A 64,098-nucleotide genomic window follows, 5' to 3' on the forward strand; every position below is an offset into this window, starting at 1 on the left:
CAGCGTGGACAGAACCCAGCGTGGACAGAACCCAGCGTGGACGGAACCCAGCGTGGACAGAACCCAGCGTGGACGGAACCCAGCGTGGATGGAACCCAGTGTGGGTAGAACCCAGTGAGGACAGAACCCAGGGTGGATGGAACCCAGTGTGGACGGAACCTAGGGTGGACGGAACCCAGTGTGGACGGAACCCAGCGTGGATGGAACCCAGTGTGGACAGAACCCAGGGTGGACGGAACCCAGCGTGGACGGAACCCAGCGTGGACGGAACCCAGCATGGACGGAACCCAGGCCCAGCCACGCTTCCAGGTTCAGCCCACAGTTCACAGACATGCAAAGGCTTTCAATCTGAGGAGTTACAAGTTTCTTAAAAGTTTCGCACAAAAACTTTAGCACAGGAGCTGAAGTTTTTGGAGGAGGCATTAGCACCCCCGCCCCCCCCACCCGCCCAACAGGCAGCACATAATATACGTGGCGGGCGCGCTAGGCTAAGGGTGCGACCCCTCTACCCCCCCCCCCACGCACGGCGAAACGCTATGTACAGACCGCGCGGGTCCTCTCCCTAAAGGTCAAAGGTCATTCTGTACAGTATATACACTGGGCCGGGCTCTCGCCTGGCCCCGCCCCCGGGGCGAGTCTGCACGCGCTCAGCTGGCTCGGGCGACCCGCGACTCCGCGCCGATGAAGGCCAGCATCGTCTGCACCAGCTCCGGCAGGTCGTACTCGTGCTTCCAGCCCCAGTCCCGCCGCGCGTTCTCGTCGTCAAAGTTCATGGGCCAACTGTCAGCTGGGGGGGGAGGGGGAGGGAGGTAACAGAACATTAGAAACCAAGTAGATATCCGCTAACAATACACTGCAAAACAAGTACAAACCCGCTAGCATTACACTGCAGAAGTCAGAAGTGATTCTCGAATGTGGGAGGTCGGAAATGTTGGAATGCAGAAAGGCTGGAAGTGTCATTAGAATGCGGACCGCAAAGGGCGTAGTTAGAATTTGGAACGCTAGAAGCATCGTCAGAAGGAGGAATGCAAGAAGCATCATTAGAATGTGGAACGTTGGAAAGCGTGGTTAGAATGTAGAAGGCTGGAAGCGTGGTTAGAACGCAGAAGGCTGGTGGTGTGGTTAGAACGCAGAAGGCTGGTAGTGTGGTTAGAATGCAGAAGGCTGGTAGTGTGGTTAGAATGCAGAAGGCTGGTAGTGTGGTTAGAATGCAGAAGGCTGGTAGTGTGGTTAGAATGCAGAAGGCTGGTAGTGTGGTTAGAACGCAGAAGGCTGGTAGTGTGGTTAGAACGCAGAAGGCTGGTAGTGTGGTTAGAAGCAGAAGGCTGGTAGTGTGGTTAGAACGCAGAAGGCTGGTAGTGTGGTTAGAATGCAGAAGGCTGGTAGTGTGGTTAGAATGCAGAAGGCTGGAAGCGTGGTTAGAACGCAGAAGGCTGGTAGTGTGGTTAGAATGTAGAAGGCTGGTAGTGTGGTTAGAACGCAGAAGGCTGGTAGTGTGGTTAGAACGCAGAAGGCTGGTAGTGTGGTTAGAATGCAGAAGGCTGGTAGTGTGGTTAGAATGCAGAAGGCTGGTAGTGTGGTTAGAATGTAGAAGGCTGGAAACGTGGTTAGAACGGGAGTGGATGTAAAACCCCCGCCGCGCTGAGGGGGGGGGGAGCAGGGGGGCGGAGTCTCACCGATGGCCTGGCGCACTTGGTCCACGTGGTAGGTGACCTGCAGGTCGGGCAGCTGCCGCTGCACCTCGCGGGCCAGCTCCTCGGGGGTGAAGCTCATGGCGTTGATGTTGTAGGTGCGCATGCTCAGCGTGTCGGCCGGGGCCTCCATCACCTCCAGCGTGGCGCGCAGGCAGTCCTCGATGTACATCATGGGCAGCCGCGTGTCCGGCTTCAGGTTGCACTCGAACTTGCCCGTCTTCACCGCGTCGTGGAAGATCTGCACCGCGTAGTCTGGGGAGGGGGGAGGCCAGACCAGCGGGCGTGGTGTCAGGAGAGAGTACACGAGCGCTCGGACAGGCCGTGGGGTTTCACACAGCCCTGTGGGGTGCCCTGACCGTGCGTTTTGGGGTACAGGGGTCTCCAGGAGCACCGGTATTCTGTACGGGCTCTGGAGAGCCGCAGACACCTGCTGGGGTTTGTTGGTTTGTTTTGATCTAAAAAATCAGCAGCAGGTTCATAACCCTGAAACCGGGGTGGGAGGGGGGGGGGGGGTTTCACAAAGAAGGTTCACAGAGTTCGCTGGATAACAGCGCTGAGTATCACCCGGAACACCTCTTTTTACTCCGGTCCATGTTCCAGATTTGGGAGGGTTTCCGGGTTTTACTCAGAGCAGTTATCCAGCTAACCCTGTGATCCTGCTTCCTGAAATAGGGCTCCAGGATCAGCCGACTCCTGGTTGATTAAATTCTGCAGGTCGAGCTGACGAGCCAAGATCGCACCAGTCTCCGGTTCCTCTGCGCTGGTACACACAGACAGCTCACACAGACTAACCAGCTGTGAACTCCCTGCCCCCGCCCCCCCCACGCCCCCACACCCCAGCGAATCTCTCACTGCTGACCTGTCATTACGTAACAGCCTTGTGATCAACAAGCTTGGGTGGGGGGGGGACCAACATTAGAAATGGTTGAGGAAAAAAAAAATTTCACTGCATGTGCCACCTGTTGTGGCTATAAATACGAGAGAAGGGAACAGGCCCGCCCCCACGTCCGAGACACCCCCCCCACCCACCTCCCTCCCCAGCGCTTACCGGTCGTGCCCCCCCCAGGCTGGGAGTCGGCGAGATGATGCCAGGGTAGCGGAGGCAACGGAAGTCCAGCCCGTACCGATGGTGGTAATACTGCCAGAGAGAAGGGGGGGGGAGGGTGAGACTCTGTGTAAGATGTTTTTATGAGACCATAAGCTCGTTAAGCCCCTGTTCAGACCAAAGATCAGCGACGCCACAAACTCTTTGCGAACATTCTAGAACGTGCCGTTCTGAGAACATTCTAAAGCGGTTTCGCCGCACCGCCAGCGTTCGGCCGAAACGGGGGGTCAGACGGGCAGCAAAACAAGGGGGGGGTGTGACTCTCACCTCGCCCATGAGCTCGGCGTGCACCTTGGACACGCCGTAGATGGTGCGGGGGCGCTGCACGCACAGGTCCGGGGTGGGGTTTCGGGGGGAGGTGGGGCCGAAGGCGCCGATGGTGCTGGGGACGAAGAGGCGGAGTCCATGTTCCGCCGCGATGTCCAGGATGTTGTGCAACCCTGGGGGGGGGGGGTGGGGGTGAGAGAGATGGGGGGAGGGTGGGAGGAAGAGAGAGGGAGAGAGAGGGAGAGAGAGGGGAGGAGGGGGAGAGAGAGAGAGGGGGGAGGGAGAAACACCGTCACCGCCAGGCCAAGGACACCCCGCCCCCTGGCCCTGCCCCCTCCCCCCAGACCCAGGCCCCGCCCCCTCCCCCGGCCCCCAGGGGCCAATCGGAGCCCGGCTCACCGGTGATGTTGACGGCGCGCGCCAGCGCCACGTTGGCCTCCCCCACGGCGCTCAGCAGGGCGCTGTAGTGCACCAGCCAGGTGATGCGGTTGTTCACCACGATCTCCCGCAGGTTCTTGTAGTCCAGGATGTCCGAGTAGATGAAGGGGCCTGTGGGTCGGGACGCGCGGGGAAAAAAAGAAAACAAATTATGACTCACAGCCCGCACCCCCTTCCGAGGAAACGGCAGTTAAACACAAACTTCTGCAAAACCTGCGCGTGCCGGGATTGGCTGAAGCACTTCCTTCGTGTGAACGAAAGCTTTTTTTTTTTTTTCTCTTTTCTTTTTTCCGTGGCGTACTCACCGCTGTGGAACACGTGGCTCGGCGGTTTCCTGATGTCTGACAGAATCACGCTGTTGTTTCCAAACCTCTTCCTGTAAATGCAGGGAGGTTGTGGTTGATTGTAAATGGGGGGTCAGAAAGTGCACAGTGCAATGGTGAATAACGAACACGAGCTGCCCGAGCAGTGTGATTGCACAAAGAAACCAGAGGAAACTTGACCCTGACTGGGCGCTACAGGAGCGCACTTGTGCAATAGGTAACTAGGAGCTGGGAACAGTCAGCACATTCATGCCTGCCAAAATATCCCTGTGAGCTGGAGAATGAATACCTTACCTCAAAAGCGTGGCCAGGCCCACCCCGAGCTGTCCCAGGCCCCCTGAGAGAGAAGGAGAGGGAGGGAGAGAGAGAGAGAGAGAGAGGGTGAATACTGGTGAATATGCTGTTGCTATGGAGATTTGAAGAAGGAAGATATGGAGGTAACGACACATATGGTGTATGACTGTTGTTACGGTGATGATGTATGGTGTAAGACTGTTGTTATGGTGATCGGTGATGACCTACGGTGTACGACTGCTGTTATGGCGATGATTATGGCGTGTATGACTGCTGTTACGGTGATGACGTATAGTGTATGACTGTTGTTATGGTGATGACGTGTATAGTGTATGGCTGTTGTCGTGATGACGTGTATGGTGTATGGCTGTTGTTACGGTGATGACGTGTATGGTGTATGACTGTTGTTACGGTGATGACGTGTATGGTGTATGACTGTTGTTACGGTGATGACGTGTATGGTGTATGGCTGTTGTTACGGTGATGACGTGTATGGTGTATGACTGTTGTTACGGTGATGACGTATGGTGTATGACTGTTGTTACGGTGTATGACTGCTGTTATGGCGATGATGTACGGTGTATGACTGTTGTTACGGTGATGACGTGTATGGTGTATGACTGTTGTTACGGTGATGATGTATAGTGTATGACTGTCGTTACGGTGTATGACTGTTGTTATGGCGATGATGTATGGTGTATGACGGTCGGCACGGAGATGGCGTGAGCAGTCGCCCACCTGTGATGAGCACTTTGGGGTGGTCGGTCTCGGAGAAGGACACAGAGTGGAAGCTGGCGTCGGAGGTGACCTGGCGGGGGGAGAAGCTGATGTGGCGGACGGCGACCGTGATTGGCTGGCAGCCGCAGGGCGGGGCCTGCAGGGCCTGCTGTGCCACTCTGCTCAGGGTTCTCACAACCGCCATATTAACCTGTCGGGGACACAAGGGGCGGAGTCAGGACGGAGCTCAAACCCCTGATGATTGCAGGTTCGAATCCCTGACTCTGACTCAGCAATTTAACCTTGCAGTGTTTAAACACTTATCTAAGAATCTGGAAGAACACCAAATTTTCCAGTAATTATTAATAAATATCTGGCCGGGTAAAACGAGCAAATATAAAAAGCTGCGATAATGAGAACAAAGATTTCATAATGGCGGTTAGTCACCCAACAGCGATAAAAACAGCAACCCTTTCAAAAGATAAGAGTATGTGACAGCAGGGTAAATACGCATAATGGCTTCTAAAAACAGAGCTACCTTTATTTACATTTTATGTTTTACGGAGATTATATTTGGTAGCAGTAGCTAAGTGTTCGTGAAATATCTATGCAACGTAAATACACACAACCTCCGCGCGATCGCCGTGTGGGGTATCGGGGGATTTAACGCGCACCAAAGATGAAAACAATGGAAACTTAACCTGTGAAAGGAGTTAAGTTACTGGCAAGTCAAATAATGCCGGAATCTTGGTGTAAAATTTCTATGAAGGCATTATTAACCACAGATCCACACGGTTATAATTTGCCCCCTTGGTCTTAACAGCAGTACGAGACAGATCGGGCTACTGCACCAAACAATGAAGCCATTTCAATGTACAGCCTACTTTCAGTGCATATATCCTTCCAGTTTAATTCAACTGTCATCTGTCAACAGTACAATATTGCCTTAGTCCTTATGCGAAAAATGAAAATCTCATTAGAAGCGAGCGAGCGAGCGAGCGAGCGAGCGAGCGACGGAGCGGCAGAGTTCATTGCGTACCAGTTTACCCCGAGGTCGGGTGAGTTGACTAAAAAGGAACGCGATGTGTAATGTGAGAGTGTATATATTCTGTCCTGCCTTCGCCCCGGTCCAATCAGCGCACGAGGTGTGGACGTGCCAAAAAACGACGACTCACACGGCCCTCGTCCAGGCCATCTGACAACCAGACCAGTACCCCCTAAATCAACTGAATGCGCCTTCAGTTCAAACATCAAAGTCTATGACTAGGCTATGAATGTCAATTCGTACTTAAAATACATACATATACATGCATACAGAAGCTTCACACCTTTCACCTTGAACGTCAAACTGTTAAAACCGTACCATCTTGATAAAAATGCAGTTTTAAGTCTAATGGCAAATTTGTCTCATTCTTGGGCTGGATATAGCTATATGCGAATTGTGTTTACGGACTAGTTGCATTTTCGTCGCGAGACATTCTGTCTGACTTCCTAGTAAATCAGATTATTAAGTCGGTAGGCCTACACATCTTTAGGTATCAATTTGGCATTCAAAACGCCATTTGCTGATTTTACCATTCCGTTGGAATGGGTAGAGGGGACATCGCCAGTGATTAGGCAAATTGGGCATTTGATGCCTTTTGGTGACGTTTCAAACGCCAATGCCGGTTACACAAAGTCGGTTGTTTTATTTCCAGCACTGGACCAATTAATGGATTCCAGTCTGCAGCGTGAATACTTTTCAGCTACACACGGGAAGGAACAACCAGCGAAACGGTCGGTAAGATACTACATCAACTAACGTTAATTTTACATCCTCTTAGCCAGCTTGGTTTATTGGTACAGTGTTTGCTCATATGTCTAACGTTAATGCTAATTTAATATGTAAAGCTAAGGCTTACACCTAAAGCCAAATGCTAATCGACAACCGACGTAGCGTAGCGTCTCTATTACAACAGACACATAACATTATTTAAATTAGACAAAAATAGAGAAGAAAATTGAATTTATTCTGTTTAAGTGGCCACGAACACAAACATAACGGTAAATAACGCGTCACAGGCCTATCAGTAGCGTTCGCTAAGCCACGTCAATGCTTTCCAACGTTAGACGGACACTGACCGAGCCGATCTTATTTAATGATGCCATGGGTTGCACTAGTCTAGACTAAGTTAAATAGATGTATCTCTAATAAATAGCGTGTCGAAAATTAGTCAGAACTGCAATAGTTGATGTCAGATGGTCGATTTCCTTACCGGAATAAATAACTGGATTTTTTTTTTTTAAATGAATCAAATGTAAAGACTATGTCCCTTGGTCTTCCGCTTCAAGCAGTTGGGATGCTACTGATGTTACTGTACCTTCCAAGTCACACACGCAACACCCGTTCCTTGCTATTGCATCAGCCCGAGAACAGTTTATATATCAACAGCGTCCGCTTTCAAGGAAGCCGGTTTTCAATCTGATTGGATAAGAGCGGAGGTGCGGCCTCCGCCAGTGACTACGCCCATATGACGTCAGTAGAACACGTTGGCCAGCCGCTGTTTGTCCTCTATGTCCAAAATGCTATTTCGGCACGACGCATTACTTGCCCCGCTTTGTGCGCACGTAGGCTAAAGGGAATATATCTGTTCTTGTGAATAAGTGGGCTTTTTGGAATAGTATATATTTTTTTATAAAGGGATGTGACACATTGAACAGTAGTGTTCTGCAGTGTGCAGCATATTTTGTCACTCCCCATTTCATTCCATTTTGCCCCAACCAAGTTAAGGAACTGTGTGTAAAACGAAACCGAGGCGTTCATCTAGTACTTTCGGTATGACATTCGGAGTTCAGAATGTAAATTCGCACGTCCGATTACGGAAAGCGGCATTTCATTGTGAAATGTAGTACTTTTGTTCTTCCCTTCCCGACATTTTCTGCATGAGATCATGCGCCGAACAGCAAAGACAATGTACAAACCCAGTAATGCAAGAAACAGTGCTGTGGACAAGCCTACTGTCGCACAAATCTCGGGGAAAAAGAAACAGCAAAATGCTAACTGAGGAAATGATACTGACCAGATTTGGGATGAATAAGTGGTTTGCCCTGCAAAGCCGGTTAATGAGAGTCTGATAGCATCAATCAATGGGGAACACTCCAAATGTATTAATAAATATATATTTTACATCCCTTTCTGTTTTTTTTTTTTTTTGAGGAGTTCAGACATGCCGTAGATGTCTTTCCCAGCTTTATTTCTTATTTTTCTGTAAAACATCTTTGAGACGTTGTCCCTGTCAAAAGTACTATAGAAATAAAATGACTGCAAATAGACTGCTGTTATGGATATGTCACAAGACTAATCCTTAATTGGAGGGGGTTTGTTGGCCTTCTCAACCATTTAACAGCCTTCTTCTGGGAGACTCTTAGATTCTCATTCCATCCTCTGCATGTTGCAGACACTGCAAAAAAAAATTAGAACACTCTTAAAACGCAGAAAGAAAGGTGAAAATTTGAAGGTCAGCAAAAGTCATTGACCGTGAGTGAGCTTCTCCCCTGTGGCACACACTCACAGTGAACTGGTCGCAGGAAACGCTGCGCAACAATCACTAAATCAACTTTGAAACGGTTCCATGTGGAAAGTCAGTTCTGGCTTTGTTTCAATAGTCTGGTTTTTTTTTTTTTTTTAAGTGTAATTTTAAAATAACATATATGTATATACACACACACACACACACGTTTTATTGTGCAGATAATTTAATGTCTGAAGTTTTTTTTTTTTTTTACTTGTAATGAATAAGTTTATGATCACCTGGTTTCCAAATGATAAAAAAGGAACCTAGTCAGAAGTTTGGCAACGTGGAAATGGGGCGTTGGACAAAAAAAATCTCTGGAATTTCCGCTGAGAAGAGGAATATGGGTCAAAACTAAAATCCACAACACCATCCATCTTCCTCGGAAGAGTCCACACGTGACCTGGCGGGGTGGTCGGCGGGCGTAACAGAGAACAACATCCATCTTCCCTGGAAGAGTCCACACGTGACCTGGCGGGGTGGTGGGGGGGCGACACAGAGAACAACATCCATCTTCCCTGGAAGAGTCCACACGTGACCTGGCGGGGTGGTCGGGGGGCGTAACAGAGAACAACATCCATCTTCCCTGGAAGAGTCCACACGTGACCTGGCGGGGTGGTGGGGGGGCGTAACAGAGAACAACATCCATCTTCCCTGGAAGAGTTCACACGTGGGGAGAAAACAGAGGCATGTGGAAGGGGCGGGGCTATTCCAAAACACAGGACAGCCAAACGGGCCAGAAGGACTGAAGCAAGCCAATGAAAGCACAGATGCTGCAGAGCAATGTTTCTCAACCCTGGTCCTGGGGACCCACTGCCCTGCATGTTTTAGATGTCTCCCTGCTCCAACACTCCTGATTCAAATTAATGGGTCGTTATCAGGCTTCTGCAGAGCTTGATGACGACCCGGTCCAGCCAAAAATGAAATAAAGAAAAGTGAAGAATGCTACACTGTCAAAATCAAACGACGAATGTCTCAGCAGGATTCCCTCTCCTCCAAGCTGTGGGGGTCGTTTAATGTCCTCGTGTTGTTGTGATCTGCCCTGAGAGCGAAGGCTCACTTTCCCACACGGAGGCTTTTAAAGTGCAGAAGCTCTCGATGACGAGTCCTGCGCGCTGAATCCAGCTCAACTCGTTTCACCCTTTCAAAGTGCTGACACACTTTAATCGCGCGGTTAATTTGCACGGGCAACGCCAGGTTTCGCAAGTCACTTATTTCCAGTTAGAGGCTGATAATATACATAGGAACCCGGACAAGAAAAGTTAATGAAATGGAAAGAAGAAGAAGAAAAAAAAAAAACGAGCTAATGCTGAAGGTAGGAGCCTGATTGCCCTGAATCAGAAGATTATGTAAGTCGCTGCTCAGAAGGTCATGCCCTGTGATTGGTGGTTGACGCTCACAGAGGGCCCTGACTGGCCGGCTATTTATTCTCCGGCGCCTCCTGATTGGGCATGTGATGCCTGTGCCACGCCGCTGGCCACACCTGGCATCTTTCGCAATGCCCCGTGCAAAACGAAACGTGTGCCCGTTGCCCCCCCCAGACCGGCAGCGTGACTCTGGAGGAGGAGGAGGAGGGGGGGGCACTCCACCAGCAGGGGGGGGCAGCGGAATCCTGAGCGGGGTAGGACCCACCTGTTCCGCTGGCGGGGCTGGCCAATCAAATCACACACCTGTGCATGTTCAGCCACGTGGTTTCCTTTATTACCCAATGACATCGCAGACATCTTTACACAGAACGGTCCAAATGATACATCACACACACACACATACACGACAAAAATGCATCAATTCTACAGTGACATTCTAGAGTGATATATATATATATATAAAAGAAAACATTTTCAGTCCCTTTCATTGGTCAGATTCATGTGAAGTGAAATTAGGCAGGACCCCAAACCAGACTCGACTGGTCCCCTCAGACGAGCGAGAGTTCCGTTCAGACCACCCTGAACACCATTCACGCGTGTGTCATACATGTAGCGTGTGTGTACTGTACATGCCCAATGTGCACCTCCAGTTTGTCTCGCACCCTGACGTCCCATAACATCCCATCCGGTACATACTCAGCCACATACATACGTGCTCAGTACATACATCAGAACACGGATCACACGCCTGTGTGCGCTTCACCTTAGGTCAATGGAAGCGTGCACACGCGTGTGCAGCACACACACACAAACTCAAACACACACTCACACACACAAACACACACTGGAAGCATGCATGCATGCACGCGCACACACACACACTGCCTTCGAGCGCTATCACTGGTGTTCTTAAGGATTTCAGGGGTGATTACAATCCAGAAGGCGGCAAAAATACTGAATGAAAACGGAACGTTGTGCAGCTAACAGTAGAACACGGCTACAGGAGCCAAGCTACTCTGCGGGGTGAGGAATGAGAGAGCTCTCCTCACTGCTGTCTGATCTGTTCAATCTAACCACAGTGCACCTTCAGCTGCAGAGTTTAAGCAGATGCCGTTTCCCCCTCCCCGATACGTACACATGCGTAGTTTACAGTTCCCTCATATTGGGGGAAAAAAAAAGCTGTATTACAACCTGAAGCTGCTCACAGCATAGCCATATACAGTGTTTACAGCGTGCTACAGCAGCGCAGGAAAGAACAGCGTATTCAAACAGTCACACACTGTAATTCAGGGTTAATCTAGCATCACATACCCCTACCTATGTAACGTGTGGATACAACATGACTGCTATACATTTCAGCAGGACTGCTCCAAAAAGCCAAACCTATTTACAATTCCAAAAGTCCGCTCAAGTATTGATGTTTTTTAATCTTTTTTTTTCTTTTTTGTGACGCCAAAGTGAACTTCGTCAGGAAGTGCATCCTCTGGCCCGTCGAGACAGAAACTCCACCAAACACGGGCACGCTCGCTAGCCGAGACACGAACGGATACAGTCGCCGGTATCCGCCGGTACGTTTACTGGGAATTTAGTGATTTTATTATAAGCGCCTGACTTCAAACGTGTGGCACGCTATGAATCATCAGCGCAGGGAAAGCAGAAGGCCGCGTTACACGCGTTCCGGTGCGACTTCCTGTCCAGACAAGCACGCAGGAAGTTGAGCTACCTCCTTTGAGAGGCACACCAAGCACACAGAGAGTGGGAAGATGGTGCTACACTACGTGGCCAAAGGTGTGTGGACACCTGGTATCCAAAATGATGGGCATTAATATGGAGTTGGCCCACCCTTCGCTGCAATATCAACCTCCGCTCTCCTGGGAAGGCTTTATACTAGATATTGGAGCATCGCTGCAGGGATTTTTTTCTTTCATTCGGCCAGAAGAGCATTAGTGAGGTTGGGCACTGATTGGGCGATTAGTTGGATTAGACAGCCCAGGCAAGCACACAGGAAGTGGTGATGCTTCCTGCAAGGAGCTTGCGTAAGAACGCAGGAAGTGAAAAGCAGCAGGTGTGATAACTTCTTGCTCTTAGACACCAGCTCACGTGTAGGCATGTACCAGGTGATCATAAGCAGATCACTGTTATTATTGTTATTACGGTCAGGATTATTAGTGGTTTGCTGTAGGTAGTGCTGCTGTACTCAGCTCTTTACCGGAGGGCGAGTCATCACTTCTCAGATCCTCTATTAATGCTTAGAGCAGCTGGACTCTCCGAGACAGAATCCTCCTTCAGACCATGTCAGGGAGAGCGAGCAATGCTGTAGTGTGTGTGTGTGTGTCTGAGAGTGTGAGACAGTGCGTACGTGCGTGCGTGCGTGTGTGGGTGTGCGTGTGTACGTGCGTGTGTGTGTGTGTGTCTGAGAGTGTGAGAGTGCGTGTGTGTGTGTGTGTGTGTGTGTGCGCCTGTGTACGTGCGTGTGTGTGTGTGTCTGAGAGTGTGAGAGAGTGTGTGTGTCTGTGTGTCTGAGAGTGTGAGAGTGCGTGTGTGTGTGTATGTGTGTGAGCTTATGCATGCAGCAGATTGGTTTAGTGAGCAGCTTTTTGGGAGTTGGCGTACTTGGCTGGGGAGCAGGGCTGGTAGGAGGGGGGCGGTGTAAGGGCTATAAGTGGGCGTAGTCATCGTTACCCCGCCCACTCTAGGGCGTGTCCAGTGGGCTGTCCTGGGTCTCCAGCTGAGCCAGCTGCCTGCGCAGGGCATTGACCTTGGCCTGCAGGTCCTTGTTGTACTCGATGATGTGCGCCATCTCCTCGCTGGCCTCGTCCAGGCACTTAGAGGAGCGGTTCCAACGTAGGAACACACCTGGAGAGGGACAGGGGACAGCGTCACATCGCTGAGAACGACCTGTGTGTGTGTGTGAGTGTGTGTGTGTGTGAAACTCTGTGTGTGTGTGTGTGTGTGTGTGTGTGAGTGTGTGTGTGAAACTGTGTGTGTGTGTGTGTGTGTGTGTGTGAGTGTGAGTGAAACTGTGTGTATGTCTGTGTGTGTGTGTGTGAGTGTGAGTGAAACTGTGTGTGTGTGTGTGTGTGTGAAACTGTGTGTATGTCTGTGTGTGTGTGTGTGAATGTGAGTGAAACTGTGTGTGTGAGTGTGTGTGTGAGTGTGTGAAACTGTGTGTGTGTGTGAAACTGTGTGTGTGTGTGTGAGTATAAGTGAAACTGTGTGTGTGTGAGTGTGTGAACTGTGTGTGTGTGTGTGAAACTGTGTGTGTGTGTGTGTGTGTGTGTGTGTGAGTGTGAGTGAAACTGTGTGTGTGTGTGTGTGTGTGTGTGTGTGAAACTGTGTGTATGTCTGTGTGTGTGTGTGTGAGTGTGTGTGTGAAACTGTGTGTGTATGTCTGTGTGTGTGTGTGTGAGTGTGAGTGAAACTGTGTGTGTGTGTGAGTGTGTGTGTGTGTGTGTGTGTGTGAAACTGTGTGTATGTCTGTGTGTGTGTGTGTGAGTGTGAGTGAACCTGTGTGTGTGTGTGTGTGTGTGTGTGAGTGTGTGAAACTGTGTGTGTGTGTGTGTGTGTGTGTGAAACTGTGTGTGTGTCTGTGTGTGTGTGTGAGTGTAAGTGAAACTGTGTGTGTGTGAGTGTGTGAAACTGTGTGTGTGTCTGTGTGTGTGTGTGTGAGTGTAAGTGAAACTGTGTGTGTGTGAGTGTGTGAAACTGTGTGTGTGTGTGAAACTGTGTGTGTGTCTGTGTGTGTGTGTGTGAGTGTAAGTGAAACTGTGTGTGTGAGTGTGTGAAACTGTGTGTGTGTGTGTGAAACTGTGTGTGTGTCTGTGTGTGTGTGTGTGAGTGTAAGTGAAACTGTGTGTGAGTGTGTGAAACTGTGTGTGTGTGAAACTGTGTGTGTGTCTGTGTGTGTGTATGAGTGTGTGTATCTCCTGCTTGTGTGTGTATGTGTATGTGTGTGTGTGTGAGTGTATGTATCTCCTGCCTGTGTATGTGAGTGTGTGTATCTCCTGCCTGTGTATGTGAGTGTGTGTGTGTGTGTGTGTTTGTGTAAGTGTGTTTGTATCTACTGGCTTTGTGTGTTCGTGCAAGCGTGCATGTGTGCATTTGTATCTCCTGCCAGCCTGTGTGTGTTTGTCTGTGTGTGTGTCTGGGTGCTCATAAGTAGGTCAGGATTTCAAAAAGTATTTGTACAATGTCACACTGGTGCCATATTTAGTCATGCGAGCCCTCAGGCCATATGTGATATCATCGGGGGGTGTGTGTGGGGATGGGGGGGTGGGGGGTGTGTGTGGGGTGGGGATGGGGGGGGTGCTTCATGCACGTGCGCTCTTCCAGTCAGATCATGAGGTCAGGGCACTGACTCCACTCACAAAACCACCATTATAAGCCAACATAGCTCAGGAGGTAAGATCGATTGTCTGGCAGTCGGAGGGTTGCCGGTTCAAACCCCGCCCTGGGCGTGTCGAAGTGTCCTTGAGCAAGACACCTAACCCCTAACTGCTCTGGCGAATGAGAGGCATCATTGTAAAGCAGTAATATAATATAATATAAATGCAGTCCATTTACCATTTACCAATCAGAACCAGTGCCCCAAAACCAGCCGATCAGACCCTGTGCTCCACTACCAGCCAATCAGAACTTGCGTCCCAAAACCAGCCAATCAGACCCTGTGCCCCAATATCAGCCAATCAGAACCTGCGGCTCAAAACCAGCCAATCATAAGCCTGCGACTAAAAATCAGCCAATCAGATCCTACACCCTAGTGCCAACCAAGATCCTGCACCACAAAAATAACTCTTCAAAACCTGCACTCCAAAACCAGCCAATTAGAACCTGCAGCTCCTAGCCAACCAATCACAGAAGGAGAAGGAGAATCCCGCAGTCTGGTGTTTTTGCCTGAGAAGAGGTGCCCTGTCTTCCTCCGGGACATCCCGCAGACAAACACATTTGGCAATCCACCTCCTCCTGCCAAGAACACAGACCTGCAACCGGGAACCTCCTGTCCCAGACAGTGGGCTGACAGAACCTCTCTATCTGTCTGTCTGTCAATCTGTGTGTGTGTGCCTGTCTGTCTGTCCTGCTGTCCGTCTGCGTGTCTGTCTGTCGGTCAGGGACAGAACTGCGTGCTGCATGCTGAAGGCTACACTCCTGCCTTGCTTGCCCTCCCCCATCACCCCGCCCCCCCCCAGCATTACACACATGTGACCTTGGTAATGGCAGCCTGACCAGCTCAGCTCCAGCATGCTGATAACTCCCCCACAATGTAGCCAGGGACAGAACACACAGACACGGCACTCTAACACACGCTCAACAGCGCCACCTGCTGATAACTCCCTCACAATGTAGCCAGGGACAGAACACACAGACACTGCACTCTAACACACGCTCAACACCGCCACCTGCTGGGGAATTCAGAACTGCAGCACTGAGGGCAGGGAGAGGAGAAGAAGGAGAGAGGAGGAGAGGAGGAGCAGAAGTAGAGGGAGGAGGAGCAGGAGAGAGGAGGAACAGAAGAGAAGGAGAGGAGAGGAGGAGCGAGAGAGGAGGTGAGCAGAGGAGGAGCAGAAGGGGTGGAGCAGAAAAGGAAGGGGAGGAGGAGCAGGAGGAGGAGCAGAAGAGAGGAGGAGCAAGAGAGGAGAAGGAGCAGAAGAGGAGGAGGGAGGAGGAGTCGGGGAGCTCTTACCCTCCCAGAGGAGCAGACTCTGAGGGGCGACGGAGGGCCAGATGACCAGGCTGTTGGGCTCGTAGAGCGGGTTCAGGAAGCGGTCCATCTGCTGAGGCCGATTCACCCACGACCAGAGAGACACCGTCTTCTGAGAGAGCTTCAGCTTAACCCTGCAGACACACACACACACACACACGCACACACAGGCACGCATGCACACACACACACACACACACACACACACACACACACACACACACACAGCACATACACACACACACACACACACTACACACACACACAACACACAAGCACACATACACACACACACACACGCACCACGCACACACATACACACACACACACATGCACACACACACGCACACACAGGCACGCACACACACACGCACACACACGCACACGCACACACAGGTATGCTCACACACACACACACACACACACACACACACACACACACACACACACACACACAGTCAGGAGAACACTCCCACTGGGACTCTCTATCACCAGCTGAGGCCCCAGGCTCTGCCCTGCTTGTTTGGGAGGTCAGGGGTCAGGGCCCTGAGGGTCCAGACGCTGGGGATGAGGTCATAATTACTGACCACCCTGACACCTCTGCATAGGCAATACAATTACAAGCACTAATAACACTACATGACACGCACACCTTCCACAAATAAATACATAAACACGATCTGGAAATGTGAACCAAAAACAGAAAGCGTTTCCAGGGCCTTCCAGTGGGTGGCGCTGTATGGGAAGGAGTCACTGCAGTATAGCCGCACATCCTGCGAGGGCTGGGAAATATACCACAGCGTATTGAAGCAAAGGAGGGCTAAAATAGGAAGCGGCAGGATCCATGGGAGGAAGTGGCGGGATGTCAGGCTAGGCAATATACCACAGCGATAATCAGCGAATGCAATAATGGCCTTCACAAGCTTTCTTTCCAGCCCTGCTTAGCTTCAGCCCTAACCAAGCCCAACCAAGCCCAACATGAGAAGCTTAAAGGTCTGTATGTAGGCCGGCCGCCGTATGTCACAGATGTGAGATATCCTCTCGTGTCCTGAATATAAAAAGTACACATGCCGCCTCAGACGCTCTGTAAATATGTCCCTGTGCTTCAGAGGCTCTGAGTCTGTGGTATTCCCACGGACCTCCACACGGCTCTGACTTGGTTTCCCCTCCTATAGAACGGCCCGGTTTCATACGAGGAGCTGCCACCGGGGCGGCGAGAAAATCTGACCCAAATCGCACCCACCTGAGACCCCCCCCGAAACCCACCCCCTACTGCACTCACAGACCCTACACACCAAACACAGGACTACTGGAGAGCCAGTGACTATTTTACACCCTACAGGCCACACAGTACTACAGGAGAACCAGTGACTATTTTACACCCTACAGGCCACACAGTACTACAGGAGAACCAGTGACTATTTTACACCCTACAGGCCGCACACAGTACTACAGGAGAGTGAGTGACTATTTTACACCCTGCAGGCCGCACACAGTACTACAGGAGAGCCAGTGACTAGCGGCTACTGACCGCTCGGCGGCGTTGTTCCCCATGAAGGTGCCGAACTGCGAAGCGTAGGCGTGCTGGAAGAGCTGCACCAGGAAGTGCTCGTTGAACTGGAAGGAGCAGGGGAACTGGCGCAGGATCTGCCAGACGCAGTCCAGGAAGAGCAGGAAGACCGGGGCCTCCCAGCGCGGCTTCCCCATGGAGTACGCCGACTGCGCGCAGCGCTGCTGGAACGGGTGGCCCGCCTGCAGGGACGGCGCATCGCACACGCTAACGCTACTGCTGCGCTTTACACATGCTAATGCTACAGCTGCTGCTACTGTGCATTACACATGCTAATACTACCGCTGCTACTCTGTGTAACACATGCTAATACTACTGTTGCTACTGTGTGCTACACATGCTAATGCTACACATTACACATGCTAATGCTACTGCATGTTGTACACACTAATGCTACTGCTGTGCGTGACACATGCTAATGCTGATGCTACCGGTACTGCTAATACTTCACATCATTCATACACATACTGCTAATGCTACTGCTGAGCATTACACATGCTAATGCTACTCCTAATACAGCACATCATTCAAACACATACATACTGCTAATACTACCTCTAATACTACACATTCATACTGTTAATGCTACTGCTGTTAGCCTGTTACATGAGCTAATGCTAATGGTACTAACACCGTACATCACACACATACACATACCGCTAATGCTACTGCTACCAATGTGCATTACACATGCTAATGCTACTGCTATTGCTGTACATCAAACATAATGCTACTGCTACAGTGCAGCACACATGCTAATGCTAATGCTACTGAGTGATTCTCACCTGCAGCCACTCGCGCTCCACCAGGGACTGAAACCCGCGGATGGTTCTGGAAGCCGGGTCCAGGATGATCTGGGCCAGAGAGGTGACCTGCAGGGTGGAGTCGGTCCCCTCGGTACCGTGGACCAGCACGGACGCACCCTCCCTGCCAAACAGACCATAATACAGGTATAACCGCCATGGAAACCTCTCACACACAGTGTTCCAGCAGGCCTACTGATGGACACACCGTGGTCTTCGCCAGAGTGAATACTCTCACCGTCAGAGTTGCCCAACCCTGTTCCTGGAGATCTACCGTCCTGTTGGTTTTCACCCCAACCCAAACAAAGCAAAACTCATTCAACAGCTACAGTACAGATCTCATTGAGCTGCTAATTAGTAGCAGCAGGTGTGACAAATTGGGGTTGAAAGGAAAACCTACATGACAGTAGATCTGCAAGAGCAGGGCCAGGCAGCCCTGGTGTGGAGAATGCTGGGAAATTTTACAGTCCACCACATCAAAAGCAGCGTGAAGGAAGCTTGTATCTGCCATGACCTGCAAGTCACCACACACAGTTTCTGTACTGTGGCGCCAACAATATCCTCAAGGTGACTTCTCAGCTTCTCAGGAATGCAGACTTCTAACTCGGGAATTTTTCGGGGTTGTTTTGAAAACGTGACTTTGACTGCCCCGGGGCCGAGCCTTCGTGGAAGCGTGACGGACGGGCGTTTCCATGGCTACGCTCACCTGTCGATGCACTGCGCGGCCAGGCAGGCGGTGGTGAGGATCTCCTTCACGTGCGTCAGCCAATTGGAGGCCTCCAGCTTGCTGAGCCAGCGGTCCATACTGGGAGACTGGTCATTACAGGCCTCCACCAGCTTGATCAGGCTCTCCTGCAGAATATTCCACCTGCACAGGTAGCATAGAGCATTAGCAGCTCACTGCTAAAACTGCTCCATTCAGGAACCATAGTTTTCAACAAGTTCTCACTTGCTCAAAAAAATTATTTTTGCACTGTGCAAGCTCTAGGGTTTGAGCTGACCTCTCGATGACCTTGTGGATCCTCCTCCACTGGGGGTAGTTGGGTTAGGATAGGGGTTAGGGATTAAGGTTTAAGGGGACAGTGAGCTGACCTCTCGATGGCCTTGTGGATCCTCCTCCACTGGGGGTAGTTGGGTTAGGGTAGGGGTTAGGGATTAGGGTTTAAGGGGACAGTGAGCTGACCTCTCGATAGTCTTGTGGATCCTCCTCCACTGGGGGTAGTTGGGTTAGGGTCGGGGTTAGGGATTAGGGTTTAAGGGGACGGTGAGCTGACCTCTCGATGGCCTTGTGGATCCTCCTCCACTGGGGGTAGTTGGGTTAGGGTAGGGGTTAGGGATTAGGGTTTAAGGGGACAGTGAGCTGACCTCTCGATGGCCTTGTGGATCCTCCTCCACTGGGGGTAGTTGGGTTAGGGTAGGGGTTAGGGATTAGGGTTTAAGGGGACGGTGAGCTGACCTCTCGATGGCCTTGTGGATCCTCCTCCACTGGGGGTAGTTGGGTTAGGGTAGGGTTAGGGATTAGGTATAAGGACAGTGAGCTGACCTCTCGATGGCCTTGTGGATCCTCCTCCACTGGGGATAGTTAGTTAGGGTCGGGTTAGGATTAGGGTTTAAGGGACGGTGAGCTGACCTCTCGATGGCCTTGTGGATCCTCCTCCACTGGGGGTAGTTGGGTTTGGGTAGGGGTTAGGGATTAGGGTTTAAGGGGACGGTGAGCTGACCTCTCGATGGCCTTGTGGATCCTCCTCCACTGGGGGTAGTTGGGTTAGGGATTAGGGTTTAAGGGGACGGTGAGCTGACCTCTCGATGGCCTTGTGGATCCTCCTCCACTGGGGGTAGTTGGCCTCCTGCTCGAAGCCCCCGCCGCGGGCCTTGGCCTGCTGAGCCTGGTTGATGGTGCGCGTGTCGATGATGTAACCGCGCTTCCCTGCTCGCAGCGTGGCGTTGATCAGCTTCTCGTCCTCCTTACACCGCCGCCCGTTCGTACCGGTCAGCGGCTGCCCTGCTCGCATCATCACCTGGGGACGGTCGGGGGGGGGGGGGAGGGCGTTCATCCAATGCAAAGGAAAAACTCATCATTTATTCTGTTCGTTTTACAGCACTTTTCCCCCCAGCTAGGCAGGCTTTCGACTCTTTCTACATGCACCAACTTACCCCACAGACGAACAGGTTCTTTGGAATGTTTTTTCAAAATTTCAAAATCAGTGTTCTAGGGCTCCATTGCTCCCAGTTACCAGTACTGATTTTTCCATCAACATTCAAAATGCAGGCTGAATGAAATACAGAATGACCCATGGAACTCCAACACCCACAATGCCTCGCTCACCATGCCGTTTTTCTTGTGGTAGTAGCTGAGGACGGGAAAGCGGCCGCCGTGCCGGAACGTGGCCGCCTTGCGGAGCGTGTCGTCGTCCATGTCCCTGGGCACCACCAGCAGGGCGGGGTACGAGGGGCACACCGCAAAATCTTTGTTCACGCCGCTCAGTCGCCACTCATCCGTCTGACGGGGGGGAGAAAGAGCGGGCATTGGTGGGTGAGACAGCCTAACAAAGTGTCACATGGGAAATGTAGTTTTACCACCATTGACTCCCAGCCGGAGTGTGGCCTGCTGGGAAGAGTAGTCTTACCGCAGACTCAACGTCTTTGAAGGCCTCCTCGGGCAGGAAGGAGTTCCACCCGTCCTCGATGACCTCAAACATGGGCCGGTAGAAGAAGGGGTACATCAGGGACACAGACTCCAGTGTGGATAATGCCTTCAGGGGGGGAGGAGGGGGGTTTCAGGATTTTTGGTTGTGGCACATATAGATCTAAAATCAGTGTAATGACCCTGGCCAAAAATGCATGAATATTCCAACTTCAATGGACTATTCCTCAATAATGTTTTCAGATGTAAAAGTTATAAAGTCATGTCAAAATGAAAACATCCTGGATATTTCTGTTACATTTTCCAATTACCTTGTCAGATTCAGGAGCCAGTTCTCCTGGGACCGGGGGGTTGGGATTTTGGTTGTGGGGGGCGGGCTGCTTACCTCGATAGAGCTCCCAATGTTCATGCTCTCCTCCATACCAGGGATGTCCAGCTGGATCACTCTCAGGTCTTTACACTTAACGATGATGGTGCCCAGGGAACCCACAAACCTGAGGGGGTCACAGAGCAGAGTCACCCCCAAACCACACTCTGCAGGGTCACAGAGCAGAGTCACCCTCTAACTGCACTACAGCACTCTGAACCCGAGCCATGATATGATAGCCATTTCCCCAAATAGACTCATCAAGGCGCATCGCCACAATATCAACACCCCCCCACCAAAGTTCACGATCGCAACTTCCCCACCAATTTACAAACACACCCTCCCAGTGAGCTATATTCAGCACGCCATACCACCACAAACAGCCTCCACACCCAAGGGAACCACTGTAGAGTCACATTCGCCCACTTGACACAACCTGACATAATCACAGCTACTTCCTGACCTGCGCCCACAACTTCCTGTCTGTCTCAGCAGCTCACTTCCACAGGACGCATTACTCAGAAAGTTAAGCTCAAAAACGCTCTCCTGCTCACATTTCTGTGTCTAATGTGGACAGTTCAGAATGTCTTTTCAAAGTCCTTTGTCAGTGTTCTAGAACTCCTTTTCTTTCTATTATCAGTAGTGATTGTTACAACAGCATTCGGATTCTCAATTAAGAACATTCCCATCGCATATTCGCGATTTTACACCTTAAAGGGTTAATGCTAAATAATCTAAAGTTAAAGCCATATATGAAGCCAAGCAGTGTGGTCTTGAGTCTTAACTGAGATTAACATAGTGCTGCTTACAAGCCCTAACACATAACTGTGTAACCCCACAAGCAGCAGCCTCAGTAAAACTGCTCTGTGAAAGGTAACAACGAGATACCACTCTGTCTCTATGTGAGGTACATCACCTCAGCCCGCAAAAACCTTATTCAGCAAGTCCCGGTTTGGGCTGTACATTGTGCAGAACTGGCCACTCCAGAGGGGCGTGGCTTGAGCGGCGTGACCTCTGACCTCTTCTCGATGGAGTCGATGTTGGAGTGGAGGAGCCAGAGTTCCTCGGTGTTGTCCTGGCGGGAGGACAGGATGAGGTGGTGTCCCGTCAGGCACAGCGTACCCTCCACGGTGGGCAGGAAGGGCCGGTGCAGCACCACGCCGTCCACGCGCGGCGTCTTTATCAGCTCCGCAAACTCCATCCTGGCACAGAGAACCACAGCGCCCTCTGCAGGAGCGGAGGGGGAAAGACAGTTCTCTCTTCAGGACGGTAAGACACGCTGTCACTCACCCACACATCACAGCTGCTGGGATTCAGTTTTAATGGTCAGTGACATCACACTGACTTAAAGCCATTAAAAGCACACAGTAAAACATACCGGTTGAATTATCTTACTTTTATTTGGGCTGTGAAGTGTGATTTTTGGTTTATTTGCCGATCATTCGGGTCAGAGAGGAGACGGTGTGCCAGTCATTTTTGCTTGACATTTCGACATTAGCCGAGAAGCCTCGTGACAGATTACGTAATTTTATATTTCGAAAGAATCTGATTAATCTTGACTAGTCATTCAACCACTTTCCAGAAAACAGATTCCTTGTCTGACTAAGAATTCAACTATCTGATTAAAAAAATATTAAGCTACTACTCTTCATTGCACCAGATCTTTCAATCTGGGAATTAGTCATACAAGCTATAGGTTGTTGTGTAATTGATGCAGGTTTAACAAAAGCTGGCGCAAATTACGCAATCTCGAGACTACAGCTACTCCCCATGCTACTGCATCAGATGACCGACTTGTGGCAGGAGCCGACCGCTAAACCACTGAATATGCACGAAGCTAAGTCAAGCTCGATAATTCAGTTCGGTTCGGTTCGAAATTCGGAGGGTAATAAGCAACTACGGGTGAGCCGCTGCAGTAGATTCTAACGTACACACAACAAGCCACACCTAACATAGTGAACTTTCACACACGTAGTGTACAGCGTTATTTAATGGACGGATCCCGTGACAACTGCAGAAAACAACCTGGTTACAGCTAGCTACCCATCAGCTACCAAGCTAATCAAGCATCATTGCTTGAGCAATATTGAACAGTGGGGCGAACAAACGTTAATACAGCCATACATAGCCACCGCTGGTAGCTACTATTCAAATGACTTGTCATCACTCAAACTAGCTGCAGTTAGCTATGATAAATTAATATAAGGAGCTAGGATAGCTACCTAGCTAACGTCGTGGCTGCGAGTAAAACAACCATACATACATAACGGCATCGACAGGTAAATTAAATAGAATTTGTAATATCCAGCAGATCAGCTTCGGACATGGCCAAATGTGGTCCAAACAAATGCCGTCAAGTGAAAAGCATACCTTTATCTTCTCGGTTGCTTGACAATTTTCACTCTAAAGACTACGGAAATGCGGAAGTAATTTGCAACTGCAAAAACACTCCGATTGGAACTTGACGAACGTAGAAATGTGAGTTCCGGATACGTTGTGATCCAGAGTCGATTCAGAATCGGTGAGAAAGATAAACAGATCTGTAATTTAATACATCTACATATGACAATTGCGCAGGAAAATATGAGAGGAGTGTGGTTTTCGTAAATTAACTGTTTCCCTAACAATGATAACAATTTACATGTTTTGGCATAACATAATATCGGGTTAATATGGAGTAAAGGAACCTCCATTAGAAGAGACAGAAAAAGCCTAACACACTGTGGTAAGGTTGTCACGGATAACGGAGCTCTGATACCTAATAAATACCCATGTTTCTTACAATGCAACATTCGTATTTTAACCATGGTAAATTCAAAAAGGCTTTCTTAGACGAGTGTAAATTACGATACTAATATACGAGTGCAGAAGACAGTGCAAGTTTAGTATTTATGGAATTGGCCTAAGATAGATAGATAGATTCTTCATGTAAGTATTCTTTACCCATCCACTTATAATAGAGAAATAAATCATGATTGTGTCAAGTCACCATAAGAGGGCGCTGTTGGATCTCTCAGCATAATAATATGGGGTGTTTTGTTTGTGCGAGAAGATCATCAATTTCTCCTTTGTTAGCTAAACAGATCCATGCTGGGCGTTTCTCAGTTGTAATTATCCACTTCAGTGCTCCGTGTCAGCAAAAACAACAACACCAAACGCATCCAGTGACGGGGACAGACAAAGAAAGCCTCTGGCTTGCCGCCTCTGGCAAAAATGCTGCCAGTGAAACAAAATGTAAGGTTTCAACGTATGGGATGAAATATTGTTTCAACTAAAAGGAAAGTAAACATTTTATTTGAAATGTTATTTAAAGGGCATCTTGCTCACTGCAAATAATTAGTGTTTTACTCTACAGACGCTTCGATAATCACGTTGGTCTCATCATTTTGGCACAGTAACACTGGCAAACGGGATTGATCATGTTGGCACAGTCCGGCATTGGTTCTGGGCCACAAGCCACCGTGCTGCTTTAGCTGCCCACAGCAAAGATGGCATCTTACTAACCACTAAATCACGCTGATTAAATAAATCATTTTTCGTGCAATGTGTGTGTGTCTGTGTGCTTGTGCATGTGCGTGCACACGTGTGTTTGTGTATGTGGGTGTGTGTGTGGGCAGGTGTGTGGGTGTGTGTGTGTATTTGCGGGGTATTTTCTGTCAGTGAATATGGTGCAAAACACATGATCAAAACTTGCCAGATCATAGGCTAAAAATAACATTTCAAAATGGGCACAATGTAAGCCTACTTTTTTTGGGTCCAAATGTACCATTTGAGGCGATGCTCGGCTTTCACATTTCAACAAACACATTTCTGCTGTTTGTTCTCCTTTTTTTTTTTCCCCCAAAAAAAGAAACGGTCCCTTCTGGGGGATTCCTAGATGATCAGTAAACACTTCTGATGAACTCCAAACAGATGGAGCTCACAGATGCGCAGGAATCTATCCCCCCCCCCCCAAACCCGTCTTGCCTGGGTTTGTTGTAGAAAGCAGCCCTGGCTTCTTCAGAATCGAACTCAGACCCACAGGTCAGTATCGGACCGGGTAGGAGCGGGGACTCACTTTGCATCACAGGCATTCACGTTCAGCAGATTATAACCCAAGTTCCCTGTTTAGCGAATCAAATACCTGCTTGTGGTCTAGGGTGGAAAATACTGCTTTGCTGTGCAGACATACTCTTGAAGAAAACAGCTACAAAAGCAAACCTTCATATCTGGGCAGGACAAGGATGTTTTATTTATGAAGGGGAGGTAGAAGGCTGGATCAGATGTGTTTGTTTTACTATTTCCACTGATGCAAGATAAACTGTGTGATGCTGGGGGATGACATCATGCAGCCAGCTGGGTGTAGAAAGTGGATTGTTAAATGTCATGAATAGCGTGTAGACTATTAATAAATTCCACATTAGTGGAAGAGAGATAGGACTAACTGCGTAGATCACCGGCAGTATGGCAGTGATCAAAGCATCTACAAGAGGTAAACAGGTCGGATTTGAATTAGCATAATGCCTAACCGACCATTACCTAAAATGAGCAAAACCATGTGGCCTTCTGAAGTAAATGGTTACATTATTACTGTGCTACGATTACAAGCCGCTGGAACTTCGAAAAATACCCATCTTTCTTTGTAAAATACTATAACATTAAGTGAGAGTAAGGTAGATATTTAGTTTCGAGCATGGCAGACGCCTATGAACATACAGCGCAAATACAGAATCAAATTATAATTCAATCACGTAGTAAGTAAGAAGTAAATTAGGGCACATAGTAAAATATTAACTCCAACAAACAGTGGCCTATGAGTCTAATTGAGACCATATGTATTATGTAAGAATTGATTTAATATTTAACATTTTCCTGCGTAAGTAAATAAATCGCCAAACCCCAGTTCCAAATGCGTTTTTAAAAAACTGACTGATACATCCGAATATTAACTGAACTCCCAGTCTTACCCGCCATTTCGCATGCGCTAGGGCGCGAGTGTTGTAATCGTTGAGCCTCCTCGGGGGATCCGCTTCAGTTTAGGGAACCACCACTCCAAGGGCACGCTCCGGTTGTTGAGATGAAAGCACGCGGGCCCCGCTGGGATCCGTCACCAATGATGTCCTCTGTATTATTCAGAACACGATACATTTTTGCAGTGTTTAACACTTGGCCCCCGAAGAACACGTGCTCGGCATTTGCCGACATAAAATTTTAATGCCCTTTTATAAATGAAAGACGGAAAAAAACAGCTTTTTGTTCTTGAGAGGATTTTCGTGCTAGACGACGTCGTGGTAACAAATCCAATTGGCCCTTCCACTTGTGGAATCCCGGCGTGCTGTGAAGCGCCGCCGGCTCCATATGTGTGGCTGTTAATGGATTTGGCACTCAGCGGTCGTTGTGAGAGCCTGTATTCATGGTAACAGGACCCCAGGAAATATCGGCTCTCTGTCTACAGACCGATCGGGCCGACCCCCCATGGGTGAAAGTTCATTTCAGAGAAGACAAGGAAATCCGCACAGGTTCGCCGTACGGTTGAGGACCAGTTCCCGCAGTCACGTGATGCACTCATGTATTCGTCAAAAGCATATCGCTTCGAAACTAAATTCAGAAATCACCTATTCAGGAAGGCGTGGGGGGGAAATGCCCGCACGAAATCCTTCCAAGTCCGCATCATTTATGTTGGTATGCCGGGAAAATTGCACATTAATGCGAAAATAATGCACACCAAGCTTATGTATATTAAAAAGCTATTTGCATCCAATACACCTCGTAATGAAAAATGGAAATGGCATTTGTGTGTGTGTTATCCCCCGAGCTTTCCCGTGTGCAGACAATGTGCACGAGCTGCAATTAGCTGTTAGTGCAGGAAAGTTCACAGCAGCCGCTTTCAGATGGCACGTCCTCCACCGCATGCACGGATTTAGGCCAGACTGTAGACTTGTGGGGGGGTGGGGGTTGTGGAAGCAACGACGAGCCTTTGTAACGTTTGCATGGCAGCGGTTGTACTTCGCACGACTCTAATCCGCCTAATTCCTCCCCGGTGGTAGGTGCAAGTGCTAAGGATTTACTGGCTGAGCAAGCAAAAACGCCGTTCTGCGCGTGGGCATGTGCACGTGCGGGCGCGCCGTGTTTCTGTTGCCCAGGTAACCCAAGCTGCTCTCTCTCTCTCTGTCACTCGCTCCTTCTGTCTGCTTTTTACAGTGAGAACTACGCGTCTATTTATTTATTTATTTATTAGAATAATAAAATGCTTTTTAAAACATACGTGTTGTACACAAGTTACACTAACGTCTTGATCTTTTGAAACGTGTAAGTGATTAGCATTTCAGCACCGGACAGCTCCCCGGCTCTCGGCTGAAAGACCGAGGCCAGTCCTCGTGCACGTACAGTGATGTAGCCAGGGGCGCAGGAGAGATTTTTGAAGCGGGGGGGGGGGTTCAGTTCTTTGTGGAACCCTGTATGGTAGATGTGAAAGGTGTAAAAGCTCCCAGACTGAACCGTTTTGCACTAGATAGGGTTCCTCTATGGAGACATGCGTGTGCATGTCCGTGTTCATCTCTCTCTCTCTTGCTGTGTGTGTGTGTGTGTGTGTGCGTGTGGCTTAAAACATCAAAGCTGCGCGAGACTCCATTTGAGCCGCGCGAGTCCCCTGTGATGGATCAGGCAGTTCAGCAGTACCCATCCTGATAAAAACAAGCTTTATAACGACCATCCCGGAATCTCACAAAACACACGGAATATACACTAGGCTAATCAAGACATCAGACTTTCTGGGTTTTTCGTCGGAAGTTCTGTACTTGCATTTTGAACAAAAATGTTCCATCACCAGAACCCCATAGGTGTACAGCATATAGGCTATATATTAACCGGAACTTCTTAACCGAACCAGGAAATACCATAGAATACTTATCTCTATGCTTATTATTGGTTTCTAACCCCCAGCTCACGATTCTAAAATCACGATCAGTGCTCGAGAGCTTGGGTGTGCGTAATTTAAGCCCAGCACGTGAGGGGCAACACACACAGGAATGGTCCACGGATCACTTACTAGCAGGGGCGTTAGTGGGTGTTCTTAAATGTTCACATCTTTAAGCTGTCATTCGCCAGCACATTGCTTACACACGTTTTATCCACCACCTATCGCCGCTAAATGAACTGGGAAATAAGAAATGGCAGAAGAATGAATAAATATTTTTGAAAGAAGCGGTGGGTAGAAAAATGACACCGAGTTTATTTGTCATCCCAATGCAGATGCGGGGGTGGGTGGGATTTCACGAAAATTCCCACTCCACAGCTTATATCAGCCTAGAAGCCTGACTGGTTTTAACTCTCCCACGCGCTGACTTTTATAAGACTTACAGGAGGATGCGAACCAAAGGATTTTGCGTCGTGATTCTCTAAGTTTAAAAGTCTCGAGTTGTGCGACCGTTAACACATTACATCACCTTCTGGGTTCCATGCCTGGTGTATTAAACGAAACGCTAGGTGGCAACACTGACGAGGCGGGGAGAGAGAAAAATAAATTACGTCAAGGGAAAGTACGGGTGATCATTCATGGCATTTTGTAGACCTCGGTGAGAGGAGCGGAGGCTGATACAGCCGCAGTGTCGCGCGGAGGGGCAGGAGGAGTCATTCTGCGCGGGGGCGAGCTCCGCCGCGTGTCCAGACACTCATCTTCATTCCATTTCACCGCCGCGGCTGCTTTGCCAGATGCGAGTGGACTCCGGCGAGGTCTGGTCGAGGCTCCGTCTCCACGGAAGAAGAGGATGGGTTGCGCCGGAGTGCAGGGAGCGGTTTCAGGCACGGGCGCGCTAGCCCCCCGTCCAATTTACCCGGACGCTAGATGGCAACCGTATTTGGGGTAGAGTCAGAGGACAGGTGTCTAGGAAGTGACGTCACTAACCCCGGAAGCCGGAGGTGGGAGCTTCAGAGAGCAAGATGGCAGCGAAATCTGATGGTCTGGGGGTCGTCACCGGTTTCGCCCAACTGCACAACCTGGACGAAACGGCGTGTAACGGCGAGGAGGACCCCGCGGAGGGCAGCTCTTTCCACATCTGTCACTGCTGCAACACCTCGTCGTGCTACTGGGGCTGCCGGAGCGCCTGTCTGCGGTACCTCCTGGGTAAGGGGAAGGACGCCAGGCGGCCGCCGCAGGAGGAGCGCCTGTGGCTGGACTGCCTGTGGATCATCCTCGCGCTGCTGGTCTTCTTCTGGGACGTTGGCACGGACCTGTGGCTGGCCGTTGACTACTACTCCAAGCGGGACTACCTTTGGTTCGGGCTGACGCTGTTCTTCGTGCTCGTGCCGTCGGTGCTGGTCCAGATCCTGAGCTTCAGGTGGTTCGTGCAGGATTACACCGGGGGAGGACTCGGGGCAGTGGAGGGGCTAAGCAGCCGGAGAGCAGCGGCCGGACTGGGCACCGGCGCCCACGGGAAAGGCAGGTGCTGTCGGATATCGGTGTGGATCTGGCAGTCAGTTATCCACATTCTGCAGATGGGACAAGTATGGAGGTATGTAGGGTTGAGATTTTGCTCAATTTTGGACTGCAGACCTGCGCCCCCCTCCCTCTCTTGTGAACCCCCACTCCCCCCTCCCCCGCGCCTGTCTCTTTCTGTCACCTGAAATAACCTGGCGCATGCACGAGGGCACACCGCAATCCTGCGCGTGTTTCTGTGTGTCTTGTGGTGGTCAGTAACCCCCCCCCTCCCCCGCCATGACTTTTATTGTTCTGTGCACCCACCCTGTGCACCGCGACGGGGGTGTTTTTGGTGGTATCTGTGCCGGTGTTGAGTCAGACTAAAGGGTAAAATCTGGCTACCGTGAGCAGAGCCCAATCTCGGCGAAAATTTGGCAAGTTCCAGTGCGGTTCATTTTCATTCACCCTGTCCATTGACGATAAAGTCATCCAAAACTTCCCCAGTACTATTAGAGAGATAAAGATGACTGACAGTGGAAGGGTGTTGAGGGTGAGGGGTGAGGGGGCTGGGGTGGGGGTGCAAGGGGCCATGGCTGCACCGTAGTGGCGCGCGCTGCATATGGGGTGCATGTAAGGACTCGGGCGCCTCGCGCTCTTCCTGCATGACATGACTGACTCACGCGAGCAGACAGGGCTTTATTTTGGTTCATACGGATCCGCACTAGACCGACATCGGTCGGTCCGACGAGCCGAGCTATTTAAATGTTTTTCCAGTCCTGGTCGTAGTCGTTTTTTGAAGCTTTTACGTATTTATAAAGTGTGGAAGTACATGTCTACTCGATGCCTGCTCGCGCGCGAAATGTGCACAATGATAGTACTACATCCTGGCAAACGGAGGGGGGTGGGGGGTGCCGCTGCTAACCGGTATAATGCGGGTTTCCTTCTGGGTACATCTTGTACAATTGTCGATTTGTAGTGAGAACATTAACCCTTTGCCGTCTATTTCCGGGCTGTACTGTTAATGCCTGAGCGATGATTTCAGCTCGATGACCTTTCTTCGTGGTTGGGGGCGGCTGACAGCTTCTTCTTCGTTTCTCTGCATCCAGAATACCAGAAAATAATAAGTAGCGCTCTGGCAAAATGTCATGTCTGCAGTGTGTGTATGTGTGTGTCCACATTTGTGTGTATGTGTGTGGGCACATTGTGTGTGTGTGTGTGTGTGTGTGGGTGTTTGCACGTGTGTGTTTATGTGTGCGGTCATGGTGCATGTTTGCGCATGTGTGCGCATGTGTCTGTGTGTGTGTCTGTGGGCGTGCATGTATGAGTGTGTGTGTGTGTGTAACTGTGTGTGTGTGTGTGTCTGTGAGTGTGTGTGTGTGCGCATGTGCACGTGCATGTATGAGTGTGTGTGTGTGTGTGTCTGTCTGTGAGTGTGTGTGTGCGCATGTGCGCGCACATGTATGAGTGTGTGTGTGTGCGCATGTGCATGCACGTGTGTGAGTGTGTGTGTGTGTGTGTGTGTAGACTGCCTTCTTGATCCATCGCTGGGGTTAGCGGGTTTGTCTCTGTTCCTGCAGGCAGGGCTGGTTTAGCTCTGAAGCTGCGAGACATTCTGTGCGTTTACTTCTGATGAATTCACAGCCTGTCTCTGCACCACTCTTCCAAGGGGTGCCCGCTGGTTGGATAAAAATGGAAGTGTGAAAATGTGCTGTACTAATGTAGTCTGTGGCCCTGATTCTCTCATGGGAAGCTAAGTGGGATTCCACACTAGTCTGGAGCGGGCGAGTGGGGGAGCGTATCTCTCATCACTGGGCTGAGAGAGAGAGAGAGAGAGAGAGCTGTGTGTATCACCGTCTGTGTGCGGAGGAGTGGAAGAGGAGAGGAGTGGAGGAGGAGTGAAGGAGAGGAGGAGGAGAGGAGGTGTGGAGGAGAGAAGAGGGTGAGAGGAGGAGAGGAGAGGATGGGTGGAGGAGTAGAGAAGAGGAGGAGAGGAGAGAAAGGGTGGAGGAGAGGATGGGTGGAGGAGTAGAGAAGAGGAGGAGAGGAGAGAAATAGTAGAGGAGTAGAGTGGAGCAGGGGAGAGGAAGAGTGCCTGGAGAAAAGAGACAGTGATCTGATCTGATATGTGCTGTCATCAACCCTAACCATTACAGCACTCTCACACACACACACACAACCACACAAACACACACACACACACCACACACACACAACACACACACACACACACACACACCACACACACACACACACACACACCACAACACACACACACACACACACCTCACATACACAACACACACACACACACACACCACACACACACTCACCATACAGAAACACACACACACACAACACACACACACTCACACACACACACACACCATACTCACACTCACCATACAGAAACACACACACACACACACACACCACACACACACTCACCATACAGAAACACACACACACACACACACACACACACACACACCACACACACACTCACCATACAGAAACACACACACACACACACACACCACACACACACTCACCATACAGAAACACACACACACACACACACTCACACACAGACACACTCATACAAATAGCCTTACTTGGTCTGTTCCTACACCCATAATCCCTACATATTTGATCTGCACTCTTATCACTCAAAGACACGTGGGGTTGGGTGGGGTGGGGGTGTGTGTGGGTGTGTGGATTCCCTCAGTTTGTGGGATGAATTATTCAGGTGCAGATAGGGGTGTCATAAGCACAAAATAGTGAAGTCAGATGCAGTGCTGTCACTCCTGGACCTTGCATACAGATATCTCTGTTTGTCTGTCTCTCTGTCTGTGTGTCTCTCTCTCGTTCTCTCTCACTCGCTCAATCTCTCCCTCTGTCTCTGTCTCAATCTCTCTCTCTCTTTCTGTGTGTGTCTCGCTCACTTTCTGACTCTCTCTGTCTGTGTGTCTCTCTCTCTCTCTCTCTCTTTTTGTTGGGTGTGTGGGTGAGGTTTAGTTGTGGTGTTGTGTGCCTTACCCTGAGTAAAATACTGCCAGCAGTGTGTGTGTGTGTGTATGTGTGTATGTGTGTGTGTGTGTGTGCATGTGCGTGCATGCATGCATGTGTGCGTTTCTATGACAGAAAGTAGAGGAAATGGAATGGAAGGTGTTAAACTAGTAAAATCGGTAACGTACACAGTGAAATCGGACTCTGTCCTCCGTGGGTCTGTAAACAGGGAGCTGTCCGGTGCTGAACCTCGGCCTGACCGGTTCAGAGCTGTTCTTATGTGTAAACACAGGTGTCTACCTGTCACAGGTGCATTAGACTGAGACTGAGAGGAGCAGCTCTGTTAAATCCCAGAGCTGTGCTCTTCCCCCGCTGCTGTACTGGAAGCGTGCAAGAGGAAACCTGCGCTTTTTGTGGATTTGAATGGGGAGGGGGGACAAAACAAGGGCGACATTTTGTAATGTTTGCGTTGAGGATTTCAGTAAATCACATTCCACATGTCAGCGATCACAGGATTAAGTTTTTTCGGTGATTATTAAGATAATTTTCTACGTAAAAATTGTGAGAATCGTTCAAAATTTTTTAAATTCACGAAAAGTATAAACAGCAAATGCAAAAGTGTTTCCAAAATAAAATGCTAGCATGCTTGGTTTGGTTGTTGATGTACTTAATGATTAATTATTCCATGCCAGCGAATTCACTGCAAAACAGCTGATGGTGTTGGGCGGCTGCAGGTAGTGACTGTGAGAAAGCAGTACGCTAGGCTAGGCTAACTGCATGCTGTAGTGTTGGACCTTCACAGGCAGTGACTGAGAGAAAGCAGGACGCTAGGCTAGGCTAACTGCGTGCTGTAGTGTTGGACCTTCACAGGCAGTGACTGAGAGAATGCAGGACGCTAGGCTAAGCTAACTGCATGCTGTAGTGTTGGACCTTCACAGGCAGTGACTGAGAGAAAGCAGTACGCTAGGCTAGGCTAACTGCGTGCTGTAGTGTTGGACCTTCACAGGTAGTGACTAGGAAACAACAGGAGGCTAGGCTAGGCTAGGCTGACTGCATGCTGTAGAATACAAAAACTGAACTGACCGTGCCACATTAGCACATCCGCGCTGACTCTTCTTCTGTGGTGGTACAGAACACCGATGAGTCATCACCTGATCATGTGACCAGTCATGAGAAACGTTCATGATTTATTTTCATGACACAATTACGCTGAAAATGGCTGTCATTTTTTTTGTTTTGGTTTCTGGTGTTTTTCAATCCTGCAAGGAGTGCATAGTTAATCATTTCTCATGGATAATCGATGTGTAATTTATGGCACAAATTATTTTATGGCTCCTAATTTTTAAAATATATAAAATAACTACAGAAATGACTTTGCCTTTGCTAATTGGACCAATCAAAGGCTTAATAACAGGAACTAAGCTGAGTTGTAATCGCTGTAACAGCTTCCCAGGTGCTCATATGGGATATTATAAATATTATAAAGGATGTTGTAAATCTGTTTTGCGGTTTATGACATAATCGGATATAAAACAGGCTTATGGACTTAGGAGATGGGATGATCTCCGTGGTGCAGCTGATTCCCTGTGTGGCTGATTCTCTGTGTGGCTGATTCCCTGTGTGGCTGGTTCCCTGTGCAGCTGATTCTCTGTGTGGCTGATTCTCTGTGCTGCTGATTCTCTGTGCAGCTGATTCTCTGTGTGGCTGATTCTCTGAGTGGCTGGTTCCCTGTGCAGCTGATTCTCTGTGTGGCTGATTCTCTGTGTTGCTGATTCTCTGTGCAGCTGATTCTCTGTGTGGCTGATTTCCTGTTCTGCTGGATCCCTGTGCAGCTGATTCTCTGTGCTGCTGGTTCTCTGTGCAGCTGATTCTCTGTGTGGCTGATTCTCTGTGCTGCTGATTTCCTGTTTTGCTGATTCTGTGTGGCTGATTCCTTGTGCTGCTGATTCTCTGTGTGGCTGATTCTCTGTGTTGCTGGTTCCCTGTGCGGCTGGTTCTCTGTGCTGATGAATACTTTGGTGGTCTGTACTGATTTTTCCTGACTGAATCATATCGTCGCAAGAGCTTTTCATGGAAGCCAGCATGAACCACAGCCTCCTCATTCGCACAGGGGTGTGCAGAGCTTCAAATTTAAAGTAAATAAATAAATAAATAAATAAATAAATAAATAAATAAATAAATAAATAAATAAATGTGTGACCAAACGTGGTGTTTGTGTGACCAAAGACCATGTGGTTATACTATAGAGGAAAATCCAGTATGGCAGCCGTACCATAAGGGCACGTCCTCTGTGCCACTCTGCAGTAACACTCATTTTCATTGGATAAGGATTTGTAACTCAACCAAATTACCTGTCTCTGTGCGTGCGTGTATATATATATATATGTGTGTGTGTGTGTGTGTACAATGTTTGTCTGTCTATAGTGTGTGTGTGTGTAGTGTGTGCGTGTATAGTGTGTATATATATTGTGTCCGTGTATAGTGTGTATATACTGTGTTTGTGTGCGTGTATGTGTGTGTGTGTGTGTGTACAATTTGTGTTTGTTTATGGCGTGTGTATAGTGTGTGTATATAAGGTGTTTGTATAGTGTGGGCGCGTTTATAGTATGCATATATATTGTGTTTGTGTGTATGTGTGTGTATATGTACTGTGTTTGTGTGTATATGTATTGTGTGTGTGTGTGTATATATACTGTGTTTGTGTGTATAGGTATTGTGTGTGTGTGTGTGTATATATACTGTGTGTGTGTGTGTGTGTGTGTGTATACTGTGTTTGTGTGTATATGTATTTTGTGTGTGTGTGTATATATACTGTGTGTGTGTGTGTGTGTGTGTGTATATATACGTGTGTGTGTGTGTGTGTGTGTGTATATATACTGTGTTTGTGTGTTTGTGTATTGTGTGTGTGTGTGTATATATACTGTGTGTGTGTGTGTGTGTGTGTGTGTATATATACTGTGTGTGTGTGTGTGTGTGTGTGTGTATATATACTGTGTTTGTGTGTATATGTATTGTGTGTGTGTGTGTATATATACTGTGTGTGTGTGTGTGTGTGTGTGTATATATACTGTGTGTGTGTGTGTGTGTGTGTGTATATATACTGTGTTTGTGTGTTTGTGTATATATACTGTGTGTGTGTGTGTGTGTATATATACTGTGTTTGTGTGTGTTGTGTGTGTATATATACTGTGTGTGTGTGTGTGTGTGTGTGTATATATATATACATGTATATGTGTGTGTGTATATGTATTCACGTGTGTGTGTGTATATACATGTATGTGTGTGTGTGTATATATATACGTGTGTGTGTGTGTATGTGTGTGTGTGTGTATATATACGTGTGTGTGTGTGTGTGTGTGTGTGTGTATATATACGTGTGTGTGTGTGTGTGTGTGTGTGTGTGTATATACTGTGTTTGTGTGTTTGTGTATGTGCACTCATGTGATTGAAGCTCCAGGCTCTTTCTCATTTCTGGGTTGTGGGGGAGAAGTGTTGAGTTTAATGACTCGTCAGGCTGTGGGGGGAGGGGGGAGGGGAGGGGGGGGCAGGCATTCAGTCTGTGTTTGAGAGAGACCCCCAACCCCCCCTCAGCTAAGGTGTCCTGCTCCGGCAGAGAGGAGAGAGGAGGTGGGGGAGAGAAAGGGATAAAGATCAGGTGGAAGAGAGAGAGGAGGTGGAGGAGAGAGAGGAGAGAGAGCAGGTTAGAGGAGAATGAGGAGGAAGAGGAGAGAGAGGAGGTGGCAGAGAGAGGGAAGAGAAGAGGTGTAGGAGAGAGGGGAGAGAGAGAAGAGGGAGGAGGTGGAGGTGAGAGGGGAGGTAGAGGAGAGAGAGGAGGTGGCGGAGAGAGGGGAGACAGAGGAGAGAGAGTAGGAGGAGGAGAGAGGAAAGAGAGGAGGTGGAGGAGAGAGGGGAGAGAGAGAAGAGGAAGGAGGTAGAGGAGAGGGAGGAGGAGGAGGAGGAGGAGAGAGGGGAGGTAGAGGAGAGGGAGGAGGAGGAGGAGAGAGGGGAGGTAGAGGAGAGGGAGGAGGAGGAGGAGGCGCTGGTGCGCTGCCGGTGGGGGCTGTTTTGGGGGTTCATTATCCCTCATAATGCTCTCTCCCTGGGCACAGCACCACCACTGACCTCCATTTTGCCCGAATCTGGAGCACCCCCCCCCACCCCCCCATCACTGCCTGTCCGCCTGGCACACAAAGAGCCCCCCCGTGGCCCATAACTGTGCCCCCACCTCCCTGCTCTCATCCTTTCTCTCCCTCTCTCCCTCACTCCCTGGCTTTCTCTCCTTGGCTTTCTCTCTCCTTTCTTTCTCTCTCTCTCTCTCTCTCTCTCCCTGTCTGTCATAATTAAACTCTTGTGTCCAGATCAGTGTGTAATTAAGGTTGCTGGTGTGTGTGTGTGTGTGTGTGTGTGTGACTGTCTGTGTGCCTGTGTGTGTGTGTGTGTGTGTGTGTGACTGTGTGGACTGTGTGTGTGTGTGTGCGTGTGTCTGTGTGAGGATCAGTGGATGTTCTGTAGGACTGAGAGGACTCTTGGGGTGGGGGTGGGGATGGGTGGTGGTGGGGGGGTTATGGTTGGAGTGTGTATTTGTGCAGTACAGTGTACACAGGGCGGCTGGAAGGGTTTTTTTTAGGACATATTAACATTGCCCTTCAGTGGGACAAGGGGGCGCCTGACACCTCATGCCTCCCAGCCTTCCCCTGGTGTGGTGCATTGTGGGTAAATCAATTTAGCTCTTTTTCATTGGAGGATGTTTAATCGCTTGGGCTCTGAGCAGCTTCAGGCTTGCGTGTGAGAGGTAAACTCCACAGGCCAGTCCTCTCACTGTAACCCAACCACCCGCCCTGTGCACCTGACCGCAACCCAACCCGCATCACCCAACTGCCCTGGTGATCTGACCACAACCCAACCGGCATAACCCAGCTGCTCTGTGGATCTGACTGCAAGCCAACATAACCTAACCCGACTTGTGGACCTGAATATAACCCAACCAGTGTAAGCCAACCGCCCAAATATTTGTTTGGGTCGCGGGTTGCTGGGTCACGGGGTCGTTGGGTCACAGGGGGCTGGGTCGCTTGGTTGTTGGGTCGCAGGGGGCTGGCTTGTTGGGTCGCAGGGGGCTGGGTCGCTGGGTTGTACGGTCGCAGGGGGCTGGGTCACTGGGTTGTTGGCTCACAGGGGGCTGGGTCGCTGGGTCGTTGGGTCGCAGGATTATGGGTTGTTGGGTCGCAGGGGGCTGGGTCGCTGGGTTGTTGGGTCACAGAGGGCTGGGTCGCTGGGTCGTTGGGTCGCAGGGGCTGGGTCGCTGGTCGCAGGGGCTGGGTTGTTGGGTCCAGGGGCTGGGTCGCAGGGGGCTGGGTCGCTGGGTCGTTGGGTCGCAGCGGGCTGGGTCGTTGGGTCTCAGGGGGCTGGGTTGCTGTGTCGTTGGGTCACAGGGGGCTGGGTCGCTGGGTCGTTGGGTCGCAGGGCGCTGGGTCGCTGGGTCGTTGGGTTGCAGGGGGCTGGGTTGCTGGGTCCTTGGGTTGCAGGGGGCTGGGTCGCTGGGTCATTGGCGCAGGGGCTGGGTCACTGGTCGTGAGTCGAAAGGGGCTGGGTCGTTGGGTCGCAGGGGGCTGGGTCGCTGGGTTGTACGGTCGCAGGGGGCTGGGTCATTGGCTCGCAGGGGGCTGGGTCGCTGGGTCGCTGGGTCGGATCGTGGCGCTGCGTCCCTTGTATGGAGCAGCCGGACGGGCGGGGGAGAGCGCCGTCATGGCGTAATGAACACCTCGCATTCACCAAAATATTTACGGCTGTAAATTCTGCAATGGAGGATCTCCAGGGCAACAAAAGCCTCGCGGTTAATCATATTCATCTTCTGTTATCGTTAATCAGGAACGCCGTCCAGGCGAGCGCGGCAGGCCAGCTTAAAGGACTCTGCACAGAGCTGGCTCAGTCAGCCATCGCGTGGGCTGGGATACACACTGCTGCTCATACACTCACACACACTGCTGCTCCTACTGCTGCTCACACACTCACATTCCTGCTCTTACTGCTGCTCACACACACACTCACACACACACACACACACACACTGCTGCTCACACACTCACACTCACATACACACTGCTGCTCCCAAAGCTGCTCCCACACACACACACACACGCTGCTGCTCCTACTGCTGCTCACCACAGTGTGTCTCTAATGTGCTGCACAAGTCTCATGTGTTCTGGGTAATGTGGTGCACAGAGTCTCAGTGTGTTCTGGGTAATGAGGTGCACAGAGTCTCAGTGTGTTCTGGGTAATGAAGTGCACAGAGTCACAGTGTGTTCTGGGTAATGAGGTGCACAGAGTCTCAGTGTGTTCTGGGTATGAGTCACAGGAGTCCAGTGTGTTCTGGTAATGAGGTGATGCCTACAGGTTCGGGTATGATCGCGTAGTCAGTTTCTGGTCATGATGCACACAAGCCAGGGTGTTACGGATGTGCGGAGAGTTATCTGTGCTGGCAGAGAGAGAGTTTTAGCAGGTTGCAGCATGAGTACCTGATCTGCATTAATACATTCATGAGTCACTTTTGCACCTGTGACTCAAACTATGGATTTCCCACCCTCACCGAGCTGATACTATTCAGAGGAGAGGTATGTAGATGTGCGAGTAGGGAGACATTTGATGATGATGATGATGAAGATTATGATGATGAAGACGATGACAATGGTGATGATGAAGATAATGATAAGGATGGTGAGGATGGTAATAATGATGATGACGCTTGTTATTATTATTAGTTTTATGAGTATACATGTACCCTTGAGCAAGGTACTTAACCTGAATTGCTTCAGTATACATCCAGCTGTATAAATGGATGTATATGAGGAGGCAAAACACCCCACAAGGACATACACACACACACAGACACACACTCACACACACACAGACACACAGACACACACACACACACAGACCGACTGTGCCTTAACAGGATGAGCCACCCAGCAGCCATAGTCATGACTTGCTTTTAGCTTGTATGCACTGGTATGTTAAACACATTTACATTTCGACATTTTACAGATGCTCTTATCCGGAGCGACTAACAGTGATTGTTTTTTTTTTTTTTTCAAAAAACACACAATCCATTTATACAGCTGGATGCTCACTGAAGCAACTTGTAGTTTGTTTTAAGTAGCTGTGCTCAAGGGTAACCACTGCAGCACCCCTGCTGGGAATTAAACTCGCAACCCTTGGGTAAAAAGCCCAGTTTGCTGGCCACTACACTACAGTTAAATAGCCCCTTCTTTGCAGCCAGGAGTAGGTGTTAGATGAAGGTGTCAGCAGTGAACCGTTTTGTTTCATAGAGGTGGGGGTCCCATGATGCATTTCATCAATATAAATCTCAGGGCCTTTAGGAGCGCTGTTGAGCTGCACAGGTGGAATCCCAGCCCAGTGACTCATACATTCTGTCCTGCTGGACCAATCGTGCCCCACAGCCACTGTGACATCATCAGTTTGTCACAATGAGTCTGAGAGCTGTTTCCAGAGTCCCTGCTGGCCCAAAATTGCCGTTTGCTAGTTTGTGTTTGAGTTTGAGTTTGAGTTTATGTTTGTGTGTGTTTTTGAGTTTGAGTTTGAGTTTCTGTTTGTGTTTGATTTTGTGTTTTGTTTGTGCTTGAGTTTGAGTTTTAATGAGCATTTCTTGTTTTGTTTCTTCATGAATAATTTGATGTCTGCTTCTGTCTGATGATTCTGTTGCTTTTTTTCGTTTCTCTCCTCCCACCCTCATTATTTTGTGTTTGTTTGTTGTAGCTGGCTCATCTGCAGGACCCCTCCCTAAAAAGAGAAGCCCTGATTTTGAGATCAAACACCCCCAGCTTGGGACAGTGGGGTGAGAGGTGTGTAAATGTCCCTCCCCCTCCCACCTGTCCTGTCCCCCTTTCAGGCATCCCTGTGGTTTGTACACGTGTGTTTTAAAGTTTTAAAGGAGCACAGGGGTGGGGGCCCCAGATCTGAGCCTTAACACAGACTCGTCTTGGCTGTTGGAGGCCCCTCAGGGGGCCACAGGGGGCCTAGAGGGGGGCCACAGGCCGGTCTGGTGGGAGAATAATGGGTGTGACACGGTTCTGCAGCACGCGCATCGTTTGGGTCTCGCTCTTCTCCTTTTTTTTTTTCGTTCTGTTATTTTTTGGTGTTGCCTTGGAAACCGCCTGTCGTGCGTGGTCCGTTTTTTCCAGACGGCAGACGGCAGACGGCGAACAGACAGGTGCCGGCCAATGGGAGCATCTCTGCCGGTTTCTGCAGGAGCGTTAAACTCAGGGAACGGGCGTGGTTGGCCACCCACCCGTACGAAGCATTCATGCCACGCTGAAAACTTCTTCTGCTGTTACTTTCAAATGCCTGCTGCAGGGCTGGCCAACCCTGCTCCTGGGGATCTACCATCCTGTAGGTTTTCTCTCCAACCCTAACAAAGCCACACCTCATTCAATAGCAAGCTGTTGCTGAGCCGCTAATTAGCAGAATCAGGTGTGCAAAATTAGGGTTAGAATGAAAACCTGCAGGACGGTAGATCTCCAGGAGCAGGGCTGGGCAGCCCTGCTCTAGCTGGTGAATGAGGTGCTCTTTGTTAGGGTTGGAGTAAAAAGCTACAGGACCTTAGATCCCCAGGAGCAGGGCTGGGCAGCCCTGCCGTACTGTCGCCTTACAGAAAGCTGCAGATGTGCCCCGGGTTCTGCGGAGAGGCGAGGTGTGTGGTGGAGCCCGTCTGTGAGTCTGTAGTGAATGGGCCTCGGCGTCCTGGCGCTCGCTATCTGTCGTACGGCTCAGGACAGCGGAGTGGATCCTGGCGCGGCCTGGCTCGGCGTGGCGCTAATGTGCCCGTTTCATCTCCGGAACAATGAAGGATGCCGGCGGCTCCGGTGCTGCCCGGCGTTCCCGAAATGCAGACCGGAAAACCGCGAGAAAGAGCTGTGCCCCAAAATCCGGGCCCAGCCGGGAGGGGGGGGGGGGTGATGGGGGAATATCAAAGAATTGCGAATTCACAATTGGTTTTCCCTGCTGTCCTGTTTGGTTTTTATTCATATTTGACCTAATTAGTGCTTCTGGATTATTAATGTCTCTGTTGCCGTAGATACACGCTCCGGTTCAGGTTGTGGTACTGTACTGTGAAAAGCCTGAGGCGATCTGTGGGCTTCTGTTTTTATAAAATCTTTACAAAGGGAGAGCACTGCATAAACCTGCAGGTACCACGCTGAGGGACTGAGGCTTCGTCAGCCCAAAAGTGGGCGGGGTTATATTAATGCCCTTTTCAACTGGTCACTGGTCTGAACCAATCACAGTGTTGATGTGGTGGACAACAACACCTTTTCATTGGTTCTTGTGAGTGAATGAGTGAGTGAGTGTATAATGGAACCTCTGGTACAGGTAAACGTTTTCCTCAACGCGATGACACGCTGGTAAGTTGTTGATGCAGAGAGCTTTTCAAGGACTTGGTAACTCCGCCACTCTAATGGCACGACGCGTTGTTCACGCGGAAATCCTATGCGTCCTGTGACAGCACCTTTCAGCTCGCCGGCGCCGTCGCGCGCAAAACTGGCGTTGCGAGATTAGCGCGCGAGCGTGCTCTGTCAAACGGCTTAAATCCCGAATTCGTGAGCATCCGGGGCGCCGATAATTGAGGGCAGAAGCGATTTCCGCGTCAGCACTTTGAGCACACCGTGACTCTCGCATGTCAATGCTCTGCACAGTCTCAAATAAAAAGACGTGTCCTCCCCTTCGGTTTTTTTTTTCCGTTTCGCAGAAGGGAGGGGAGGGGAAACGGGAAATCCCGTTTGATTATCCTTCCTGTGAAGATTTAATTTCGAAATCGCCCCTCCTTCCATGGGGTTTTTTTTTTTGCCGACATGTTTGTTTTTCATCTACAGCACAGCTGCCAGGCTTATCGGGCTGGATGAAAGCGAAGCCAGCTGCAGTGAAATGATGTTTCGGGTTTTTTTTTATTTTTTCACGGTTTTCCGCTCAATCGCTCGGTTCTGCCTCCCGCCCGGAGGGTAGCCTATATGGAGGGGGGATGGTATATATCAGGAAAATCTCATTAACGGAGCGTGGAGGTAACACACTTTAGTTACATCAAAGGAAAATATTTCTGAGGGTGCAGCGTGAATTCCACATTTAATAATAAACTATGGAAACTATGGTTTCACTGATTAATATGTAGTTATTAAAATATGCATCTGCAACTTTTTCATTTGCTCCCCAGTCTAAATCTATTTTTTAAAATCTGATTGTCTGTTTTACATGTATTGCATGAAATTCCAGATTTATGGGATTATCCACTATGTGCATTATTTGCACCAATGCTTGAAGTGTCTGAGCCTACATATGAAGGAAAGAAAATAGGCTCAGGAATTTTACTGAAGTGGATTGTTTGTGTTGCCTTCCGACACTACCACAACATTGCTGTTATCACCTGATCACACAGGCCTCGTGAAGTATTGGCCAATCACACAAGGGTCTCATAGATTATTTGCCAATCCCTAACAGCACTGTACAGCATGTTGGCCAGTCGCACCAGGGCTTCATATATTATTGGCCAATCACAGCAGCCCTGCACAGAGTATTGGCCAATCACAGCAGCCCTGCACAGAGTATTGGCCAATCACATCAGCCCTGCACAGAGTGTTGGCCAATCACAACAGCACTGCACAGAGTATTGGCCAATCACGGCAGGGCCTTGCCAGGTGAAGCTCATCAGCTGCTGTGTGAAAGCTGTCCCTTAGCGGGGGAGGATTTGGCCCCTGGCAGGTGGTTGATGGCGGCTATCTGGGCTTGGCTGCAGCAGGGCCGTTTGATCTCAGGCTTGGGGGTGGGGTGGTGGGGGCTCTGGGAGCAGGGGGGGGCACACGCGGCTAATTCTCTCTCACATCCTGGTTCTGCCTGAGCCTCCTCCTCCTGGAACGAGCTGATAGGAAAAGGCGCTGTGTGAGAAAAGCTGGCTGGCTGGCTGGCTTGCAAAGTGCTTCAGAGTCTTTAGTAGGGAAGCTGGGAAATATGTCGTGCGGATGAGTGAGGCTCCGCGCGATTGGCTGTCAGCTGCGTTCGGGAGAGCCCGGGCCAAAACCCTGCCGCAGGGCCGTCTTCGACCAAAGAGCTCCGCCCCGCTGCGTTCGGGACCGCGTCCCGTCCCCACGCTGGTTTGGGGACTCCAGCTCCCTGCCCGGTGCCTTGTTATTGTTTAAGCGATTAATTTTGGGTTCCCGTTAATCTCGCCACTTTGATCACCGTCGCCCCTCGTTTCTCCGCGTGCGCTGAGCCCTCAGATGTGGTGCATGCTGGGTAAATAGCAGCAGTTAGCCTGCAGGTCACCGCTGATATTCGCCGCCTGATGGAGGAATCAGGCCACAGGGCACTTAACACACTTGCACTCAAACACACACGGGCACACAGCACTTACTACACCGAGGCTTATACACAAACACACTACCCTTATAATTCCTGGAGGTCTACCTTCGTGTAGGTTTTCATTTCAACCCTAATTTAGGACACATGATCAGAAGCTCAGCGAGATCTCTATCTGTTGAATGAGGTGTGCTTTGTTAGGGTTGGAGTGAAAACCTACAAGATGGTAGCAGGGTTGGGCAGCCCTGTCGTACTGTCGCCTTACAGAAAGCTGCAGATGTGCCTCCAGGAGCAGGGTTGGGCAGCCCTGCTCTAGCTGTTGAATGAGGTGTGCTTTGTTTGGGTTGGGGTGAAAACGTACAGGACTGTAGATCTCCAGGAGCAGGGTTGGGCAGCCCTGCTCTAGCTGTTGAATGAGGTGTGCTTTGTTTGGGTTGGGGTGAAACCCTACAGGACGGTAGATCTCCAGGAACAGGGTTGGGCAGCCCTGCTCTTGCTGTTGAATGAGGTGTGCTTTCTTTGGGTTGGAGTGAAAACGTACAGGACTGTAGATCTCCAGGAGCAGGGCTGGGCAGCCCCGTCTTAAACACTAAACACTCATGCGTCCTTCACACCTCAAATTTGAACGTCCGCTTACAACTCCGAAGCTTAAACATTTAAATACATGACAGTTGGGCTCTTTAAAAAAAAGAAAAAAAAAAGAAAAGGCATACGCTCTTAAACGCACGGACACAGGAACACGCGGTCTCCCTGGGGAACCGAGCGGGAGGAAAGCGGCTGATTGGCCGCGGCTCCAGTGTCTGGCGTCAGCAGATTTCCCAGCATGCTGAGCTCCCGCCTGTCGGCTCCCATTTCCTGTTTAATGTTTCAGTCCGACAGCTCCTGGCTCTCCCCCCTCGCCCCCTGGGGAGCTGAGGCAGGGGTCTGGGCGTCCCGGACACGGGGGGGGGAGTAGTCTCAGTCTCTCCCCTGTGAGGTGCAGGACTGGGTAGGAATGAGTGCAGATGAACAGGCTCTTATTCTGCCGTTAGGGGTTTAACCACTTATCATGCAGCTCAGCTGCAGCGCCCCCCAGAGGATGGAGGCTGCCCAGTTCAGAAACGCATTAGAAGCTTATTTGGCTTGGTGCTCTTGGTGGGCGTGATTTAGCTGGGTCAGTGATGTCATGGGTGTGGTTTAGTGGTTGTGGGTGTGGTTTAGAAGGCTCAGTGATGTCATAGGCATGGTTTAGAAGGCTCAGTGATGTCATAGGCATGGTTTAGCTGCGCAGCTGCAGTTGTGTTTGAGGCTGTTAGCTGCAGCTGCAGCTGGGATGGGGACATTATGGTGGGCGCAGTGCTACTTTATCGCTGCAGTACAGAGACACTGCCTTTCACACCCTATTACTCACCAGCCCATCTCAGCACCCTCTACTCCTCTCTTATCTGTGTGGCTGTGTGACTGACTCTCTCCTTCTCACTCTACTTTCCTCTCTCTACTCTACCTCTCTCTCTTCTACTCCCCTCTTTCTCTCCCTCCTTTCCTCCTTCTCCTCTCTCTCTCCTTTCTTTCTCTACCCTCTCCCTCCTCGCTCCCTCTCCTCTCCCCTTTATTCTACCTTCTCCCTCCCTCTCTCTCCCTTTCTTCCCTTTCTCTCTCACCCTCTCTCCCCTCCCTCTCTCTCCCCACACCTTCTCCCTCCCTTCATCTCTCGCCCCTCCCTTTCCCCCTCCATCTCTCTCCACGGATTGACAGGGGATTAGTGATCTGAACATACTGGTAGGGGGTTAGTGATCTGTGCCAACTGGTGAGTGATCTGGCATGATAACTGTGATTACTAGATTGGTAGGGGCTTTTAGTGATCTGTGCCAACTGGTGAGTTATTGGTGATCTGTGCAGATTGGTAGGGGTTTAGTAATCTGTGTAGATTGGTAGAGGATTAGTGATCTGTACAGACTGGTTGGGGATTAGTGATCTGTAAAGACTGGTAGGGGATTAGTGATCTGTACAGACTGGTTGGGGATTAGTGATCTGTACAGACTGGTTGGGGATTAGTGATCTGTGAAGACCAGCAGGAGATCAGTGATCTGTACAGGGGATTCTCTATTTCCTGTTGCTGATAAATTTTTAATGCTCAGGTCCAGTGAGGTTGCATTATGCCTGAAAGAGAGAGGGAGGGAGGGGGAGGGAGAGTGTGCATGTGAGAGAGAGAAAGAGAGAGAGAGTGAGGGAGAGAGAGAGAGTGTGTGGATGTGTGTGTGCGTGCGTGCGTACGTGCGTGTGTGTATGTGTGCGTGTGTGTGTCACTGTTTTTGTGAATGAACACCAGGCTGGATTGAAGCCCATGTGCTGAGCTCTCTCCCTGCTAATCTCCACTCAGTCAGAGATGAGTCAGATCAGAGTCTGTCAGTCAGTCTGTCTGTCAGCACCTCACTGAGCTGGATAAGGTCTTTACTTTCACCAGCATGCTTAATCGACAGGAAATACACTTATAAACAGAGCCAAAGGGCACAGAAATACATAGGAACATCATCGCATGTAGGATATCTGTGTGAGTGTGTGTGTGTGTGTGCGCGTGTGTGTGTGTGTGTGTGTGTGTATGTGTGTAAGGTGTGTGCACCCCTCTCCCTGTGTGGAGCTGTCCACGGGTGCTGAAATGGTAGGATCTGATAGTGTGGACTGAGACTGTGTGTGCACATGGGAGAGAGAGAGAGCGGGCGAGCGAGAGTGAGTGAGAGAAACAAATGGTTAAAAAGAACCTTGGAAACATGGGGGACGGGGGGGGGGGTGGCAGGAGGAGAGGGCGGGGGGCGGGGGGGTGTGGAAAGCAAGGGCACAGAGCCAGAAAATTGCATTGCGTGGCTGGTGATTAGTTTACCTCCTGGCCTTGCACTCCCTCCCCCTCTCTCTCTCTCTCTCTCTCCCTCGCTTACTCTCCCTCTCCATCTCTCCCTTTCCCTTCCTTTCCTGTTCTCCGTCCCACTCCTTCTCCCTCCCTCCGTCACACTCGTTTCGGTGTTGTGGTTTGCTTCTCTCCCTCAGGGTGGGGGCAGGGTCAGGGGAGGGGCGGGCCTGGGGGGGGGTTTGTAAATAAGTGCATGACTAAAAGGTGCTATTTGCGTACTTGCTACAAACGGTACAGTGGTCCTTTAAAATCCTTCTCTCACCTCGTTTAACATCTTAACACCACACCCCCCCCCCCTCATTTTGAGGAAAACCCATCCCCACCCCATTTTTAGTCAAAATGGCACTTCTCACAATTGACACATGACCCATCCAGTCTGGACAGCCATGAACTGGGGATGGTTGAGGGCCTTGCTTGGGTGGGTGGTGCTCTGGTGCTCTGGTTTTCGCACACAGTTTAGAGGTGGGGGGGCGGGGGGGCCAGCCATGCGCTCCCCCAAATCGCAGGAAGATGCCGCTGTGGAGCCGTGTGGTCTGACGAACACGGGAACGGGGAGAGGAAGTCTGTCAGTGTTCCTGATATTCAGTTTGCCATTTATCTGGGATTTCAGTACCCCTGAATAACAGTTTTTGGGCAAGGAGGGTTTTTGTTTTTTTGCATTTCCAGAAAAACAAAAACTCACTGACTTTAATACTTTAAATCTGATCTGGGAAAGAAGTGTTCGTCTGCAGAGATGTGAGAGAATATGATTGGTTCAGACGCATCCCTGTCCTCTGCCCAATTACAGCTCTGCTTACCGTATGTCAATTTGCAGATGCTAGTATGAACACAGAACACACAAACAACTGCCTTCATTTGAACTGATTACAATTATGCAAATGCATCATTTGTGGCTTTGATGAAACCACACAGACAAAGAATCCCAGCCTTTGGCGACGAGTTGCATTTATTGCAGAGCAAAGAATCGGAACATATTCTGACAACAGGGCAGATCAGTCGGTCGGTTTCTCCCTCTGTACCCAACTGTTTGTTTACCAGCTAGCCAACGTTAGCATACCACGCCCTGAAAAGGCTGGTCCTATCAATGTGCGCATGATGGGAATGTTGACCCATATATATATATATATATATTTCCATTATCTTGCATTGGTGATCTCTAATGACGTACAACTGATGATGGAATGTATGAGTCGTGTTCGGCTTCTCGTGGCCATAGCCTGGTCACGTGGCCGGCACTGTGGACGACGAGCCTAATCAAAATAAGGAGGAGCGTGCAGGCAGTCCGCATCGGCGAACCTTCCCTAATTGTGACAAATTACTGTCTTTATGCGGGGAGAGTTTTCACAAGAGTCACAACTGGTTGCACACATGTATTTGTCTTGTCTTCCACCCCAGACGTTTTTAAAGCGCGAAAAACTGATGTTTCAAGGGCCTGTTTTTGCTTGGGTGATGGGATTGTGGCCAGCCATGTTTAAAAGAGCTAACTGCCGTTTTCAACATATGAATGATCGTCGGAGTAAAATATAATGTAATAACACAATAACTTACATTAACATTAGTAGGCGATCGTATTTTCATTTGATGCTTGCACTGATAATGACCATTAAGTTGAATACGATGCCGCGGATGGGCAAACGATGTAAATCTGAAACACGAGACAAGACAGTCCACTTTGTTTATTTGATTGTAACACAGAAATGAATCATTCCAATAAATATATTTGAGCATAGCTTATGATGACAAAAAGATGCTAATCCATTAAGCCGTTGGACGGCTGCTTGCGGTGTTCCCCCGCGGAATATCGTAAGGCCTGAGATCCTGGCAGCGTTTTTACAGCGGGGCCCATTTCAGTCAATCACTCCAAAATCCATTCACTATCCACCGTAATTCTATCCCATTTTTGTTGTAGTTTTTTGTTGTTTTGTTTTTTGTTGTTTGAAAGTCTTTTGAGGAGTGTTTCAAATTCTGTTCGTTCGAGGTTTCTGGTTCCGTGATCTGGTGGTCACTGCGCTAACACGCAGTAGCACAGATTTGTCTCGTGGTGTTGGATTGTCTTGTCGCTCAGAATTTCGTGCGCGTGGGTTAAGGGCTGTCGTTTCAAGCGTGCGCTTGTATATGGTTTAAGTATAGTCTACACGGGTCATGACATAGGCTACAGAATTATTTTTTGTACATTTTGCATTCACATTTAGACATGCAGCCTACTATGTTTTCTACACTTCATACAGTGCGATGAATGTGGTAATAACACAGTGTGTATAGGCTACTGCAGGCCTATAACATTATTCCATAGGCTATTTCATATTTTGCCACATGATGAGATGTGCCTGTATTGCATTTGGGATGGCCTTAAATGCCCTGCCATTTTAGTTTTTTCCAGTTGCAGTAAGCCTCGGAATGGTCTGCGCGCGATAAACTCCGGAGTCATTAAACCTGCATAAACACAAGCGATGGATCCACCGTAGCCTACCGCCCGTCTGCCCGAGCCTCTGGCGGTAGCTACACTCCACTAAAAGTGGATTTCAGTTGAAAATTGCAATAGCCTACAACTACTGGGTAAGCAGGGGTAGTCACGTTCCGCCAGCTAAAATTAATGCGTGTCCTTTCTCGAAATTATGAGGCGCAAAAATGCTCATTTTCGACCGGGAAAGAGCTTGTTTTGTTGTGAGCTCCGGGTGTCGCTGCACTTCTGCTGTAGAAGAGATTTAAACCTATTTTCGGAGATCCCACTCGGTCTTCGTTAAACTTCGTTGGTTGCTTTTGATGCGTCGAACTCCCTATTACTCCGGCGCGAGGCACCGAATGTCCGCTGTAAATCTAGTTTCCTTCATAATGGTAAAAGCCCAAATGTAACTGCTGTGGTTTTAATTAATTGTTTTTAAATTAAATGCGATGGTAAAAATATGTTTAAACATTTCGAACGCTTTAAAGACCTCGTGCTCACCAAGGCCTCCTCGGAGCCGCGTGCGATGGGAATAGCCTACATTAAGCAAGACGGTCCAGACAGACAGGTAAAAAGGAGATGTCAGCGCGAGAATCAGTTCTTTCATTGATGCGAAGCTTTCTGAATAAATTCATTGGGGCTTGGCTTGGGAAATTTCAGCACGATGAGTGACTCGGTAATTGATGTTTTATTTGAAGTGATGTGCGCGCTTCCCACTGCATTAATCGCGCACTCTCTGCTGGGATCTTTGCGCTGCCTGCTCGTATTGTGCGTATTTTATTTATTTATTTATTTATTTTTTAGCACACTTAGCTGGGAGCCGTAAGGCGTGTTTGTGTGTGTTTATGTGTTTGTATGGGGCTGGTGTGCGTGGTGAGGGGAGGGAGGGGTTGAGTGTGCGCGCGCGAGGGCGGGAGTGTGCGCGAGGGTGTTTCTTCAGTTTGTATAAATGAATATGAATGAGTTCGCAATATTCACTGTGACTGGCGCTCGCAATATAACCTGCAATTATGTAGTGCCTTTCAGCATAGAATGGGGGGGGGGGGTGACTCAGCCTACTGGTGACTCATCCTGCTGGACCTCCATCCCCCCCCCCACGGCCCCCCTCTTCCCTGAGCTGCGGAGGATGAAGATTTTAATCGTCCAGTTGGGCCCTGCCACATCTCGCTGGTAAACTGGGAGTGGACTCTCTCTCTTACAGACACTCTTGTGTTAGTGAGTTGCCACAGGCAGATCCTTTATTCGGACAGGAGTCCTACTCCTCGTCTCCAGTGCTGCGCTCTGGAGCTCCAAAAGCTGTGTGGTGGTGGGCGGAGTAACGATGATGATGTCATGTAGGTGTTTGGCATAGGGAGGCGGGGCCTTGGTGGCATTTTGGGTAGGGGCGGGGCTGTAGGGGGCGTGGCCTGTAGCAGTGTGATTCTGAGTGACAGGTGTGCTCTCTGCTCAAGGTGTTGTTAGCTCAGCTCATTCATGCTTTCTCACTCACACTCTTGTTCACAGTCTTTCTCTCTCGCTGTCTCACTCACTCGTTCTCTCTTTCACAGCTGTGCTGTTTTACGATACGTATTTCAGCCCTCCTCTCTTTCTAAGGTTTTAATTTTTTAGAGCTCAGGTTGTGTATCCTGACTCTTCTTGGCCAGTTTTGTGAGAGCTCACAGGCAATGTTTTTCCCCTGTACTCTGTACTAAAGTGTTGTCGTGTTTAACCACATTCTCGGCTATATCAGCGGATCAAATATAGTCTCAGATAAGACAGCAAACTAGCAGCTGCTAAGATGATAAAACTCTAAAGTTACTGTAGATTCCTGAATGCAAAAGGTGGACTCATGAAATATTGAAGGTGCTGAATTGGTAGTAATTGTGGCATTGGTGGGGGGGAGGGGGGATTATTGTTGGTGGGATTGTCCTCGTCTCCTTTCAAAACAGCAGGTCTGTGTTGTACCTTTCTGTTGCTCTGACAGCTCGGCTGGGGGCTGCGAGTGCGCAGCTCAGTGGGGTGGGGACTGCCAGCTCAGCTGGGCTGCAGTGACTGCGCAGCTCGGCTGGGGGACTGCACAGTGACTGCACAGCTCGGCCGGGGGGCTGCAGAACGACTGCGCAGCTCAGCTGGGGGACTGCACAGTGACTGCGCAGCTCAGCTGGGGGGCTGCAGAGCGACTTTTAAAATTTTATTTCATGCCTGTAATGCAGTGGTGCGTAACATAACAGTGGTTAATGCTTCAGTAACATAACACTGCCATATCCGGGAGTCATGAAACACTACCTAACATAACAGTAACATAGCAGTGCTTCTGTTAACTGTAACTGAGCACTGAAAAACAACCATAAGCCGTGTGTCTTTTGTAACGGATCACGGGAGTTTAATACATTTCCCTTACTCCAAAGAGCACGAGTTGTATGTAAGCGAGCGTTGCACAAACAGTCGAGTCAGCACAGCGCTCGAAAAAACACGACCCTGCGCGGCTGGTACAGATCCCCGGCCGGTAAACGAGGCATAAGCGATCGCTATGATCGCGGGCACAAATAATGCATGAGGAGCCGTGTTCTATGCTATTCGAGCCGAAAGGAGCAGCGGACGACAGCGGTTGTAGACTCGCGGTGAAACGATGCGGTTTAATCGGAGTGACGCCTGCGCGAACAGACAGATGTCTGTTGGTTCACGGACGGTTCCCCCCGATGATGTCACCTTTTTATAGGGGCGGGCGCGCGCGCGCCTCCGCAGCGCGTTTTGCAGTGCCTCTGTTTCATTGCTGTTGCTGGCCGCTTCACTCGCATTTCTAAACTATTTTGAAAACGTCGTTCGTGTATCTTTTTCTCTTACGGATTTCCTGCCCCTCGCACGCCTAGCATCCGGGGCAGATTAGATTTTGTCCGTATAATCATATCATATGAAAACGTTTGCTTCAGCTGCCATATACAGGACCATGACGGTGATCTTAAAATTGGGCTTTCCGGTGCGCGTTCTGGTGTCAGCCACCTCAAACTTAATTCAGCTCTCGAGCTGATCGAGGCGCCACGTGTAGCCTACAATCAAGCTTGCAAATACCCATTATAAGTAACCTTACAAAAATAAACAATACATCTCTCCAGGGACTGAGCTACATTACCCTTTACAACTCACCTAATTCCTGATTTGATAGCTAATTAATATTCCAATTAAATACAGTTTTCACTTGACTCTTGTCATAGCACTGGAACTTGGGTAACTTTAGTCTACACTATAGTATCAGGTGTACAGCATGTCCTACTAGCTGTGGATAAATGAGTAGCCTTGTTGGGCTGTAAGGCCCGTTCTTATTATTATATACTTGTAGGCTCCTCCATAGTGTGTGTGTGTGTGTGTGTGAGAGTGTGTGTGTGTGTGTGTGTGTGTGTGTGTGTGTGTGTGTCTCTTCACTTGGTTCGGGTGGGCACTATTCTGGATGATTTCACACACACTCTGCCGAAGGCCTGTTTCAGATGATTGCCTCTGGGCACTGTTAACATTAAAAATGTATCATGAATTCCAAAAAAACACATGTAACTTCAGGGGTGGACCTGTGGCACCTGTGAGAGATTTTTTCCCACCGATGGCCTGAGCTGCAGCAGTGTGGTGTTTTCTGTTATCTGCAATAATCAGTGGTTTGCTCTTCTTCTCTGAAAATGTGGGCGATATTGGCAAGATATTTAGGTAAACGATATTGGATATTGGGAAGATATTTAGCATAATTGTGTGTGTGGGCTATTTGTATCTGGTGCATTTATGTGTGAGTTAGGATTTCGCTCGTTTGGGTTTCTTTGGTTTGGTTTGGGGTGAGAGAGGACTTTGGTTTGGTTTGGGGTGAGAGAGGCCTTTGGTTTGGTTTGAGGTGAGAGAGGCCTTTGGTTTGGTTTGGGGTGAGAGAGGCCTTTGGTTTGGTTTGGGGTGAGAGAGGCCTTTGGTTTGGTTTGGGGTGAGAGAGGCCTTTGGTTTGGTTTGGGGTGAGAGAGGCCTTTGGTTTGGTTTGGTGTGAGAGAGGCCTTTGGTTTGGTTTGGGGTGAGAGAGGACTTTGGTTTGGTTTGGTGTGAGAGAGGCCTTTGGTTTGGTTTGGTGTGAGAGAGGCCTTTGGTTTGGTTTGGTGTGAGAGAGGCCTTTGGTTTGGTTTGGGGTGAGAGAGGCCTTTGGTTTGGTTTGGTGTGAGAGAGGCCTTTGGTTTGGTTTGGTGTGAGAGAGGCCTTTGGTTTCTAACCCTGGATCTGCAAGGCTTGCGGATAAAGGCAAAACAGGTAATGGAGACAGGTAAGACACAGGTCAGGGAGACAGGTGAGCCAGACAAGTGAGTAGGGAGACAGGTAAGACACAGGTCAGGGAGACAGGTGAAACAGACAAGTGAGTAGGGAGACAGGTAAGACACAGATAAGGGTGAGAGGTAAGACACAGGTGAGACAGACAGGTGAGTAGGGAGACGGCTGAGACAGACAAGTGAGTAGGGGGACAGGTGAGACAGACAGGTGAGTAGGGAGACAGGTGAGACAGACAGGTGAGTAGGGAGACAGGTGAGACTGGCAGGTGAGTAGGGGGACAGGTGAGACAGACAGGTGAGTAGGGAGATGGCTGAGACAGACAGGTGAGTAGGGGGACAGGTGAGACAGACAGGTGAGTAGGGAGACAGGTGAGACTGGCAGGTGAGTAGGGGGACAGGTGAGACAGACAGGTGAGTAGGGAGACAGGTGAGACAGACAGGTGAGTAGGGAGACAGGTGAGACAGACAGGTGAGTAGGGAGATGGCTGAGACAGACAGGTGAGTAGGGAAGTGCAGAAGGTGAGAGGGGGGGGGGGGGGGGCGTGCGAAACGGGGGTGTTTCGTTACGGAGCCCAGATCACAGATTTACTCAAACGCCGGCCGTCAGCAAGAAGCAGAGACGGGAGCAGGGGAGGAGAGCAAACGAGGGGAACCGAGGACGGGGGCATCTGAGGAGAAAGTGCTGAGAATGAAGGAGGGACCAGCTTTTATGGCCTGGAGGGGGGAGGGGGCAGGAAGAGAGAGGGGGAGGAAGGAGAGAGGGAGGAGGGAGAGGGACAGAGAGAGAAGGGAAGGGGGAGGGGGAGAGATTCATATTCATTACAGTCAGTATCTTTATCACGGCGGGTAAAGAGTACTGTAAAATCGTTATTTAAAACACAGTCAGTCGCGCTCTGTCTCTGCTGAACGATTTTGGGCAGGACGCCGGTGAACGTGTTCCGAATGCAGCCGAAATCTCAGCCCGCTCTGCCCTCATCGCTCAATGCGGCTCAGCTAAAGCGCGCCCTCTAGCGGCGATTCGCAGTTAATACCGGCAGTGTTCAAACGTGGACTTTTATCTGAGGTTGATGGCCAAGCTGCGAGTTTGAGCTTCTTCTCTGTGAAGCTCTACAGCTTCTGCAGTCTGCAGGCTTCTGCCTCTCCCGAAGGAGCCTTTGCACTCCTGCATAAAACCAGTGCACTATAGGAAATTACACACTTTCACACACCATGCTGCAGGAGAGAGTTACACACTTTTACACACTAAAAGTGTGTAATTATTTCACTCCTCCTCTCTCTTCTCCTGTCTCCTCCCCTCCTCTCATCTTCTCTCTCATTCTCTCTCCCCTCTTCTCTGCTCTCCTCTCCTCTCTCCTTCCCTTTCTCCCCTCCTCTGCTCCTCTCCTCCTCTCTCCTCCCTTTCCCTCTCCCTCCTCCCTTCCCTCCCTCTCCTCTCTTCCCTCCCTGTCTCCTCCTCTCTCTCTCCTCCTCTCCCTGCTCCTCTCCACCTCCTCTCCCCTCCTCCTCCCTCCTCTCCACCTCTCTCTCCTCTCCATCCCCCCTCACCCCTCCCTCTCCTCTCCTCCTCCTCCCTCCTCCTCCTCCTCCCTCCTCCCTCCCTCCTCTCCCCTCCTCCTCTCAGGTATATCCGCACCATGTACCTGGGCATACAGAGCCGACGGCAGAAGGACCACCGGCGGCGGATCTACTGGGCGATGATGTACGAGTACGCCGACGTCAGCATGCTGCGGCTGCTGGAGAGCTTCCTGGAGAGCGCCCCCCAGCTGGTCCTCCAGCTCTGCATCATGATCCAGAAGAACCGCGCCGAGACTCTGCAGTGTAAGGGTGTGTGTGTGTGTGTGTGAGAGTGTGTGTGTGTGTGGGGTGTGTGAGTGTGTGTGGGGAGGAGGGGTGTGTGTGTATGTGTAGGGTGTGTGGGTGTGTGTGTGTGGGTGTGTAGTGGTGTGGGAGGGTGTGTGATGTGAGTGGGGGTGTGTGGGGAGGGGGAGGGGTGTGTGTGTGTATGTGTGGTGTGTGTGTGGGGGTGTGTTAAAGTTAGTTCAGACTATATATTACTATATATATATAATTATGACTGCCCTACTCTCTCTATCTTTCTACGTCTACTTTCTCCCTCTATTCATCTCTCCCCTCTCTCCCCCCCCCCTGCAGGTGTGTCGTCCGTGGGCTCCCTGCTCTCGCTGGCCTGGGTGCTGGCCTCGTACCACAAGCTGCTGCGCGACTCGCGCGACGACAAGAAGAGCATGAGCTACCGCGGCGCGCTGATCCACCTGTTCTGGCGCCTCTTCACCATCTCCTCGCGCGTGCTCTCCTTCGCCCTCTTCGCCTCCGTCTTCCACCTGTACTTCGGCGTCTTCGTGGCGGTGCACTGGTGCGCCATGACCTTCTGGGTGGTGCACGGCGGCACCGACTTCTGCATGTCCAAGTGGGAGGAGGTGCTGTTCAACACGGCGGTGGGCGTGGTCTACGTCTTCTGCTGGTTCAGCGTGAAGGAGGGCCGCACGCGGTGGCGCATGCTGGCGTACTACTCCCTGGTGCTGGCGGAGAACGCGGCGCTGACCGGGCTGTGGTACGCGTACCGCGACCCCGCCACCACCGACGCCTACGCCGCCCCGGCGCTCTGCGGCGTCTACCTGAGCTTCGCCTCGGGCGTGGCCTTCATGCTGCTGTACTACGGCGCGCTGCACCCCGCCGGCCCGCGCGTCCGCCTGCTGGCCAGCTCCTGCTGCGCCGAGCTCCTGTGGGGGCTGCCGCTGCCCCCCGAGGCCGAGCCCATGGCGCCCCCCACGCCGGGGCCGCGCGGCTCGCAGGCCACGCCCACCCGCGGCTCCGTGGGCGAGCAGGCGCGCCAGGAGGACGACCTGGCCACCGACACCTGCCTGCCCGTGTTCCAGGTGAGGTCCACCATGCCGGCGGCGGCCCGGGGGCGGGGCTACCGGCCGGAGGGGCCGCTCATTAAGATCGACATGCCCAGGAAGTGCTACCCGGCCTGGGACGCCCACTTTGTGGACCGGCGCCTGCGCAGGACCGTTAGCATCCTGCAGTACATCACGCCCAGCGCTACGGGCATCCGGTACCGCGACGGGCCTCTGCTCTACGAACTGCTCCAGTACGAGTCCTCCCTATGAGACCTCCCCCCCTCCCTCCCTCCCTCCCTCCCTCCCTCCCTCCGTCACTCTCTCTCTCTCTCTCTATCTTCAGTTTACCTCTCCAGCTCTCTCTCTCTCTCTCTCTATGTCTCTCTCTTCCCTCACTGGGTTTTTTTTTTTACTTTCGGATCTTTCGCTTCTGTTACCCCACCCCAAGGGTTATGAGAGGAAGGTCTTTGTTTAACAAAAAAAAAAGAAAAAAGAACAAAACTATAAAAGATGATGATATGGTTTTCACGCCACGTCAACAAAATTGGTCTACATTAAAAAAAAAAAATCTATGTAGACAGGGGGAAAAAAAAACGTAAATGTAAAACTATATTGATATGAACCTGTATTACAGACAGTTGCAGATGCCCTGTTGTTTTTTTTGGTACTGCGGTGTATATATTTTTTATGTACAGGAAAACAAATCGAGCATTATGTCCTTTTTTTTCTTTTTGAGCTGTTTCAGGTTTGAGTTTGACGGATGTGGCAGTGTATGGGATGTCCCGTTGGCATGCAGGAGCGATGGGGGGGTTGGGACACGACACAGGCACGCCCCCCATGGGCACAGTCTCATTCCCAAAACGCTTCTAAACAGTGACTTCCTCGTTCAGGGAGAGCAGCGATTGGTTCAGATTACATGTCAGTCTTGAAAACACGTTTGTCTTTCTTAGTTTCTCAAACCAATGCAGAATCTTCTGAAGTTGCAAGTCATCTTAAAAGTATTTTTAAACCACCCCCCCCCCCTTCCCTGTGGAAAGGGGGGCTTTCTCTGTCTCTGCCTTAACTCGAGATTTGCCATGCCTGCTTGTCTGTGATTGGTCACAGTGAGCGTGCCTGGAACTCACAGTGCCCCCTGGTGGCTGGAATGCACAGTGACATTTCACCAAAGCTCTAGTGACTGGTGCTAAAAAGAAAACAGCGTCTTGCCTTAATTCACGTCTGTTGCTTTGAAAGAGAGGCCAGCGTGAGGCGGTGTGATACAGACCCTAACTTAACCGAAGGCAACGATCACTACAGCAAAGCCTTTTAATTACAGGGGCTTCAGAACCAGGAAACAGGAAGCATTCTCCGTCACACGTCCTCTTAAACAAAGTAAAAAGGGACATATCTGCTACGGATATAACTGGAATACATTTATTAGGCAAGATGCAGAGACATTGTGCATGCTTTTTTTTTTTTTTTTTAAAGAAATGTCAAATTCAGCACTTTGGGGAAATTTTCTCGATCATCCAAAGCACAACGTGTATTTATCTTCATATTTGCAGGGCTCGTAAGTGGATCAGTGATTAACAAGCGACGCGTTTCGTTTTTGTCGGTGCTACCAGACAGAGCTACAATCTCTGGACTTTGGTGCAAGCCCTCGGTGCTAAAACTGGGCTTTAAGGTCTTACTCAATCCAACCACTGAGCAATTTGGCCTTACCTTTGAATGATGACAATATTATGCAAATCAACCCGGTATTCTTTCAGTTTTTTGGTCATTTGTTTGTTTGTTTCATTTCCCGATCACAGACATGGCATTTTAAGTTCAATCTGCAACTATAAAAATCCCTTATGCAGAGTTAAGGAGAATGTGCGTTTGCACCAGGATTGAATTTGAGGATGTGCCTCGTTTGTAAAAAATCTTGCAGGAGTGTTTTTTGTTTTACCCAAGCTTCTCCCTTACCAAAACTGAAGCCGGACCTCCCTTGGGTCTGTTCTGCTGAAGTACAGACCTGTAGTGCAGACCCAGTCGATTAGTGAAACAGGAACAGGTGCAATCTCTACAGTAAAATCAGCTTGTAACAGTAAGCCTGTTCTGTGTACAGCGTTTGTTTCAATATCGGTCCCACACTGTAATAACTAAATTCTGTTTTTTGTTTTTTTTTAATTGGGGGTTATAAATACAGATCCTGATATTGGCATGTTATTGAAATCAATATGAGCATTAGAGTTTAACAAATGGAGCACACGTGGAAGATCTCATTTTTACACAAGCAGAAATGAATGACAACACAAGTCGTCCACAAGGAAAAGAGGTCAACAATCGTTCGTTGACATGAAAGAAAGCTTGCGTTCCTTTTTTTCATTATGTACAGTTGAGTATGTATTTTCGTACGGCAGTGGAAGAGGTTATTTAAGAGAGCACAATATTTTGCTTTTGCCCCATTGAGGCCCAGGTTGCCAAGTTACGTCTTTTATTAAGCACATTAACGCAGAGGAAGGTAGTAAGGCAGGTCCATCCAGACCTGGAGCCATTGACCCGCTGCACACAAACAGTTTCCAGATAGAGTGATGATGAGATGGTGTGTGTTTACAGTGCAGGTGTGGGGGGGAAGCATAAAGCACAGGAACGCACAGAGACTGTGGGGTGGGGGGTGAGGTTGTCTCTGTCCGAATTTCCATCCTCCTGCTGCCACTGAAAGCTGTGTTTTTATGTGTGAATTATTTCTTTTTTGTTTTCTTTTTTTTTAAACTTTCATCTTTTCTCTTTCTCCTCCTCCTCTTCCTCCTCTTCCTCCTCCTCTCTGGTCAGAGGTCTTTTATCCCGAAATGAATGAAATTGGAGTAATAAGCATAATTATATTAATAACAAACTTACAACGGTGCAGATACATGTCAGTGGTTTTCCGAATGAACCCTGGCATGCAGATATTTTTATTTATTTTTAAAAATCTTATTTACTGTTATTACGTGTATTTTATTTTATTTTTTTGGTCAATTTCTTAGATGTAATAATATCAGAAAAAAAACAACAACATTGTTAAGCTAATCAAGCCAGGGGCTATCTTTGCCTGAATATACCTGAATTTTTACACAGTTTAAGAACACGTTCCAGTGTTACTCACTGAATGCTTTTATAGACACCTTCTGCGACAAAAGAGGTTTCTCCCTCGGAACACAGGGCTTGCTGCTATTGGTTCCTGCAAAGGCAGCAACGATTAAGCCAAATCACACCATTTACTGTAACTGTAACCTTCCACCTGTTCCTGGTGCACCTAGACCCTCTCCTAACACCCTGCTTCGCAAAGCAACTCAAGGGAACTATGGGTTAGTGTGTGGCTGGCCAACAGCTTTTTTTTTGTTTGTTTATTTCTTTTTCTGTGTGTATGTCTTTGTATGAGTTTGCTGAAAAATGAAAACGTCTTTTTTGTGCCATTTGAATAATTATTTTAAAGCTCCAGCTGGTGACGTAAATAATGTTTTAGCCTACTGGTTAAGCTTTGTTGGTTAATCAGTTTTAGTGTTTAATTTATATGTTAATTTCTCTAGTTATTTATCTTTTACGATTGTTTTGTTTACCTGTGAGTTGCCAGCTAACTGTTAGCACTGTGGCTATAAGCATTGGCACTAAGGCAACCGTGCGTTAGCACTGCAGGTGTAAGCATTTGTGCTACGGCTGTAAGCTGTCGCTGTAAATGTTAGTGCCGCAGCTGTAAGCATTGGACGCTGGAATTGTAAGTATTAGCGTGGCAGTTGTAAGTGTTAGCGCTCAGGCTATAAGTGTTAGTGCTGCAATTGTAAGCGGTAGCGCTGCGGCTAGTAGCGTTAGCGCTGCAATTGTAAGCGGTAGCGCTGCGGCTAGTAGCATTAGCGCTGCAATTGTAAGCGGTAGCGCTGCGGCTAGTAGCGTTAGCGCTACAATTGTACGCGGTAGCGCTGCGGCTAGTAGCGTTAGTGCTGCAATTGTAAGCACTACCACTGCAGCTATGAGCGTTCGCGCATGTAGGCTGCCAGAGGGGTTTAGGTGCACCACTAAGAGGAGGCCATCTTACGAGGTTCTCCTTGACCCTTTTGTGCTGCTAAGATCTTTGCAGGCAGATGTTGTGCCGGTGAGCCCAGTGGAGTGAAGGGTTCTTGCCAGGGGTGGAACCACAGGGCAGTTTGTGGGGAGAACTGTGGGTGCAGCCAATCACATAACAGCTTCATGCTAACTAACCAATTGGGAGGCAGCTTCGTGGTTGCTAACCAATGGTGTGACATGGTGGTTATACCATTTTATGGTTCTTGTTCTGCTTTCACCCCTTCTGCTGTCAAACACAAACTCCTGCCAGAAGAACGGCTTCTTCGTTATTTATGTTGGCAGGATTTTGTGCGTGGTTTTGCAGGCTGAATGGGAGGTGCTCACTCTCGCCCACGCGGGACTCTGGGGGTGGGGTGGGGGGGCCACGCCCTTTTGCGCGCAGTCACACTGGTGCTACCTCACAAGCTGCCCTCCTGCCCCGGCTCCGCCCCTCGGTCGCTGCTCACCCTTCACCCCCCTCTCTCTCTCCCCGCGTGTGTGTGTGTGACTCAGGTGTATTCTGGTGCAGAGATTCTCTTTTCAGGAGTCATTCTGCTGTCTGATTGGTGCATTAAAACTGCTCCAGAGAGAAAGAGCAACAGAGAGATGGGGAAAGAGAGAGAGAGTGAGAGAGAAAAGAGCAAACTCTGAAACATCTCAGTCTGTGACCGCCGACTCATTCAGTGCCCTCCACACCAGCTGACCCGCAGCACTTTAATTTGCAGAACCGCGGTTCTGTCTCTCTCTCGCTCTCTCTCCGTCTGTCTCTCTCTCTCTCTCTCTCTCTGGGGCATTCCCCTTAAGGTTCCGAGGGGTTCCGTTTCTGTCACGGTTACGACACGGTTCTCTGGTTCACTGTTGTTTGCTGGGAAACCCTCCCCACCCCCGCCCCCACCCCACTGCTGGCCATTTGTGTTTTCGCGATCGGTAATTCATTTACATTTCGTTTTGAGAAACGCTGACCGCCAAAAAAAATGAACATATGTTAAAAATATTGGTGCACGGACAGGTTCGTGATTTGTCCTACGTTAATGTGTTCCCATTGAGGAAGGGGAGAGAGAAAGCACACTGTGACTGTTCATCTACACACTCACACGCACACACACACACCTGCCCAATTCAGGCCAGGCCATGTGAGCTGAACTCACAGGAATATTTGGGCTATTTCACCCAAGACAGGAGTGGGGGGTGGGGGGGGTGGATGGGAGAGGCGCATCGGTCAGAAGATGGGCAGTTCCAAACGCTGACTTTAAATCCCTTATTAAACCAAGGTTTTCCCTTTCTTGCTTCAATTCTTCCCCTGCAAATTTAACGCTAGTTTGGAAAATTGGCAGTTAAAATGAAATCGATAATTAAATAGTGTAGCAGATTTTCGCAATGAAATCTGCAAAATACCAAGTGTAGGATCCAAACATGAAACTCATAACTCATACAAGGATTGGTTCAGCCACATACGTAAAATGTTTTTTGTTTTTTAAACGATATATATATATATATATACATATATATATGTAAAATTAAATATTAATAAATTATCAGAGGAGAACATTGTCCACTGCCTACCCTCTCCCCACAAAATTATAATCTGTAGCTATTTGCACAATAACAACAGCAACATGTCCTTTATTTTACTGTTTGCAAAGCACATCAGTGAGGCACCAAAACACGTGACTGTGGGTGAAGCTTGTTGTTCCTGTCCGACACAAACACAAACACACACGCACACAATGCTAAAAAGAATTAAACAGCAAAGTTTGGGTTCTCACACCTCGCGGTGCCTTGTCCTATCGGTGCTAGAGGCAGCCATTTCAGCAAACGACAACAATAGCTAGTGTTTCCCCCCCTCCGTCCGTGTTCCGCCAGCGTCGTCATGGCAACCATTGTTCATAAGTGTGACATAATCACACGTGGAACCGTGTTCTCCAATCGTGACACCTTCTGATGTGATTATGAAATTCCAAAATATATATACGTGTGGTTGGTGCAGCAGCACGGAATCTTGTTTATTTTTTTCCTGTTGTGGTTGTGGAAGACAAAGGCAATACTGGACATCTGGTGGTCAACTTGAATTTCCTGTTCCTTTGTCTCCTCTTTTGAGAGGATTTCACCTTGATTTAAAAAAACAAAAAAACAAACCCTGTTATTTCAGCATGCAGATGTATTTGGGAAAATTAGATGAAAATACATGGTTTCAAAAATGTTGTAATTGGCAAAATGTAATTCTTACTGGGCTTTGATGTAATGGATCCTGTTCTTCTTGTTTTGTGGCAGAGTTGAGAAATTAATTTTGAAAGGTAAATCAGGTTTAGTGCCAAGATTCACCAACGTTACGCCAGACTAACCCGATGGTCAACTTTCACGTTCCCTTCACAGTGTTCCAGGTGGCTCGGTTTAGGAATGAGATTTTCCGTTGCTATGACAAAAAAAAAAGTAAAATTTGGCCTGTTTCAGCTTTGATGGAAGGTAAACGGTACTGTCAATGTAACGAATCCGGAGGTGACCATCTGGTTGATCGATAATATCTATGGTAAGATTTTCTCAACTCCTTCGTTACCTTTGACCTGAGGGCTTCCACAAACACAGGAAGGTGGTGAGCTGACAGATCTCGCCACCTTTCAGTGTCCCTGCGGTGTGGGTTTATTGGTATTTTTTTTGTTTTGTTTGTTTGTTTGTTTGTTTTGTCTGTTCTTGCATAATGGTGCATTTCAGCGTTTCTAAACCTGGTGCTGACGGACGCTCCCGTAAGGTGCTACCACGGTACGAACTGCAGGGGGCGATGTTGCAGTGCTGCCCGGAGCGCCGTGCCACAACCTGCCTCAGAATCCTGCAGTCTTGCTTTCACTCTGGAAGAACCATACCCCCCCCCCCCAACCCCCCAACCCCCCAGATGAACCCCCCCCCTCCCAACTCAGTTTACAGCGGAGCTCTCTGCTCTGTGTCAACGGTGCCACGTTTCCAAACCTGCGCGTATGTAACGACGAGATTTCACACATGCATGCATGCGCCTTTCTCCCTTTCTTTACACTTTGGGGATGCTTTCAATTATTTTAAATCAGTGTTTTTTTTTTTTTGTTTGTTTTTTTTTTTGGAAGCCAAATCTTAATTTTGTCCTTTAAAATGTGTTGATGGTTTTATGTCTGTAAGACACTTGTGGTGTGTGTACCTCCTCAAATCTGTGGAGTCGGCCAAAATGCTACGGTATGTATGAAAACACTTCAGAGTAGAATCATTTGATTTTTAAAAATCTATCAAAATCCAACAGCTGTCAAAATGATTACTGCATTTATTTATTTATTTATTTATTTATTTATTTATTTATTTATTTATTTATTTATTTATTTATTTATTTATTTATTTAGTTGGTACATTTTTTTATTGCCATTGCAAGATTCATTTATTATGTTGGGAGATTAATTTATATATGTGGATTGTCTGTGCAGTTTTGAATCTTTTGAATTTGTAAATTAAAATCTGTCATGATAAGGGGTAGTGTAGCTGACATAATTCAGAGGTCTGTCTGCAAAACCCCTTTGCTAAATTCTGACCTGTGTCACATTTGTGTTATACTGTTGCTCCGGGGTAGTGTTGCATTCAAGTACTGAAATAATCTACCATTTTTATGTCAGATATTTAAGTTATGAAACGTGTAAAATATCTTCTGATGTCCAGTATTGCTCACTTGTCCACTTTTAATTTTGGGAACAATATTAATAACATAAGGTGCTAAAGTTGAAATTCTTTTTATATGCTTTGGTTTTTTTTTTAGATGTAAAGAGAAATATTACATTAAAAAATTAATGTGAAGCCTTACTCTAGATGGATATATCATATAAGACTGTTGATCCCCAAAACAAAAAAAGTGAAAATGATAAAGACAGTTGTATATAATGTATGAAAGTAAATTCATTTTCTTATATACCAGTAATTGTACACTGTACATTGAAAAGCTGTTTTTTCTTTTTTGTTATTTTTTTTTGTTATTATTTTCTATACATACATTCATTTTGCCTTTT

At 49.2% G+C, this 64,098-nt stretch overlaps 3 protein-coding genes and 1 long non-coding RNA gene across 7 annotated transcripts in view; 2 read left to right on the plus strand and 2 right to left on the minus strand.

Moving 5' to 3' along the window:
- tdh (L-threonine dehydrogenase) overlaps positions 1 to 7,252 on the minus strand; it is a 7,984-nt gene extending 732 nt beyond the window's left edge. Inside the window, 10 exon segments of the mRNA XM_064340705.1 lie at positions 1 to 787; positions 1,677 to 1,946; positions 2,743 to 2,775; positions 2,778 to 2,832; positions 3,067 to 3,239; positions 3,466 to 3,615; positions 3,810 to 3,880; positions 4,122 to 4,164; positions 4,860 to 5,049; positions 7,094 to 7,252. The exon segment at positions 1 to 787 is cut by the window's left edge and continues 732 nt beyond it. Coding sequence (XP_064196775.1) covers positions 648 to 787; positions 1,677 to 1,946; positions 2,743 to 2,775; positions 2,778 to 2,832; positions 3,067 to 3,239; positions 3,466 to 3,615; positions 3,810 to 3,880; positions 4,122 to 4,164; positions 4,860 to 5,043 — 1,119 coding nt within the window. The 5' untranslated portion in view covers positions 5,044 to 5,049; positions 7,094 to 7,252 and the 3' untranslated portion in view covers positions 1 to 647.
- Positions 7,253 to 10,068: 2,816 nt separating this feature from the next.
- Positions 10,069 to 23,343, minus strand: mtmr9 (myotubularin related protein 9). Of its 3 annotated transcripts, none has more exons than XM_064340707.1 (11): positions 23,209 to 23,343; positions 21,858 to 22,065; positions 20,857 to 20,965; positions 20,455 to 20,580; positions 20,154 to 20,327; positions 19,628 to 19,845; positions 18,534 to 18,695; positions 17,810 to 17,951; positions 16,986 to 17,206; positions 15,437 to 15,588; positions 10,069 to 12,612 (listed from the first exon to the last, which is right to left on the minus strand). In XM_064340707.1, exons 2-11 carry the CDS (start codon positions 22,037 to 22,039, stop codon positions 12,449 to 12,451), a joined length of 1,650 nt encoding a protein of 549 aa, XP_064196777.1. In that variant the 5' UTR covers positions 22,040 to 22,065; positions 23,209 to 23,343; the 3' UTR covers positions 10,069 to 12,448. The 3 variants fall into 3 exon arrangements, with proteins under 3 accessions (XP_064196777.1, XP_064196779.1, XP_064196778.1); XM_064340709.1 differs by lacking the exon at positions 23,209 to 23,343 and adding an exon at positions 23,061 to 23,189; XM_064340708.1 differs by lacking the exon at positions 23,209 to 23,343 and adding an exon at positions 22,234 to 22,564.
- On the plus strand, positions 22,580 to 24,382 carry LOC135257692 (uncharacterized). Its single transcript, XR_010330708.1, has 3 exons — positions 22,580 to 22,740; positions 23,914 to 24,072; positions 24,194 to 24,382. It is a non-coding gene; the product is annotated as an uncharacterized LOC135257692 (long non-coding RNA).
- A 3,203-nt stretch (positions 24,383 to 27,585) lies between these two features.
- On the plus strand, positions 27,586 to 56,320 carry xkr6b (XK, Kell blood group complex subunit-related family, member 6b). 2 transcript variants are annotated; one of them, XM_064340711.1, is made up of 4 exons: positions 29,194 to 29,327; positions 40,010 to 40,095; positions 54,808 to 55,004; positions 55,338 to 56,320. In XM_064340711.1, exons 1-4 carry the CDS (start codon positions 29,322 to 29,324, stop codon positions 56,312 to 56,314), a joined length of 1,266 nt encoding a protein of 421 aa, XP_064196781.1. In that variant the 5' UTR covers positions 29,194 to 29,321; the 3' UTR covers positions 56,315 to 56,320. The 2 variants fall into 2 exon arrangements, with proteins under 2 accessions (XP_064196780.1, XP_064196781.1); XM_064340710.1 differs by lacking the exon at positions 40,010 to 40,095 and having other exon boundaries at positions 27,586 to 29,327.
- Positions 56,321 to 64,098: the final 7,778 nt, after the last annotated feature.

The sequence above is a fragment of the Anguilla rostrata genome, chromosome 6 (assembly GCF_018555375.3).
Source record: "Anguilla rostrata isolate EN2019 chromosome 6, ASM1855537v3, whole genome shotgun sequence".
NCBI lineage: Eukaryota > Metazoa > Chordata > Actinopteri > Anguilliformes > Anguillidae > Anguilla > Anguilla rostrata.

Bases quoted from the DNA above. Each gene is read 5' to 3' on its own strand.
- mtmr9 (XM_064340707.1), bottom strand. From the start codon at position 22,039: ATGGAGTTTGCGGAGCTGATAAAGACGCCGCGCGTGGACGGCGTGGTG. The intron at 20,966-21,857 runs GTCAGAGGTCAC...TGACCCCCTCAG, and splicing joins ATCGACTCCATCGAGAAGAG to GTTTGTGGGTTCCCTGGGCA. The intron at 20,581-20,856 runs GTAAGCAGCCCG...CCCCCCCTGAAG, and splicing joins ACATTGGGAGCTCTATCGAG to GCATTATCCACACTGGAGTC.
- xkr6b (XM_064340710.1), top strand. From the start codon at position 28,756: ATGGCAGCGAAATCTGATGGTCTGGGGGTCGTCACCGGTTTCGCCCAA. The intron at 29,328-54,807 runs GTATGTAGGGTT...TCCTCCTCTCAG, and splicing joins CAGATGGGACAAGTATGGAG to GTATATCCGCACCATGTACC. The intron at 55,005-55,337 runs GTAAGGGTGTGT...CCCCCCCTGCAG, and splicing joins CCGCGCCGAGACTCTGCAGT to GTGTGTCGTCCGTGGGCTCC.